Here is a 60,948-nt window from a genome sequence, read left to right as displayed (position 1 = left end):
AAAAGGAATATACTCCTTCATTCAAGACTTTTTCAAACATAAGACCGATATACATTCCATAAAGACCATTTATCCAACATTACATCATCTTACAATCTTGTATGACATTGTACTCAAAACACATTTACTGCAATTTGATGTCAATAAGTAACTGTCCCTTTCCTGATGTCTTAACAGTACTGAATGGAGCTAAAGATCTAAAATTTAAGCAACCTTACTTCTTTTATGGATTCAGCTGAACAGCTCCTCAGCGCTCAAGGTCTATCATCTGAAATAATTTTTACATTTGTAAAACAGACAAGGAAATCTCATGTTGTTTTATTTTCCTGTGACTAAGACTATCCTGATAAACCAGAAGAATCACAATGTATACAAATGTGGAATTTATGCCTCCTCCTCAGAGCAATTTAGCCAACCTCTCAGTGAAGACTGATTTTTGGAAGACAGTATCCTCTCTTATTCAGGAATGTTTGTGAAACAGAGCTACTTCTCCATCAAGATTTAAACTGCTCCCATTCCAGAAGCTCAAAGTGTTCTTCTCATCATTCAAAAGAAATTCTGTTTCTGTTACAAGACTAAGAACTTGAAAATGGAGCATTTGTTTCGGTTAACATTTACTTAACGTCTTCTTTAACCACCAATTTTCTTACAAGTTTCACTGCCAAATGATGCCCTATTCATGCATTACTCATGTGCAGGGCGAATGTGTGGAGCATTGCCACACTTCTAGCCCCTTCACCCATCACCATATTTTTCTTTCAAAAACCATTGTGTGAAAAAGAGCCCAATGTGAGCTCCAGCTCATGAGTAGGAACAACCGCACTTGAGCAGGAGAGCTCACGCACTGGGTTCTCTTTTCACACAACCATACACATGGGGTCTCTGAGAAAAAATATGAAGGGGCTAGAATTGTGGCCCTGCTCCTCTGCATACTTAGGCACTACACATAACATTTGAACAGCACTAATGAGTAGACAAGAATTAGCACCCAAGAATTGAATATGTGAAAGAATGACTAGAGTAAGAAAATCAGACACATGCACACAGCGTTAGACACGTCTGTATTTCAAACAGGGTATCAATTTGAGTTAACATAGGGTCAACAGACCAGTTAACCCGTCCTCAGTTTGAACTGGACACTGCCCAGTTCATTTTCTCTTGGCACCAATTCTTCAGCATCTGGCTGCAGAAGCCACCAAATGAACTGACAAGTCACCCAAGCACAGATGAGGTACCTCAAGGAAAACAGTCCAAATCCCCCACTTAAAGGCATTATGCAGACGGATCATCATGAGGTGAAGCATTTTGGGGTATTTTATTTTAAGAACTTCCGTTGTATTTATGTGCTTAGGTAACAATCAACTGTTGCTTGATATAAAGTAGCTAATAATGCATATAAATGCAGCATCTTTCTTTAGGCATGAAGCAGATTAGACACTGTTTAACTTCCAATAGTCAAGCACAGCTCATATATTCACTTTTTGGGTTTAAAATGGTGCTGAAATGAACCTGGCAAGTGCTGGACTCAATTTTATCAATGAAATGCCTGTTCATATCCTCAACAAACATTCTAATAGCAAGACTCCCATCTTGTGGCAGAATGGATCACTGTAGAATGTGGATCACTACAGAAAGCTTTTAACCTTCATAACATGTGCTTTCTTAAAAAAATTAGATTAGGTCTCATCTTTTCCTGATTCCAGTATCCTTTTAGAATAAAAGGATATAGCTGGACATTTCTCTTTAGAACTGGAAGGCAACTAACCTTGATTCTGTGATCCTGACAGAGGAACATCACTCTCCTGGCAGAAGGTATAAAAATTGTACCTACAAACTAGACTTAGCTTTGACTTTCATTAACTCATAGATTAACAAACAAGGCACATTGCAATTTCCCAATTTTAACCAAGCATCAAAAGATATAAAGCTTTCTCCCTAGCCAAACCTCTAGTCAATCCAGCAAATAATTGAGGGTTGACATCTACTTAAGAGGGAAAAGGCAATCAATACAGGTCCTTATTGCTTTACACTTTGATATCAACCAACCAGGTTCTTGATGAGGCTGACAACAAAGGAAAAATATTTGGATGAAAATAAAGAGATGCTGCTGACCCAGCTATAAGCATCTTTAATTCCTACTTTGGTTGACGACTTGGTGAATAGTGACAGTGTACAGGTGGAGTAAAGGACTAGAACTCAACCTATCTCCTTCACCCATCAAATATTCATATTAGCCTTTTGTTAGCATAAAAGGATTTCTTCTAATAGCAAATTTGTATGGGCCTCTGTATGCACACTGCCCTCATGGTGTTAGGAACCCTGGAAAAATGAAGACAAACCAGAGGCACAACTTGTCCAGGAACGATTTAAATTAAGGGGAAGTATATGAATTGCTCTTGCTTCCCTTCAGAAAACAGCCTAAGGGGAGAAAGAACTTGAGGTTCTCTTGTGTTGGAAGAGGAGAAAGGGATCTCTGATACCTTGTATTAAACCAGACATGGGTTTGCAAAACTGAGGGACAGACCCCTAAGCCTGCCCTAGGCTAGGTGCAAGGTCTAATAATCTCCCCAGGCTCCTTCTGCCTTGGAGGAAGTGCAGGGAAATGCCCTCAATGGCATCCAGCCTATACAAGCATTGATAAGCAGGGAGACTACTCCCTATCTTGCAAGCCAGTCTTAAGCTGGATACAAGTTCTGGAGATGCACCTCCCAGTTAATATAGACCCCAAGAAAAATCTAAGCAATATTTTGTTGTGGGTCACTGAAAGCTGATTGATCCTTTAAATGTGTAAGTGACAAGCATATTATAAAATAGGCAAGTACATATCTAAACAGAATTAGTCTAAGCAGAAAAAGTAGCCTAGCTGTTGAAAAGACAGTTCCTTCACCAACAGTCTGATGATTCCAAATGGAAAGTTTTTAAAAAAATAATAATATGCCAGTCGTCATCTTAAGGTAATTTTTATTTGTTAATTTGACATGAAAAAGTATGCAAGTTACGCTAGAATTTAAAAACACACATAACACATTATCATAAGCCTGTTTCCTGATTAAGTATCTAAGTAAAACTAGCAAAAGAATTTCATTTAATTCTTCATCCTTCTATTTATGATGCAATTGTTAGACAATTTTTTTTTACAAATGTTCCAAGTAAAATTTGTGTAACTTGATTGCTAAAATACAAAAGTTTTCAGTACAAAAGTTTTTCTGAGTGCATCTTTCCTTCCCCTTCCAAAAAGCATTTAAGAATGTAAAAGGACAAATAGTAGATGTCTAGTCTAACAAGCAAATCCCACACACAGTAGTTTATATTTCTTAAATGAGGATATTAAAAAAGGACCAGCATAAAAATGAGGGCTCTTTTTGAAAAAAAGTACATTATTCAGTGTCAATATTTCACATTTCAAAAAGCTATATATATATGGTTTCACTTACAAAAATCTCCATCTCTGTGACAAAGGAAATTAAGGCCAGACATAGCTTTAAAATTCACAAAAGGAAATACAAAAATATTGTGCTTCCAAGGAGGTTCTCCTCTGCTGGAAGGGATTAACATAACTGAGGAATACAGATGACTGGAGTTTACATGATTGCACAGCTTTTGGCTGTTCGTGGGTCTCCCTGTTTTAAAGAGAGGAAAGATAGCTTAAGGTTAGAGACACTTTAAGAATCTTCATAAATTATAAAGTTTGATATACAGTTAACAGTCTGCCTTCTTCACCCAATTGTAATGGGGAGACTGAGGTAGACTTTCCCATTAACTGTGGGTTTTTTGTGATGGAAACAGGATGTGGACAAATTCATGGGCATTTAAGATTTTATCAAGCAGGATATGTTCTAACCTCCAGACATTGTTCAGTTCCCATCAGTCCCAGCCACAATGGGTAATGTTTAGGGATGATGGGAGTTGTTATCCAGCAACATTTGAAGGGCCACGAGTCCCCCAGTCTGTTTTAAGCCACAGTCCAATACAAAACTTGTGCAATAACTGTAGTACAATGGGTTCATCTCCTCCCAACTGTGACATCAGGGGTGGGGAACCTGTTTAGCGTTACAGGCCACATGCTCATTAGGATCAGCCTCAGAGGCCAATTTGACAGCGGGGGTAGTCAGCTGTCAAAATCCCTTGCGTTGGTTTCCAAGAACCCAGCTGCCAACAGGCTCACAAGGAGTTGGGAACCGCAGCACAAGGGGCGCTGGTAGCCCCAGTGTTTTGGGAAGTGCCAATTAGGGCTGGCAAAGGGGAGGCAGAGGAGGGAAGAAAGAAGATTGCATTTTACAGACCCTTTGGGCTGCACACACCTGCTTCCCATTGGGAACATGCATGTGCAGTCACACAGAGCAGAACTGAACCCCTCACTCATCAGCTGTTGAATGGATCTTATATCCTGCTACATTGTCTGTGTGCACCTGTTCCCTGCTGGCCGATGCAGAATTGAACCCTACCCTCCTGCCCATCAGCTGATGTCACAAGTGATGTCCTGCTTATTTCCCACGAGTAGCTTCTGCAACTTCAGGAATGGTGCAGAGACAAAAGAAATTTAATCTTACAATGACTGAAGTATTCCTAAGTATCAGTTGTAACTAGATGGGAAGTTTCAGCAAGAGCACCATTAAATGCTTTCACTCTTGCCACTTCTTGTGCAAAAACAAGTTTATTGTATGAATTTACTGAAAGTAAAACACAAGCCAGAATTTACACATAAGAAGTCACTAATAAGTAAAAAATTTAACTGCTTTGCCTCAGCCTTTTAACTCTTCCCATGAGTATGTGGTTTCAGTCCCAAAGGAAAACATCTGCAGTCATCAGTACCAGGGGATGCGGGTCTTTTCCCTGACCTCATGTTTTGTAACTGAAACAGTGCAAATTCAGGGAAGAAAACTGTGGTCCCTTCCTCAGCTCCAAGTGGGGAGGGAGGGAATTGTATGGAGCAATCAGTTAAGTGCGTAAGATGCATATTTGTTTTGATCCCAAAACCAAATTTTGGTCATTTAAACTATTTCCTGACTTGTTCTCCTGCTAAAGTCAATTATGTGGAAGAGGTATATTTTCCATATCATTACTTAAGTTTTAAGATACTCAACTGGGGTGGAGGAGAGGGGGTGTTAATAAAAAGAAAAAAGATACCTGTTGGTGGAATAGATCCTCTTCTTCTACAGCTTCAATTGGTTCTTCATCTGCTTCTTCCGCCTCTTCAGCTTCAAGTAAAGTTGTCTTGAAGACTGTGCTTCTCTGAGCAACTTCCTATGAGAGACATGGCTGTTCTATCATCTAAAAGCTTGCAACATTACCTTAATTTAAGCTATCTGGAATAGTTTAGGAGTAATCTGAGACCATTTGCTGGAAGCCAGTACAACTGCTATCAATTTATAATCTGAATAGACCGTGCTAGTGGCAAGTACTAGCCACTATATATCCAAGCAAAAAGTACAGTTCTGCTCCACTTTTGAGAGTCAGACCATTATCATTAGACAAATTTGTGATGAATGTAGGTGAGCCAGGTTTTCCAATATTACCTCTCCCTGAGAGTTTTTCAGCACAACTTTCACATCTTTGCCAGTGCCCCAAGAGTTCTGGTTCTTCCAGATGAGGTCAGAAGGAGGACTGGCCGTTACTCCAGCATTAGCAGCCCATATCTGGGAAGGGCAAAGATACATCAAACAGAATTAAAATAGATATTCCAGAAAAGAATTATGCAAGCTCTATTTAATTGGATTTAAAAGGGCAAACTAAAGTACAAATACATGCTTTAGAAGCAAAATAAGTGGCTAGACAACATATTCAATTTAAAGGATCCTTAATCACCTACATTTCTAATGAGCAAAGACAAAGTGATTTATAGAATACCTTGGTTCACCATGGAGTTCCACCCCATTTGAAACATCTGGTTCTGGATAGAGTGAAAGCCAAAACAGAAATAGATCCCACTTCTTTCCAGAGAGTGCTAGTACTACAGAAGTGGCTTGGGATGGCCTACACTGTGTTCAAGCCATGCTCTATTCCACCTCGTGTGCAGCATAGTGATGCCACTCACTAAATGGGAGCCAGCATTTTCTCCTGACACTTGTCCAAGAAAACTTGTGGGTGGGAGGAGACTGAACCCACCCACCTCCAACTTTTACATTTTGCTTCCATTCAGATGCAGACGTCAGAAAGGCTGGCAAAATGAGAACAGCCCAAATGGGGTATGTACTTTTTATATCTGAGAGAGAAAGATTGAGATTGGCAGGCACAGGAGAGGTTAAAAGCTCTTCATCGCCAGTCTCTCTGTTCCTACCACGTAAATTATCTTTGCCACCATTTTCCTTATTATGCCAACCCAACAGTCTTGGAGAGATGCATTTACCAGGATTACTGTGTGTGGAACTGGAAGTTTGGAACTCTTCAGCTAACCACTACAAGTCCTTAAAAGACAATGACTGGGCACTGGAAGCAAGTATCAAAGAATCCACTGTAGACTCCATATATGTGTCTAGCACACTTATCTAGGTTACATCTGGTTAATTCACAAAGGTTTCACTTACTGTAACTGTCTGGCCTGCCTTCAGCACATATCTTGAGGTATATTTATAAGTGACAGAAGAGTCTCCTATTTTTCTGATCATCTCCCAACCTCCCATTGGTTGGTCCTAAGAAGAAACAGAGGAAGATTTCTTGTTAAGGCATTATGTACTTCTGTTCATTAACACTGCAATCTTATACATCACTAGGAATGGAGAATCTGTTCAGCCCAGACTCGTATCTCCCCCTACTCCTCAGGGGCCATGTTTGACACATGGGTAAAGCCTCCCACCTACCAATCACCTGATGTCACAACAGGGGTCTTCAGAAGCCCCTTTGAAAGCACTATCCTGCACAGCACTTTAAAATGGGCTTTGCAGGCACTGCCTAGAGATACCCTTTCAGCTGAGCCACATTTTTACCTACCCCAACCTGACATCAAATATGATGCCAGGTGTAGGACAAGTGGCCTTGGCTTGGCTGAAATGGCCTGGCAGGCCTAATTAGGCCTATAATTCAAGTTTTCCCACCGCGGCATACACATTTACCTGGGAGCAAGTCCTGCTGCATTAAATGGGGCTTACTTCTGCATATACATGTATACTAGGGGTGGGGAGCCTTTTGCCCTTCAGATGCTGCTGAACTTTAACTCCTATCAGCCCCAGTAAACATGGCCAATGGCTAGGATTGATGGGAGTTGTATTTCAGCAACATATGGAAGGCAAAAAGTTCCCCACGCCTGATGCATAAGATTGTGCTATAAGCAATTATATACTTTTGAGCATTAGGCCATTCAAAACACAGGGAGATTGTGCCTAGAGTGGATTATAGAGTGGATATGCCTTCCAACCCTTTCTATCAACATATCACTGTGCACTCCTTACTGCTTCACCTATGCACATCTTGTTTTAAAATTATTTACGTGATTTACAACCTTGAACTACTTCAAATTCCTCTCTACTTTTGTTGGACAAGTCACCAGTTATAGGGGAACCTTTTACTGTGTTGATCTTCTGCTTCTTTCTTCAATCACCCAGAGGAACACAATCTACATCTTCATCACCTGATCCCATTACTGGAGATTCCATACCTGATCAGAAGTGTTTTTCAAGCGGATAAACTTCCCGTCTACATCTATTTCCTCAATGCAGACATTTCCAGTAGCAGAAGCTGAATGAGAGATGCTAACACTACTACTGGCCTCAGATTCCTCAACATCAACCCGCTTCCTCTTTCCTCTGGTTGTGCGCATACTACGGCTTGATGATGCCCGAGAGACTGTCACACGAGAAGATGGGCTGGGAGTAAGTTTCAATCTGGGACAAAAAGAGAGGAAATCCACAAACACATACTAACTTTTCAAGTGTCCTTCCATCTCTCTCCCTTCTCAGGCAGCAAGGATTAGTAGCATGTTTTGTGAATACTGGTAATTACTCTGTGTATGTTAATTATCTGCAAGGTTGGATTTCACGTATGTGCATTTTGGATGCTTTTCCCACCATTTAGACAAGGTGGGTAAACCAATGGCTGGGAAGAAATGTTTTTAATAGGGTTGGCCCTGGAAATGAGAGATTAAGTTGTCACTGATTATACTAGTTTGGGGGGAGGTAAGAGGGTGTGGGTTCTCTGCCCAGTGTGAAAAATATTTAAATAAACCATTACAACTTCAAGATAAAAAGTTTGTCCTGTAAAATTCCCAAGCGTTATAGGAGCCTATTGGCTAGATTTACCTATAGCCCTAACACAACTGCCTTCCATGTCCTACAATGTCATACCAGAAGTGAGAGGGATAAGAGTGTTTCTGAGACAAAAGTTTTCAACTCTGTTGAAAGGCTTCTTTCCATCTTTCATCTCCAGTTGTCAAAACATTTTGCTCTTCACATGCAATCAAGATCCTTCCTCCTCCTCTTTAACACGTGTATTGTGCCTGTCTGAAGTAATTGGGCAGATAACTTCTAGCCTCTCTCAAATGGCAACTAATTCTTACCTTTCTTCTTCACCTTCCAAGAGCTTCCTGTATGCACTGATCTCCATGTCAAGAGCCAATTTTACATCTAGCAGTTGTTCATAATCACTCAACTGCTGCTGCATCTGGTCTCTTATCTCAGCCATCTCTCTCTCTTTATCAGACAATGTTCTGCGAAAGGTATCCCTTTCTTTAGCCAGCATATCCTCCAGGTCTTGCATCCTTTCTAGCCATCCTCTAGACTGAAATGAGGGGGGGAAATACACACACATCAATCTCAGGAACTTGATTTCTGAAAACCAATATTCAAAGATGGTAGAATGAATATGAAGAGCCATGCAAGTGATTTACAGCAGGCAGTTTGTATTAAAAACAGGAATGTAAGATATGTGACTATTGCTTCATATTTTAAAGTGGCAATGCGGCTGTCTATTGTTGTGAATCTGTTTTGACACACACAAGCAGAACACACACACTTCCTATCTTGGGCAAGAATAAATCAAGCAAGTCACTGAACAATTGCAGAACTGGCTCATTCCTGGAACAGAGACAAGCTTTAGAACTTTATGTATTTTCTCTTTCACTAATGTATTGAGCAGAGGCAAGGGCCTGCCTGATCATAATCAGTGCTGTTGTGCACACTGTACAAAAAATGGAAATTGAACGGAGAAAACCTATATAGTTGTGCAAATTAGGCGAGCTTAAAACTTATGAGTTTATTGGTTATACAAAGGGCTTATGAACAGTGCTGAAGCCCTATTCCAGATACTAAAAATCAGCTTCAATTATCCCTCTGGGTTCTGAAATATCTGTACATATTGCTAAGGTTAAACAATTTCACTCTCCCATCCTGCCATGGTGAGAGAGGTCAACTAGGTTCTGCTAAGAGAGCCCACGGCTTCTTCCAGACAATGGAGCTACCGGGGGGGGGCATAAAAGTCCGCTATTTGTTTTAGTTCTGTGTTTACTGGGTGCAAGAAGAGACCAAAACAATATTTGACCTCTCTTTTCTGGCTCCAAACTGGAAGAAGCTATTAGATTCATTGGTTTGTCTCTGCACCTTGAGGGCAGGGAGAGGGGCTGGAGCTCTAACTGTTAAGCAGAACCAAAGAAATAAACCACTCACCAGTTCCAAGCTGGAGAGCAGTTTCTGTTTGTCCCTAAAGTGCTGTGCTTCTAATAAGCAGCATAAAGTCAGGGAGAATACCCCACTCCCTTGGGCATGTTTTGGCAACAAGTTTTTGACTATACACCAAAGAAACCCAAACTTTATCAATCCCTGGGTATTTCCCCACTCTTCCAAGCATAGTCTTCATAATAATAAAGGTTAAACACATTGTTCATTATTTAAAAACTAGAAATGAAAACTGAGAATCTCAGGAAATTTAATTCTGTGCTCATGCAGAATCACAGCAGAAATACACCCCTAAAGTGTTATGGCTTTGTGACCACTGAATTCCGATTGTCTAAAAAGGACCACTTATTCATCATTAGTAATCAATATCATGGAGCCAGAATTAACAAAAATAATACAACTGTATAAATCAAGAAAGAAAACTGAAGTTGGAATTGACTCAAGGAGGATATACAGATAGTAAATTGGCCCAGGCTATTCCAAACATAGGAATAACAAAAAAAAAAAAACCTACACGACACACAAGAGCTTGGAAAAATCACTGAACTACTTTCATGACAATGTCATGATATAAAGTATAAAGTATCTGAAAAGTACTTACCTATTGGTGGGGTGACAAATTCCTTACCTCTTTCTGCAAATTAGCCAGTTGAGAAGAAAGACTGTCAACCCGCATGTGACTTTCCATGAGTTCTTCTCTTATTGTGTTGGCTGCAGAACTAGACATTTCAGAAGAGAGTCTTGCGTTCTCAAGCTGCAGGAAAACAAGCAGAACACACTGCACATTTGGGCTGCCAACAAATACAGAAGCACTTGTACTTTAAAAGATCGGCAACAATGTTAAGTAAAGCACACATTTTTATGTAATACAGGAAACCTGTCATGCAGGCTAAGGACACACGTAATATTTCTTTGGGAGACAACTCTCCAACTACAAAAATATGCAAATTCTTTCATTCCAATTATCCCCTTAGGCCAAGTGCAAATTTCTTCACCGCTTTTATCAACTCAATATGAGAACATTTAATAAGCAAGGAGTAAGACAGCAAATGATATTCAAGGAGTACAAGGTTCACTAGAAATGCCACCAAAATGACCAACTGAAGAGTGACTTTTCAGTAACAGCCATCCAAGATTGTTCAGAGCTATATACAGTAGGGCCCCGCTTATACGGTGGGTTAGGGACCAGGCCCCCGTCGTAAAGCGGAACCCATTGACTATTATGGGTCGTGCCGTGCGAATGATGCGAAAATGCAAAAAAACCCACACAAAATTGGCTTTAAAATGGGGGATTTCCCCTAATTGAAAGCCGCCGCATCAGTGGGGCCCTACTGTAGTTACCACTGAACTCAATTGAGTAGAAGGCATTGGCAGTGGTGCTTAATGCTTTAAAAAAAATCTTCAACTGCAGTTCTACTATACTACAACTTCAAGTAGTTTTAAAAAAGTTTTTCAATGCAGTAAAGTACAGATTCACATGACAGCACGGAGACTAAACAGTTACTGCTTTAAGAATACCTTCTGGGGCTAGCTAAGTTTTAACGCTAGACGTGCACAGCAAGGAACACAGTAAGCAAGAAATTCCTTCGACTGAATGACTCAGCCTTTTCATCATGTTAAGACTTTCAGGATCTCCACAGAAGTAACATTATATATTCAAATGTGAAAAGGAGCCTTTAGGAGCATGGCAAGAGCCATTTTAGTTCGGCTACAACAAAGTAGGATCCAAAGACAAGGAAATGGATGGACTAGGATTGTTGGCCAAACATGGAAACCTAGCTAACTTTGACTGCACTGATAATATTTAAATGGTGACTGCCTCCAGAAATCATTTGTCTTACAAAATGTAGCGAACAGCTCATTTTGTACATGATCAGTTAAGAATGACACAGGGAAGCCTGCAGGCCCAAGCTGACTATAAGAAAATGCCATGCCCTTCAAACCTTCCATCTGTCCGTAGAAACTCAATTTTAACATTGCCCAAGGTTTTCTAAAATGTACCATGTACTCTTCTTTTACTAGTATATATATTCCATTTTGCTTCTTTGTCCAAATAAAAAAGAATGTGTGCTGCAATTTATTAGCTACTGGTATACGTTAGAGTTTTTAAAAAGAAATGTTCATATTAAAGAGAGGTTATTTTGAATGTTGGATTTTAACCCACATAAATCTAAGTAATTGAAGAAATTTAAGCTCACACCTAGACTTCTATTTCAATTACACCACACTTATTTTCAACACAAATAAGATTTTATGATATTCAAGAGCAAGCATTAATACTTTGGCATGGTATGTCTCTTCAAGCTCCTCTTTATACAGTTTCACTTGTACATCATGTTGCTCTCTCATTTCTTGAAGCGCTTGAGCAAGTTTGTGTTCATAATCAATTTGACGCCCAGAGTCCACCTCAACGAGACGGATCTCATGCTTTCTTCTTGTCTCATTGATTTCCTAAGACAGAATAAAGTTACTTTTCAGTCAAACAATTGCACTAAGCAAAGCATTTTTAAGATAACCTGTCAGTATGCCATATTAAATAAAGAATGACGCCACTGACATTCCAGCTAGACCATCATTGTACCGAGCAGAAGGAAATCCTCACTTACATATGTTTATTAGTGCTCAATTGTTAAGGGATACACTCTGAACACCGTTTCTGGATATACCACTTTAAGAGGATGCTCTCCAAAACTTCCTACTAAATGTGCTCCAAATTTGGAATTAGGCTGGATGTCATCTTGGGATCCCCTTCCGCTCTTTGATTCTGTATTTGTAAGATTGGACCCGAGAAGACTGCTAAAAAGCTTGAACCAATTCTTCTGTTATGTAAACAATCCTGGCCAGGTCTCTTGTATTCCCTTTTGTAATGTAACCTAGGTCAATATGTTGACATGGGAAGGAAATGCTTCAAGTATAGCAAAAGAGAGGGTATGTCCACCCCCTCCCTCCAGGCTGGGGGCAATACTAAAACGAGCACAATAGACCAGCAATTCCGGAGAGTGAACTACAGATTGGAGAAATTTCATCTGGTTCACACTTTTAAGCAACTGACTGAATTCACACTTCCCATACTAATACACAGGTCAGAATACAATTGACTCTGGATATCACACTTCTCCAAATTTTGCAGTGCAGTTCTATTTTTAAAAAATGTACTAAAATTAATAAAATATGTATTTTAGGGTAAGTCAACTTTAGAAATACATACATTAAAATAAAATACACATACATATTTAAGTTCAAATGTAAGTACAAATTTCTGTATATTTTTTAATAAAAATATCACAGCTTAGTGCAGAAACAGGACTGAATAGACTTATCAATAAACACATGCAAAATTGACCGAGACCAGAAACAGAGTGATCTATTCATCACTGATCAGAGGGCAATCACAGATACATAACTTGATCTGAGAGAATCCAATACTACAGCATTGGGAATTCCCCTAAAATTCTGATAGTGAGCAATATCATATATAGAGCACAGGCTGATATATACATGCATGTGTCAATAAACTTTGTATTGTAGAAGCACTGTTGAAAAACGAAATGGACTACCTTCAAGCCGATTCTGACTTATGGCGACCCTAGGAATAGGGTTTTCATTGTAAGCAGTATTCAGAGGTGGTTTACCATTGCCTTCATCTGAGGCTGAGAGGCAGTGACTGGCCCAAGGTCACCCAGTGCGCTTCATGGCTGTGTGGGGATTCGAACCCTGGTCTCCCAGGTCGTAGTCCAACACTTTAACCACAAGTACTGTTAGTCTCTAGTAATCTTCATTCCAAGGAAACCATCCCAGAGTACATACTAGAACCTCTGAAATTTCTCACTGCATAACTTTGCTTTAGAACCTTAAGCAGATTACCTCTTCATATATATTTTTCCGGAACTCCAAGTCTTCAATCAAACTTTGACAGCGATTTTCAAGATCCACCTTCAGTAATGTTTCATCTACCAGCTGCTTCTTAGCAGCTGATAAAGCAGCTTCAAGCTTAAAATAAATAATGGCAAATTAATAAAAACAAAATTTTAGCATAAAACAATCATAAGAAAAAGCTAAGTGCCATCTGACAAAGCATTCATAAAGCTGACAGATTTGGGAATAAAGCACATTTGATGCTCTGTAGTAGGTTCACTCTTCCTTAAGTGGGCCTCATTTGGAAGCAACGGTAAGTCATGGTTTATTGTTACAGGAACAAGCAGCAGCAAGCCTTGGGCTCACATGCTGCCTCCTCACCTGACAGAGTTGGGAAGCTTTTGTTTCCATTTGAAACTACTCATATTTAATTAACAAGCTGCAGTTAATCCTAACAATGGTTAGCCAAAACAAGTGAACTTCAAACCATAGTATACAAAACTAGTTTGTTCCAACCCACCACAGTTAACCAAACAAATCTGGAAACAAAAGCTACACTGTGGTTGATTTAAATCTGTGGTTGATTTAAAAGCTTTTGCCTGCCTCATGGCTGTTCCAAAACACATGAGGGGAGAACACATGGGCTTAAGGCTTCTGCTCATTAAAGTAAACCTTTATCTTTATATCCAAACTTAGCTGTTACAAAGGACTATGGGTTGCATCCAACGGTATCCGTGTATCAGTGGAAATGATTCGTACTTGCACGACAGGATTTTACCTTCCTCTTCTCCCCAATGCAGCCTCCTGCTCACCTCCAAAATCTGCTTTGGAGGGTTGTGGATTCCACTCTAATTTCTTGATATACTCTCCAGTTTTGTTTTAATTTTAAAAAGGTCCAGTCATACTCTAGTTAGAACATTATTTACTATCTGACAATCCATAGACAAATTTACTAGTAGCTGCTGTTCCTGCTCAGTTCAAGTTTACCTAGAGAATTCTGTGTGAGTAATAACTGCTATGTTTTTACCTGAGCAATCTGATCTTTCAAATCCTCAAGATCCCCCTCGAGACTTTTCTTATCACCAAGTGCTGTGGCAAGGGCTGCTTCTTTAGCATTTAGAGCAGCTTCAAACTCTCGAAGCTTAATCAGGGCTCCATTCAGATCAGATTCTTTTTTTGCATAGCTAAAAATACAGAAAGTGGAAGTTCAATAAAATGCTTCAGATATTTTTCTCAGTTTAAGGTGACACCCAACAAGAATAGTATGGATGTAGATAGATTCCACTGGTTTGGGGAACTTGGAAAATTTGCTTAAGAGACCACAACTCGTGTTTTGAAGAATTTACTGCATCCTTCAGGGCTGTGGAGCCGGTACGTCAAACCTTCGACTCCGACTCCTCTATTTTTCTAATCTCCGACTCTAACTCCACCCAAAATTGCTTCCAATTCTGACTCCACGACTCCAACTCCACAGCCCTGGAAAGTGCTGTAAATGTCTTTTTAAATTGGAAGCTCTCGTAGGAGCATTTTTTATCCTGCCTGAATATGCGCTGATCTTGGCATCACAGCATTTGTCTTCATCTGGGTCCTGGGTCATACACTGACACACAAAATGTTTTCCATCTTGAGTTATGGTGAAATGCTCAAATACAGCTGACTTCATGGGAAGCTTCTTTGACATTGTGAATTTATATTTTTTAAAAACTGTCAATCAAAATTTATTTTGAAGCTGGAGTCAGAACATTTCTACCGACTCCGACTCCACCCAAAATTGCTTCCGACTCTACAACTCCGACTCCACAGCCCTGGCATTCTTACAGCCCTTGATATTTTAACCAAGCAAAGAGAAAAGCCTTATTTGTGTACAACAATTTATATACAATAACACAAAACTCATATTTTATCACAATACTGTCACAGCTACTTTTTTATAAGTAATTAAATTATACTGCTTGTACATAAACTGTTCTATAGTACGTAACTATTTTTGCAGCACAAGCACTTTCTACCCAAACAATGATAAATAAGGGTGCAAAGATGCTAAAATTAAGAATAGCCTCCATTTTACAGAGAAAAACCATACTGCAACATTAACTCACAGAAGGGTTTTTAGTGCGTGCAGAACTTCAAGGGCAAGATATTCAACAACTCAACTGCTTTTACCACCATCATAAAATAGTTACTGTACAACTAGTTACTAAAGAGTAAAAGCACAAGTCATATCACAAATAAGTTTTGAATTTGGTAGAATCCAAGTTACATATCAAGAAAAAGTTCTGTGACCTGCATAAATTATGCAAATAAAACAAGTGTGTACCATGTACTCCGATTTTCCTAGTCATGGAGAAAGTGCAAAGAACTACTCAAGCCACCGAAATCCAAACCTCAACCAGTGTATATCATTGCTTCTACAATTTCCTATGCACTTCCATTTCCAATGTACTGTTAAGCATATTTTGCAACTTTCTGATATTTTTTCTGTCCCTACTGCCCCTTTTAATGAAAACTAATTTCTGTATCTAGTGCCATGTTTTTGGGTCCTACACAATCACAACATCTACAGAGCTCTTATTGTGAACAATTCAACTCATGTATTCACAAAGAAAAAGGCAAAGTAAGGCTATGATGAGTTCCACCCTTCTTCCTGAAGGAACTAGGGCAGCAACTTCATACTTAAACTGGCACAGAAGTTACCCCAACAGATGTGGTACTGATGTTGCTGGCCAGCCCATCTGAGATAGAAAAAACATAGTAGAGAGTTTCTATCCAATAACTCCTTTGCCAAGCGTTTATTTGCTTGATTGGTGGACATCTGTGGCTTATACTGTGGTTTTGCTTTTTTACTTAATTCAGTAAGTTGCAATTAAGTGTCAACTTGGAACTGTTGAGAAAGACGCTTTACTGAGAATGAATAAATTCTGTGGATTTTTAAAAGCCTATTATACAATGTTACTTTTCACAAAATGAGCTATTATATTTATTCGTTGACATACTGGATGAGGAAAGAGTCTTAAACTGAATCACACTGGAGCGTATGTGTCTGGAGGATAGTAATGCTTATTGCCTAGGTATAACAGCCACCTTACATTTTTGAAATGTAAAGATGAAAGAACCAAAAGATTTAGACTGCAATGATACTTCTAGTCCATTCCAATTTGGCATTTTTAAATTACAAATTGTAAGAAGGATGATCTTGCTTACATCAACAGAAGTGAGGAGCTAGATAAGAAAGTGAAAAATATTAAAGGCTGCCCCTGAAGAACAGAAAGTTTGTTAACAGACTTTGAAAATAATGGATTAATTCCTTATTAGATACTCAGGAGCACACAAGAATGGACATTGCCATTAGATTACACTCAAGACACATAGGTTAGAAGCAGTGTTGAAAGTTATGACAATGGGATTAAAGGATTTATTCAGCAGACGGCATACTAAAAGCCTTTTTATTAATAAGGGCAGGATGCTTCAACCTTGGGCCCCCAGATGTAGTTAGACTGCAACTCCCATTATCTCCGACCATTGGCTAAGCTAGCTGGGCATTATGGGAATTGTGGTCCAGCATCTGGGAGCCCCCAAGATTGAAGAACACTGAATTGAGGGGCAGGTAATAGCTGCATGGTGAACTACTTCCTTTGCTTGCTTAAAGTCCAGACTTAAAATTAGGTACCTCTAGGTAGAACTAGAACACACTCCTGTTTGAAACCCTGATGAGTTGCTACATATTAATGTAGAAGAAAAGATACTGAACTAAATGGTCTGACTAGTATAAGGTAGCTTCCGATGCTCATAGGTAAAGATTCAAGCAGTCTCAAACCTCTGACCAGAAACACTATAGCAATAAAAGAGTTTTAGACTCGCTACAATTTATCACCAAAGCTAGGATTTGCAATTCAGTGGGTTAGATCCAACACCGAGTGAGTGGGCAGCTGCTTTTGTCTCATGCCTTTGTAGCTTTGCAAGTATCTGTGGTGGGGTGGCCAAACAAACCATGGATAGGTTAAAGGTGGCACGTTCAAAAACAAACCATAGCTCAGCAGCAGTAAACCTTTAGCCTGCAGGCCTTAGGACTACTAGATCTCCCTACTGGGCCCATGGTTTGGGTTTGGCTCAAACTTTGCACACCTGCCTATCACCTGACACACTATGATGTCAGACAAGGAATAGGTAAAACTTCTGTGGAACCAAACAAAAGGGCAAGAATCGGGAGATGATCCAGCTTCCCGAGAGTTTGCCATAACCATATAACACATTGGGCACATCACTGAAAAATCTTATGAGTAAACAATAGTTCTTAAATGATGAATTAAAGCAAATGAAACAAAAGGACTACATTATCTATATATACACTAATAGGCAAAAAAACCTTGCAGTTTACGCAGGGCTGTGGAGTTGGGAGTCGTGGAGTCAGGAGCAATTTTGGGTGCAGTCGGAGTCGGTAGAAATGTACTGACTCCGACTTCAAAATAATTTTTGATTGACAAATTTTTTAAAATATAAATTCAAAATGTCAAAGCTTCCCATGAAGTCAGCTGTATTTGAGCATTTCACCATAACTCAAGATGGAAAACATTTTGTGTGTCAGTGTATGACCCAGGACCCAGATGAAGACAAATGCTGTGATGCCAAGATCAGTGCATATTCAGGAAGTGAAAAAATATTTGTAACGCTGTAGGGATCCTCAGCAGAAGGGTAGAAAGCCCCTCTGAGCGAGATTGGCAAGGGCTAAAAAGAGTAATAAGATATCTGAAAGGCACCAGTAACATGGGCATAAGGCTTACCACACAGGAACCAGATGGAATTGAATGTTACGTGGATGCAGACCATGCAGGAGACCCGGCTAGCCGAAAATCCACGTCTGGCATGGTCGTGCTCCTGCATGGGTCTGTTATTGACTGGCATAGTAGAAGACAAGCAGTGGTGGCCATTTCAAGTTCTGAAGCTGAATATGTGAGCTTATCCACAGCATGTAACGAACTCACATGGTTTGCACATCTGTTAAAGGAAATCCACGTGGCTGTAAATACACCAGTTAGGGTTTATGAGGATAATCAGACGTGCATCAGAATGGCTATGTCTGAATCTCACACAAAGAGGACCAAACACATAAGTGTACGGTACCATCATGTTTGTGAATGCGTACAGCAAGGATTTATCGAATTGAAATACTGTAATACAGACCATATGCTAGCGGATATCATGACAAAGCCTGTGAGTGAAGAAAAATATACCAAACTGGTTGGGATACTTGGAATGTATGAGGAATGTAACAAAATGTATAAGTCATGTAACTGAACTGAACAAACTGTATAAGAAAAACTGTGAACGTGAAAGCAAAAATGTAAAAGCATGTGAATTGCATGTCTGTCTGGAAGGTGGGGACTGTCAGGCTGAGAGGCAGTGACTGGCCCAAGGTCACCCAGTGAGCTTCATGGCTGTGTGGGGATTTGAACCCTGGTCTCTCAGTTCATAGTCCACAACACTGACTACGGGAGAGGGGCAGGGAGGGGAGGAGATTGGATGGGTGGGCACTGGGCAGAAGGGAAGCCCCTTTCCTTTCCAAAAGGAAAACATTGTGAACAGTATCATTGCTTTTCAGGGTTTCCCCCACCTTTTTATTCTACAGCAGGCACATGTAGCCTCCCACCCAAATTTAAACCAAAGCTGTTCATGGCCACGTCCACACCAGGCCTTTATTTCACTTTGGACAGTCATGGCTTCTCTCAAAGAATCCTGGGAAGTGTAGTTAGTGAAGGGTGCTGAGAGTTGCTAGGAGACGCCCTGTTCCCCTCACAGTCCTTCAATCAGTTAAACCAGTCTGGCTGCTGGAGCTCTCTCTCAGTGGAACAGGAGTCTCCTCTCAGCACCCTTCACAAACCACACTTCCCAGGATTCTCTGAGGGAAGCTATGACTGTCTCAAGCAGTGCTGTGGAGTTGGTACGCCAGACCTTCGACTCCAACTCCACTATTTTTCTACTGTCCGACTCCGACTCCTTCATAAATGGCAAATGTATATTAACTAGTAATAATAAATTTACTGTAGTAAAACGGTAGCACAAGGCATTTCATCACCACGTGAATCCAGAGCTTGGAAAGGTTACTTTTTTGAACTACAACTCCCACGAGCCCAATTCCTGGGGCTGATGGGAGTTGTAGTTCAAAAAAGTAACTTTTCCAAGCTCTGAATTCATGTGGTGATGAAATGCCTTGTGCTACCATTTTACTACAGTAAATTTGTTATTACTAGTTAATATACATTTGCCATTTATGAAGGAGTTGGAGTTGGTACATTTCTATCGACTCCGACTCCACGCAAAACTGCTCCCGACTCTGACTCCACAGCCCTGGTCTCAAGTGAAATCAAAGTCTGGTGTGGTTGTGGCCCCTTGATTAGGCAAGCCCAGCAGCTGTGAGTCTGGCTTTTAAAACTCTGACAGTTGGTTACTGAGCATGCCCCGCATTATCATAGGGTGCCAGCCAAAATTTCTTAAATTAATTAAAAATCAGCCAGGCATTTTTAAAACTTTTAAACTGCAGAAAATGAAGGTCAGAGTATGGGGCAAGGTCAGTATTAGGATTACAGGTACTCTGTGAACATGGCTGATTTTTAATGCATTTCAACAGATTATGAGAACTCTGAGAGAGAAAAGTCCAAAAGGGCCCTGGGGTTTTTTCCTCTCTTTTTAGACTTTGAACTGTCTATTCTCTGACTGTTTTGTGTATCGCCATGAAAATTGAGAGTGTTGTTAAGCAAGCGTTTCTGAGTTCCGGACTATAAGTTTTGTAAGGTTTTGTTTTGAAATGAGCTTATGGGAAGCATCAGAATGGCATGGGGGTATTTTCAATTTAACATTGCGGAATGTGAAAAATCCACGCTGGCTATAGCATACAGCCACTCTCGAGGGTGCATACTAAGTATGATTTCACAGGCACAAAGGTCCAAATGCTGAAAACAAGCATTTTGCCAAATGTACAACAGGCTATACACAAAAGGGATGTATGATTTGGCTGACAAGACTGTATTGAAACTGAAGGAGAAATTATACAGCCACAAGAGTGGCTGTATACTATAGCCACCATGGATTTTTCGCATTCCACATTAAATTGAAAATACCCTACATGCCATCCTGCTGCTTCCCATAAGCTCATTTCAAAACAAAACCTTACAAAACTTGTAGTCCTGAACTCAGAAATGCTTGCTTAACAACGCTCTAAGTTTTTGTGGCGATATATAAAACTCTCAGAGAGAATCCAGAGTTTGAAGTCAGTGAAAAAAATCGAGACCCCTGTTGGACTTTTCTGTTGAATGTCTCATAATTTGTTGAAATTAATTAAAAATCAGCCATCTTCACAGAGTACCTGTAATCCTATTACTAACCTTGCTCCATACTCTGACCTTCATCCTCTGCAGTTTAAAGGTTTAAAAATGCCTGGCTGATTTTTAATTAATTTAACAAAATTACCATTGGAGTGTATGATAGCACAGGCATGCTCAGAAAGGACAACAGTCACTGTTCTAAAAACCAGACTAACAAATGTTTGGCTTGCCTAATCAGGGTCAGCTTTGGTTTAAATTTGGGTGGGAGATTACAAGTGTCTGCTGTAGAATAAACCCTGAAAGGTAACGATACTGTTAACAATGTTTTCCTTTTGGAAAGGAAAGCGGCTTTCCCTCTGCTCAGTGCCCACCCACGCAATCTCCTGCTCCCCCAGGTCAGTTTCACTTATCCTAAGCATACTTGCACAGGACTAAATCCCACAGAATGCAAAAAACATGCAAATGATCAAACCTGACTTCCTCTTCTCGTCCTCCCTATCCTCTCCCTCATTCCCCTTCCCCTTCCCTCTCCTATGTCAATTTAACCTCACCATGATTGCACAGATGTAAATTCCATTATCTCAATAAGCATGCAAATGATCAAACCTGACCTTCCCCTTGCCCTCCCCCACTGCCCTCCTCACTCCAGCTCTCACTCACTCCCCCTTCTCCTCCCTTCCATTGTCAGTTTCACCTATCCTAGTCATGTTTGCAGGGGAGTAAATCTCACTGAACTCAATAAGCCTGCAAATGATCAGCCCATTCTAAGCAAACTTGCATAGGATCCCATTTCTTACCTCCTGGATTAAAAAGCAGAGTAATTCACTAATAGGCAAAAAACCTTGCAGTGTAAGAATGTACCTACAGCCAACAGATATTTCTATCAAATTTTAAAAAGCAGGGAAATTGGGCAGCTATAGTGAATGCACCAGGGGAGAAGAACACCTGACCTCCTCTCTGAGATATTGGACTGCCCTATACATTTGTCAAAATGCAAATACAATTTGGGTTGGTCTTTCACAGTCCATAAGCTCCAGTTTGAAACTCAAAAGGCTGTCTTCACCATCATATGACACTGACCAATCAAAGGCTTTGAAATTAATAAAGATAAATTTGACACAGGTTTCTAGGATGAATAATGAAAATACAATTTTCTAGGTTAGATTCTCTGTAGAAACCGTAGCAACACAGCAAAAAAAACAAAGTGAGAAGAACACCAATAAACATACAGAATGTAATTCTCCATCTTTGGAGATGGCAGTTGCTGCCACCACTCACCATATGCTCAGAGGCACATGTTACCAAATTCATCCAAGCTACATAGCAAGTGGATTGGACTGTGAAAGACCAATTGTGTTTGCGTTTTTACAAATGTGTAGCTCAGTACAGTATCTCAGAGGAGGTGGTCAGGTTTCCTGCTTCCCTGGTGCATTCACTATAGCTGCCCAATTTCCTTGCTTTTTAAAGTTTGATATAGGTACGTTCCTAAACCACAAGGGCTTTTTGCCTGTTAAATTCCTTTAAATCATATTAAGCTAACTCTCCTACTGAGGTCCTCCACCACACTTTAACACACCCATATGGACTTGAAACAGCTGTTTCAACTTTGTTTACTCTCTGAACAGCTGCACTGAACACCAGCTGAACCATAGTTAACACTTGTTGAATCAAACAAGTCATTGTCTTGATAACAGCCCCATAATGAACATGCATTTTCAATTTAATGTCACAAATACACTTTTTTTTAAAAAATGGGAAGTACCTAATAAAAAAAAATCCTTTAGAGAAATCTTGATGTTCCTGTAACTGGATGGCAGTGACAATAAAATACACGTTTTTCTTCCTCTTAGCAAGTGGTGATCTTACTATGTAGGTTAAATGATTTCTGGAAGTTGAATGACTGACTACTAATAGATGCAACCATTCATATCTGCATCTGTGTGCTTTGTGTCAACGAGTTTCTCTTGCTGCATGCTCAACCTAGTAATTCCACACAATAGTCTAGATAATTGCCACAGCAGAACCTTCATATACCATCGATTATGTGAAACTGCCACTACATGAAGTTTTTCCTTTTTAAATTGTTATAATTCATTTTACTATTTTAAAACTTTTCAGAACGTTTAAATAATATGGAGAAAATTAAGACAATGCCTGAAGATTGCAGAAGCCTCTGCTATTGATATCTGGCCTAGTTTACATGCTAATGCTTAAAGGACAAAACTACCATGCTTACAAATTACTGTATAATCTTAGGCAAGCATTCATACTTTTGCAAGCAACTTGCAACTGGTTTCAAGCAATAGCAGCAAATACAGAATTTACAAGTATCTGACTTGAGGATTTACTAGCAAGACGTTACGTGTTACTTACTATGGAAATTCACATATCCATTTCTCCTCCAACCTTGTCTAACTTATTTTGGCCATATTCACAATCATGCAGTAGTACAAGGCATGAAACGAAGGCTGGGAAGTAATGAGGTAGGTTTGTCTCTGAGAGTATAACGCACAAGGATCATAAATAATATATTCACCAATGAGAGAAATCCATCCTACTTACTGTTACACATATGTTGGTTCTCTTCCAAAGGCCTTTCTGATTGAGTTTTTACTCACTGTTATCGCAGCAAAGAACTTTACCCAGAATTATGGGCTTATACAAGATTATTCTTAACATTAACTGAGAAGTTAAAATTATTTTAAAGTAGCTAGGTCCTGCTACAATATTGGTATTTCCCTTCTTGGTTTCCAGACAACCACCCTACTACTTAATGTTGAATAAATCCTTAACGGATGTGTCAAAATACACTACCCAAGATGGAGAACCATAGATTTGTGCATTTAACTGGCTATCAATACAACCTAATATAAGAATTAGTAATGGAACCAGTTCATAATTATACAAGTGACCAAATGCATTTCACCACCCCAAAACGGCGTTCACCCAGATGCACTTTAATCCAAGCACTACTTCTAAGTCATCTCACAAAACTTGTTCCTAACTCAGAACAGTTGTAAAAAGGTTTCAACTCTTGGGGTGGGGGAATCACTCAACCACCATCCTATTAATTGGAAGAACATAACTCAATACCCCGACTTGGAACCAAGTAGAGTGTTCTGCTTTTTGCAAATTGCATGCAAAGAAAAAAGAGACCCTAGAATGAAGAGCTGAGCACCAGGACAGAAGATTTAAACAAAGTAGATGAGACTATTATTACTGGCACTTTTAGACATGCCACCTGGCTTACCACCTTGTTTTCAATAACTGGAAGCTACCTGTTTATTAAAGGTTTAAGAGGGTGGTCTGCCAGAAATTCCCATCCCTTCAAGAGTACCCCATTCATCAGAATTCTTCTAACAAATTGCAAGTCTAGCTTTTGAAATAGAAAGCAGGAGCTGGAGTTCCCATGGAAGAAATGGGATCTGTATCAAACGTTTTGCTATTAAGTCATTAGGCAGAGAACCACACCACATTGCCACTATAAGATACTCAGGAGCTAATGATGGCACGCAAACAGTTGTACAACCACCAATGTATTTCCCCCTGCTTTCTTAATTAAAAAAAAAGTTAGAGACTGGAAAAGGGTTAAGCACAACATTTCTCACCTACATTCTGCTACAGCAGGTATGGAGAACCTTTGGCCTTCCAGATGTTGCTGAACTACAATAGCCTCAGCAAGCATGGCCAATGGCCAGGAAAGATGGGAGTTGTCACTCAGCAACATCTGGAGGGCCAAAGGTTCCCCACCCCTGTGTTACAGACTTAACATAGTCACTCTTCTGGAATTAGCGTGCTGATAAATCAGTTCATCTTCCACCAATCATGTTTTGATCCAAATGCTGCTTTCTCAAGCAACAGTTTTAGGGGGAAATCCCTTAGGGGAGGCATCTGCTAACCAAGAGAAGTGTAAGGAATTTTTGCAGATTCCATCTTCAGACCCACCCCCCATGCTATCTAAAACACTATTCTGGAGGGTCCCCTACAACCTTCTGTAACACATTTTGGGAGGCCCAGGAGATTGGAAAGGAAAGGGGGAAATCATCCAAAACAAAAAACACCCATCTCTTACATTAGTGAACACATCAGCTGGATCAAAGGCCTTTTCACACATAGAATCTGATTTCACCCTTACAATCTAGCCCAATTATGTAAAGCTCTGCAAGTTACTGATACAGAAAAAAATAAATATGAAACAAGCAAAGCAGCAAGAGCTCAATAAGGATGGCCTCAAAGTTTAAGAACCAAGCCACAAGACAGATTCTTCACAAAAGCAGAACACCATAACTCCAACCAGTTGTTCCTGCATCTCCCATCCTTCTACCAACACACAAAAATATGGATTTTTACCTCAATCACTCCTGTTACTTTGTAAATTGCCCTACTGAAAAATCAAGTGTGCATGTATACATCTATGTTATTCATACAGTGCCTTGCAAAAGTAATTAGACCCCTGACAAATGCTCTCATATTATTGAATTACAAATGGTACATTCTAATTTCGTTCTGGATGATATTTTATTTTGAAACACTGAAACTCAGACTCAATTATTGTAAGGTGACATAGGTTTTATGTTGGGAAATGTTTGTAAAAAAACATTAAAAAAGAAACATGTTGCTCGCATAAGTATTCACACACACACACACACACACACACACACAAATATTTGGTAGAGCCACCTTTCACTGCAATAACAGCTTTAAGTCTTTTGGGGTAGGTATGTACCAGCTTTGTACACAATGTCAGAGGGAATTTGGCCCATTCGCTCCTGGTTGGTTGCACGTCACTTGTGGACCACAATTTCCAAAGAGCGCCACAGATTCTCAATGGGATTGAGATCAGGACTTTGACTGGGCCACTGTAGGACATTCACCTTTTTGTTCTTGAGCCATTCCAATCTTGCTTTGGCCTTGTGCTTGGGATCACTGTCCTGCTGAAAAGGGAATTTCCTCCCAAGCTTCTGTTTTTTAGTAGACTGAAGCAGGTTCTCTTGCAGTATTTCCCTGTCTTTTGCTCCATCCATTCTTCCTTCAATTTTAACAAGATGCCCAGTCCCTGCTGATGAGAAGCATCCCCACAGCATGATGCTGCCACCACTAAACTTCACTGTAGGGATGGTGAGTCTTGAGGCATAGGCAGTGTTAGGTTTGCGCCACACATAGCACTTTGAATTTTGGCCTAAAAGCTCTATCTTGGTCTCATCTGACCACAAAACCTTTTCCCACATCACAGCTCCGGCACTTTCATGCTTTCTGGCAAACTACAGACATGCTTTCAGATGGTACTTTTTGAGTAACAGCTTCTTTCTTGCCACCCTCCCGTACAGGCCAGTGTTATGCAGAGCTCTTGATATGGTTGACTGGTGCATCATTACTCCACTCCCAGCTACTGAACTCTGTAACTCCTTCAAAGTGATTATTGGTCTCTCTGTCACTTCTCTCACAAGTTTCCTTCTTGTTTGAGCGCTGAGTTTGGAGGGACAGCCTTTTCTGGGCAGTGCCTGGGTGGTGTGATGCAGCTTCCACTTCCTGATTATTGATCCAACTGTGCTCACTGGGATATCCAAACATTTGGATATTATTTTGTACCCTTTTCCTAATCTATGCACTTGTATTACATTATATCTCACTTCTGTAGAATGCTCTTGAGGGTCTTCATTTTCCTTCAGATCCACAGCCTGACCAATGATCCTTCAACAGCGGTCTCGGGCTATGGTCTGAAGGCACCTAAGGCCAGCATCCTGCTGAAGCTAAGCAGGGTCAGTTGTGGTCAGTGCCTGGATGGGAGTCCGCCTGGGAACCATATGTAAGCCACCTTGGGTTTCAATCATGAAAAGAAAGGAGGGGTAGAAATGTAATAAATAAACAAACAGTGGGGTTTTTATCCTGACAATGTGACAGCAACTTTAATGGTTCACAGGTGGAGGCCAATGGTAAGGTAACTGTATCCTCAATAGGGCAATTTCTTTCATCTGTGTAAACTGGGAGTATCCACAATACTTATGCAAGCAACATGTGTCAGTTTTTTTATGTTTCTTACAAACATTTCGTAACATAAAACCAATGTCACCTTACAATAATTGATTTTGAGTTTCAGTGTTTCAAATTAAAATTATCATACAGAACGAAATTACAATGTACTATTTGTAATTCAGTAATATGAAAGCATTGGTCAGGGGTCTGATTACTTTTGCAAGGCACTGTACAGGCATACCCCGCTTAACGTTGCTTCACTTAACACTGCCTTGCTATAACGTACATGCGCCATATGTCCCCATACCCCACTTAACATTTGCGTGCTTCGCAATAACGTACATTTTATTGGCATGACGCCGCTGCCATCTAGTGGTGATTGCGTGCAGTACAAGTGAAGACAATTGCTTCACTTAAAGAAGATTTTCACTTAAAAGTATACTCTCCGGTCCCATTGCGAACGTTAAAGCGGGGTATGCCTGTATATCTGTCCTTCATAATTGCACTATCACCAGATATAGTTAGGGCATATGTTCTACATCCATCAAACCCCAAAAAACACATACCTGCCTCTACAAGAGTGATTATATCCACTTCCTTTCCTCTCTGCAGAACAAATCCACTAAGCAGGAGCAGCCAGACAAGTTATTATTCCTCCAAAAGATTTTTATATTCTCACAAAACCCAAAGGTTGCTATTTGAGATTATTGCTAATATTTAGAAGCAGCTTTTTCCCAAGGTTTAGAGCCTATCCACCAGAAATTATATCATTACAAACGTTGCTGAGAAGGTACAATTAGCAAAACAGACCTTTGAATATGGTGGCAACGAACATTTTAACTCTGATTTATAGCACACAAAAACATGTTAGTGGTGTAAAGGTTCAAGATGAATCAAGAAAAATATGCATGTAGTCACAAAGAGGAACACCATAACAGCAAAAGCTTTTACATCAGGGTTCAAAGGCAGCCAGCAGGCCAGATACAACCAATGGAGCCATTTTATTTGGCCCTTAGCAGTCCTAACAAGAATCAATAACCATGTGGATAGGAGTGATCCAATAGCCATTGTGTATCTGGACTTTCAAAATCCTTTTGATAAAATTCTTCACCAAAGACTCTGAAGGAAGCTTAAAAGTCATTGGATAAGAGGACTTCTTATGCAACAGTAACTAGTTAAAGAACTGGAAACAGGGAGTGGAAATAAGTGGACAGTTTTTACAATGGAAAGACCCTAGCAGCGAGCCCTCTTCCTCAAGCATCTGTAATGGGACTTGTGCTTTTCAGCTTGTTCATAAATTATAAAGTCGTGGTAAGCAGCAAATTGCCAAGTTTGCTGATGACACCAAAATATTCAGGGCAGTAAAAGCAAAAAGATTGTGAAGACTTCCAAAAGCAAACCGGCATTAAAATGGCAAATGTGGTTTAATATTAACAAATGGAAAGTGATGTGCATTGGTGCAAAAAAAAAAAATCCTGACTTTACATATATGATAGTGGGGTCTAAGTCATTGGTGATTGACCAAGAAAAGGTGGTGGTTAGCTTTATGAAATAACCCAATATATGGCATTTGTGAAAAAGGTGAATTCTATGTCAGGTATTATTAGGAAATGGATTGAAAGTCAGTGTCATAATGGCATTATACATATCTATGGTACGGCCGCACTTGGAACACAGTGTACAGTTGGGTTTGCTATACCTCGAAATGTATATTGTCAAGGTGGAAAGGTTTCAGGAAATGGCAACCAAGATGATCAAAGGACTAGAATAACTTTCCTATGAGAAAATGCTGGTATTTGGCATGTTTCAGTTTTAAAAAAGAAACGTTAAGGGGGAACATGATAGAGGCCAATAAAGTTATGTGTGGTGGGGAGAAAGTGGATAGAGAGACATTTTTCCCCTCTCACATATTAGAACCCTGGAATAAAGAGGAAAATTGGAAGATTCAGGACAAAAGGAAGAACTTCACACAGAACAGAGTTAAATTAGGGAAATAACTACAAGATAAATGCAAGTTTATTTAGTGCATCCACAACAGTGTGCATGTCCAATTGCCTTAGATGAAGATGATATAGTACAGAGAGAAATGGTATAAGGAAAGAACTAAAAAGGTGGGGAATAGCTTTTAAAAAATTGGGCGATAAAGCAGGTATCTCAAGAATATTTGGTCGCAACAGAAATTTATAGTAGATTTGACACAAACGTAAGACATTATTTCACAAAGATTAGTCTACAGGACCAACTGCCATAATATCTTGCAGTAACAAGACACTATGTTATCTTCTTTGAAAAGCATTAAATAGTAGTATTTAGACAATATGATTGAAGGATTCAAGAACTCTGTTGATAGCTACTTAATCAGTGCTATGGGTGACAGCCAATGATGTCCACCTGCTTGTGCGATGAAAATCCACATGCACACCGAAACTTATGGTTCTTCTTCTCTCCCCTCCAGCCCTCCCATCCACAAACTATTCTTAGAAGGATCCCCCAGCCCTCTGGAGAAGAGGTGTGCTCAGTGAACTGTAAGGAGGGAAAAAAGTCTTATTATGCAAGCGGATGCCTGCTTGCACTGCATTGGTTCTCACCCTGTGTATAACTGCATACCTGCCTATAAAAGAGTTGAAAAATGAGGAATTAACTGCACAATTATAAGTTTCCTAACAAACAAATTTGGATGCCATAACAAAAAAAGCCAAAAGTGCAAAAAATTGACAGTACACAACTGTGAAAGAGAAGGTTTGACTGCACCCCTCAAAGCATTCATTTTTATACCTCTAGAGGTGCAAGAATCCAATACTACTAGCGCAAGGAGAGAAATGAGGCCAGCCAGCAAAATCAACATAACTAATACCTGAAAGTAGATAAAATGCAAAGGTATCCAGGGGATATTAATTGATTTACTGACATAAGCATTGGAGGAAGGAGCCTATTTGCCTTCCCCTAATATAGTCTCAGCTAATCTTATTAGAAAAACAGCACATGAGCCTGACAGGTACACACATTTCTTCAAGCAGATAGCTCTGAATGCTCCACAACAAAAATGAACATAAATTGAAGTGATTTTAATTCTCACACATACTGGGGGCCAACATGTTAATGCTTCATCCAGAACAGGAAGAACAACTCTTAAGCTCTTCTCTTTCAAGAACTGCACTTAAATTAGTTAGCAGCATATACCATATATTATTGTAATAAACTTCAATTTTCTCTCCTAAAATTAATGAAAGCAAACAGAGAAAACTGCTCCTTCTATTTTAGTTCTAAAAGCGACTACCACTTTAGATCAACTATTTTAAAAAATAGGCACAGCTGTTTAAGAGTCAGTGTGGTATAACAGTTAGGGAGCTGGCCTATGACCTGGGAGACCAGGGTTTGAATCCCCACTCAGCCATGAATCTGCCAGCCTCTCAGCCTACCGTACCTCACAGGGAGAGGGAGAACTATGTATGCCACCTTGAGCTCCTTCGAGGAGAGGTGGGATATAATCATAATAATAAATAAATAATTCCACAACTCTGTAGATACTGATATATCACAGGTTATCAACTATTACTGATAGCCCATTATATTTAGATTGTAGGTTAATGCAGAATATGATTATTTACAAGAACTAGTCCAGTGTCATACATCCACATTGTAAGTTATTTTTTCTTCTCCAAAGGCCAAACACTCCTCATGAGAAGAAAACATAAGGCTTCCAGAAGAAAGAGTGGCCCTCTTTTTTCATTCATCCAAATAATAATATACTCGCTATAGCACATGGCAGCAGCTGGAGGAGTCAGACTAACATGCTCACTACTAGAGAAATGAATGGGAGGAAAGGGGAGGAGACAACAACATGCTCTCAAAGCATGCCTCATTCTCATCTCTTAATACAGAAAAAGTGGGTTATATCAAGTTTTTCTATTGTTTAACAGTGAAAATTAGGAGAATTTGCCATATTTTTATCAATCTTTACAAATAAGCACATAAAAAAAGCATTCAAGGACAAAAATAATAAACTGGGAAAGACTATCCTGTACTCCCCTATAAAATAAGACAAGTGTTACTGAGGGCATGGAAAATGCATACATAACGAACTCCCTCTCCCCTCCATTCTTCTGAGAAGCCAACAGAGAGATATCAAAGGTTAGAATGTATCTTCCCAAATTTACTGAGTAAACTTCATGCAGATTAGTTGCCCACTGACCCATATTAACTGATTTTTGCATACAGACTTTAAGGTCACCACCATAATCAATGACAAAGGATGCATTTGGGGGAGTGGGGTGTTCCGATTTTAAGTCTGAGGAGGGGGTGGGCGGAGGTCCTTATTCTGGAATGAAACAAGAGATATTGTGGGTGAGTCCTATGCCGATGACATTCAAGCAGCATATTAAGAGCCAGACTTCACCCCAGCCATCCTGCAGGGATATTCACCTTCAAGAACAACCAGTCACGTGCTCAAAATAAGGAGCAACACAGGAGAAGGGAGCCTTTCAGGGATTACTGGAATCCATATGCCCCATGCCTGATGACCCCCTAAGCTACCAACAGACCCTGACCCTATCCCTCCCCTCCACCTTTACGACAGGGAGATGGCGGGTGGCTGTGGTTCTGGGGCGGCCACTTACTTCCCAAGGAGCTGGTCATGCTCAGCGCGGATCTTGCCTAACTCGATCTGTAGCTTGGCCCTTTCGCGGGCCGTGTCGTCCAAGGCACGACGGGCATCGGCCAGTTCGGCCTCATAGAGCGCCTTCAGCCCGGTGAGCTCCCGACCGCGCACCTCCTCTCGCTCGGTGACCTGGAGATGGAGCGCGCTGTTCTCGATCTCCAGGCTCCGCACCTTGTCGATGTAGACGGCCAGGCGGTCATTGAGCTCCCGCAGTTCTTCCTTCTCTTGCAGGCGGGTGATACGCGTCGGGCTTAGGGGAGTGCTAGCCGCGCTGCTCCGGGTGCGTTGCCCTACCGGCGTGGAGGCCGCCACAGCAGCCGCCATGGCGCAAACAATGCGCGGGGAAACGAGGATGAGGGGAACAGAGAAGCCTGTACAATGCAGAGAAAGGGGGGGCTGCTTAGTTCGGGCAGCGGGGAAAAAAAGGTGGGCAACAGAAAGAAAGGGTTAAAGGCTGCAGCAGTAATGGACGATGTAAGTGCAAAAAAAACCCCAAAACCAAATCCCAAAATAAAAACAAATATACGCTCCTCTCTTGTTTCAGCCGTAGAAGCCTAATACCAGGGAAGAGGGGAAAAAGAGGAAAAATTAAATACTAAATGAGGCGAGCCGGGGTTGCCAATGAATGAACTCCAAAGTCCACAGAAAGCGAGAAAGCAAGCAGGCGGGAAAAAGGAAAAGCAAAAGAGGAGGAGCGAAGAACAAATGAAGGAGATTCTGCAGGTGCTCAATAGAACCAGAGAGGAAAACGATAATATATGTTGCTTTTAAAAAAAGCAAGTAGGAAAAATGAAACGAATAAAACCCGCAGAAAAAGCTCCCACTGGTACTTGCCGGTGGAAGGAGGGAACCCGCCCAGCCGCGCGCGTATTCCGCCTCCAGCCGCTCCTCCCTGGACTAAGCGAAACACAAAACAGGCGGGCTCGGCTCAGAACCAATATGGCCGTCGCGCGCTCAGCGCCAGCCATCCCTCGCCACCCTCCTCTCCTCGCAGATGCCCATCCCACGTGATCCGAGTTTAACCAATTGGACAGCGAAGCGTGCCGAGCGTCGCTCTTTGTGGAGGTCTAGATGCTAAATTCAAAACCCGCCGCCTGTAACTGTGAGCGAGGTAGCGGCGCTCGCGCGCCCTCTGTCTACCCACCCCCTTCGCCCGCGTGCGCGGTCATGGCTGAACTGTCGCTCCCCCCTCCCCCCTTTCACGTTATGGGAGGAGGAAAGGGCCGCTTCCTTCTTCACCCCACCCGCCAACCCTGCTGCACTTTGAACGAGTTGCTGGTTTCGCCCGTCTTCCCCTTTTTCCTTTCTCGCCTATCCGGGGTGGGGTGGCTGTATTGCAGCCGCTCCCTTCTGTGTAGCTCAGTTTGAACACCGACCGTTGGGTTAGACTAGGCGGGAGAACCATACAAATATTGGAGAAAGATTATTGGCTACCCAGCCTGTGAAAAAATCAAATAGTATTGAGGATGTGCAGCTTTGGGTTAGAAGTCAAAGGTTCCTTGCTGGTGTTCTAACAAATCGGTGGGCGGCTCCATCCTGAAAGAGCAGCAAATTGTTGAAACATCATTTTCTGTTGGGGAGAAGAAGAGGTGTTTGTGGGATTTTCTGCCTCAGGTACCCAAAATACCTCGGTCACGAATCTTGACCACGGGGGTGCCTTTTGTTGCTGTGTCTTGTTTGATGATCTAATCTGGATTCGAATTTGCGCTTTAGCAAGCCAGTGGGCTGGATAAAGCACGAATCTAGGGCTGTTTGAGTGTTGCTGGGACTCCAATTCCCAGTGGCCCCAGCCAGCATGGCCAATGGTTAGGGATAATGGGACTTGTAGTCTAACAACAACTGGAGAGTCAGAGGCTCCCATCTATTTGGAGTAGAGGATAACGTCCTCATTATGTATAAAAGACTACGTACATAATAGGGTAACTGACATGAATCGCGTATAAGAACATAAGAACATAAGAAGAGCCTGCTGGATCAGGCCAGTGGCCCATCTAGTCCAGCATCCTGTTCTCACAGTGGCCAACCAGGTGCCTGGGGGAAGCCCGCAAGCAGGACCCGAGTGCAAGAACACTCTCCCCTCCTGAGGCTTCCGGCAACTGGTTTTCAGAAGCATGCTGCCTCTGACTAGGGTGGCACAGCACAGCCATCATGGCTAGTAGCCATTGATAGCCCTGTCCTCCATGAATTTGTCTAATCTTCTTTTAAAGCCATCCAAGCTGGTGGCCATTACTGCATCTTGTGGGAGCAAATTCCATAGTTTAACTATGCGCTGAGTAAAGAAGTACTTCCTTTTGTCTGTCCTGAATCTTCCAACATTCAGCTTCTTTGAATGTCCACGAGTTCTAGTATTATGAGAGAGGGAGAAGAACTTTTCTCTATCCCCTTTCTCAATGCCATGCATAATTTTATACACTTCTGTCATGTCTCCTCCGACCCGCCTTTTCTCTAAACTAAAAAGCCCCAAATGCTGCAACCTTTCCTCATAAGGGAGTCGCTCCATCCCCTTGATCATTCTGGTTGCCCTCTTCTGAACCTTTTCCACCTCTATAATATCCTTTTTGAGATGAGGCGACCAGAACTGTACACAGTATTCCAAATGCGGCCGCACCATAGATTTATACAACGGCATTATGATATCGGCTGTTTTATTTTCAATACCTTTCCTAATTATCGCTAGCATGGAATTTGCCTTTTTCACAGCTGCCGCACACTGGGTCGACATTTTCATCGTGCTGTCCACTACAACCCCGAGGTCTCTCTCCTGGTCGGTCACCGCCAGTTCAGACCCCATGAGCGTATATGTGAAATTAAGATTTTTTGCTCCAATATGCATAATTTTACACTTGTTTATATTGAATTGCATGTGCCATTTTTCCGCCCATTCACTCAGTTTGGAGATGTCTTTTTGGAGCTCTTCGGAATCCCTTTTTGTTTTAACAACCCTGAACAATTTAGTGTCGTCAGCAAACTTGGCCACTTCACTGCTCACTCCTAATTCTAGGTCATTAATGAACAAGTTGAAAAGTACAGGTCCCAATACCGATCCTTGAGGGACTCCACTTTCTACAGCCCTCCATTGGGAGAACTGTCCGTTTATTCCTACTCTCTGCTTTCTGCTTCTTAACCAATTCCTTATCCACAAGAGGACCTCTCCTCTTATTCCATGACTGCTAAGCTTCCTCAGAAGCCTTTGGTGAGGTACCTTGTCAAACGCTTTTTGAAAGTCTAAGTACACTATGTCCACTGGATCACCTCTATCTATATGCTTGTTGACACTCTCAAAGAATTCTAATAGGTTACTGAGACAGGACTTTCCCTTGCAGAAGCCATGCTGGCTCTGCTTCAGCAAGGCTTGTTCTTCTATGTGCTTAGTTAATCTAGCTTTAATAATACTTTCTACCAGTTTTCCAGGGACAGAAGTTAAGCTAACTGGCCTGTAATTTCCGGGATCCCCTCTGGATCCCTTTTTGAAGATCGGCGTTACATTTGCCACTTTCCAGTCCTCAGGCACGGAGGAGGACCCAAGGGACAAGTTACATATTTTAGTTAGCAGATCAGCAATTTCACCTTTGAGTTCTTTGAGAACTCTCGGGTGGATGCCATCCGGGCCCGGTGATTTGTCAGTTTTTATATTGTCCATTAAGCTTAGAACTTCCTCTCTCGTTACCACTATTTGTCTCAGTTCCTCAGAATCCCTTCCTGCAAATGTTAGTTCAGGTTCAGGGATCTGCCCTATATCTTCCACTGTGAAGACAGATGCAAAGAATTCATTTAGTTTCTCTGCAATCTCCTTATCGTTCTTTAGTACACCTTTGACTCCCTTATCATCCAAGGGTCCAATTGTCTCCCTAGATGGTCTCCTGCTTTGAATGTATTTATAGAATTTTTTGTTGTTGGTTTTTATGTTCTTAGCAATGTGCTCCTCAAATTCTTTCTTAGCATCCCTTATTGTCTTCTTGCATTTCTTTTGCCAGAGTTTGTGTTCTTTTTTATTTTCTTCATTCGGACAAGACTTCCATTTTTTGAAGGAAGACTTTTTGCCTCTAAGAGCTTCCTTGACTTTGCTCGTTAACCATGCTGGCATCTTCTTGGCCCTGGCGGTACCTTTTCTGATCTGCGGTATGCACTCCAGTTGAGCTTCTAATATAGTGTTTTTAAACAACTTCCAAGCATTTTTGAGTGATGTGACCCTCTGGACTTTGTTTTTCAGCTTTCTTTTTACCAATCCCCTCATTTTTGTGAAGTTTCCTCTTTTGAAGTCAAATGTGACCGTGTTGGATTTTCTTGGCAATTGGCCAGTTACATGTATGTTTAATTTAATAGCACTGTGGTCACTGCTCCCAATCGGTTCAACAACACTTACATCTCGCACCAGGTCCCGGTCCCCACTGAGGATTAAGTCCAGGGTTGCCGTCCCTCTGGTCGGTTCCATGACCAACTGATCTAGGGAATAGTCATTTAGAATATCTAGAAACTTTGCTTCTTTGTCATGACTGGAACACATATGCAGCCAGTCTATGTCCGGGTAGTTGAAGTCACCCATTACTACCACATTTCCTAGTTTGGATGCTTCCTCAATTTCATATCTCATCTCAAGGTCTCCCTGAGCATTTTGATCAGGGGGACGATAGATCGTTCCCAGTATCAAGTCCCTCCTGAGGCACGGTATCACCACCCACAACGATTCTGTGGAGGAGTCTGCCTCTTTTGGGGTTTCGAGCTTGCTGGATTCAATGCCTTCTTTCACGTATAGAGCGACTCCGCCACCAATACGTCCTTCCCTGTCCTTCCGATATAGTTTATATCCAGGGATAACCGTATCCCACTGGTTTTCTCCATTCCACCAGGTCTCGGTTATGCTCACTATATCAATGCTCTTCTCTAAGACCAAGCACTCCAGTTCTCCCATCTTGGTTCGGAGGCTCCTAGCATTAGCGTACAGGCACTTGTAAGCAGTGTCTCTCTTCAAGTGTCTTTGGCACTTGTGGTTAGGCCTGTGGTAATTTTGCTCTTCTGAATTTATATCCTGTGCCCCTGCTCTCACAATGCCTACTTCTAGGCCTACCCCTTTTAAAATTTCATCATTTCTTTGGTTTTTATCCCAGGGGGGAGGTTTATTCCGAACCGGACCTTTCTCAGCTCCTGTCGGGTTTCCCCCCTCAGTCAGTTTAAAAGCTGCTCTGCTACCTTTTTAATTTTAAGTGCCAGCAGTCTGGTTCCATTCTGGTTCAAGTGGAGCCCGTCCCTTTTGTACAGGCCCGGCTTGTCCCAAAATGTTCCCCAGTGCCTAACAAATCCAAACCCTTCCACCCGACACCATCGTCTCATCCACGCATTGAGACTGCGAAGCTGGGCCTGTCTGGCTGGTCCTGCGCGTGGAACTGGTAGCATTTCAGAGAAAGCCACCTTGGAGGTCCTGGCTTTCAGCATCCCACCTAGCAACCTAAATTTTGCTTCCAGGACCTCACGGCTGCATTTCCCCATGTCGTTGGTGCCAACGTGCACCACGACCACTGACTCCTTCCCAGCACTGTCTACCAAAGTATCTAAACGACGGGCGATATCCGCAACCTTCGCACCAGGCAGGCAAAACACCTTGCGGTCTACACGCCCATCACACACCCCACTGTCTATGTTCCTAATGATCGAATCACCCACTACAAGGATCCCTCCATCCCCTGGAGATATATCCTCGGCACGAGAGGATAGCTGCTCATCCCCCAAGGAATGGGTCCCTTCTAAGGGATCGTTTCCCTCTTCCTCAGCTGGATGCTCTCCTTCCCCGAGACCATCGTTCTCCATGATAGCAGAAGAGCTATCATCGTTGGAGTGGGACACAGCTATAACGTCCTTGAAGGCCTCCTCCACACACCTCTCTGCCTCTCTCAGCTTTTCCAGGTCTGCCACCTTGGCCTCAAGGAAATGAAGTCGTTCCCGGAGAACCAGGAGCTCATTGCACCGAGAGCACACCCACGACTTCTGCCCAACAGGCAGATAGTCGTACATGCTGCAGGCGGTGCAAAACACTGGAAAGCCCCCAAACCCCTGCTGGCTTCTTATCTGCATAGTTTTGTTTAAGGTTTATTACGTCAATGGGTTGGAGACTGCGGTTTAGTTGAGCTCAGGGAACAGACGGGCAGAGTGGGGGGCCCTGGCCTCCTCGCCCTGCTGCCGAACTCGCTCTGCTGCTTAACTCGCCTTGACGCTTCGTCAGCTGGGGCTCCCTCTAGCTCGTGGAGCAGGCTCCCTCGCTAGGGTGCTCTGACTTTATATGTGTGGCTGGTTCCTCCCAGCTACTGCTGCCAGCCAGTGATGTGTTACTTGAGGCTGATGGCTATCAGCTGGGGCTTAACTCTTTAGTATTCTCTCAGGCTTCCTTCCTTCCTGAGCGAGGGGCGGGGCTGTTTAAGCTTTTGGCTGCTTTTAATCTAATCCAGGGGCTGCGCCTTCCAGGCAAGTCTTTTGTGTTTGTTGTTTTCCCACCTAGAACAGCCTGACCTTTCTTTAACCTAGGGAAACAGAGCTTGTGGTTGTGTTTCAGGAAGGCTGAAGCTGCCCTTTTTAGCAAGGACTGCGCTGACTCTCTCCCTGTATGTGTCGGTGGAGTTTCCTTTTCCCCCTTCTCTCCGACTGGAATTTAGCCTTGTTTACAGTGTCCCCTGAAGCTTTCCTGCTAGGGTGGTGTTGAAAACTAGCTTTCTATGGGCTTCCTTCTCCTAGGATCTGTCTCCTAAGATATACGTTCTTTCAGGATTTGGCTCCTAGCTCAGGGTGACCTTGGGCTGCCCTTATTACTTATTGCTCTGAGCTGTTTTACTTCAATTAAATAATGGAATAAATGGGAGCTACTTACCCTCTTTTCGCTCTGCTGCTTAACTCGCCTTGACGCTTTGTCAGCTGGGGCCTTGACGCTTTGTCAGCTGGGGCCTTGACGCTTTGTCAGCTGGGGCCTTGACGCTTCGTCAGCTGGGGCCTTGACGCTTCGTCAGCTGGGGCCTTGACGCTTCGTCAGCTGGGGCTCCCTCTAGCTCATGGAGCTAGCTAGTGCTTCATTCACAAACTTACACAAAATAATTTTCAGTTAGGTTTAGAAAACAACAGGCCTATAATTCTTACTGAAATTACTCTGGATTTCTTTGTCAATGCAGTTATAGTTCTTAAGCCAGTCACATATTGCTCTATTGCGTTTTCCTCTATGGTCCCAGGGAATGGTCTGAAGGTATGGGAGGCCACCACTTTGCTAAAGCCAAGCAGGACTGGATTTAGTCAATGCCTGGATTCAGGAACTGACCGCCTGAGAACCACATGAATGCTGCTTTGGGTTCCATGATTGAAGAAGGGTGGGGTATAAATTGTAAGAAAAAATGTTGCTTAAAACTTATGTTCAAAACTTATAATATTTTCTATATTAAATACTGTTTTCTGAATGAAACACTGTATCAATAAACCAAGAAATGAATTGATCTGTTTTAGTTACTCCCTTGCATCAGTAATTTTATCACTGGTAATGTTCTTTCCCTTGGCCCATTGGATTGCTAAATTGGAAATCTGAACCCAAATTAACATGTCTTGGGCTAGCCCTAATATTTCTCATGTACTTTAGCAGGTTAAATGTTTTATCTTGAACACCTGCAGTGCTAACACACAGACTGTGCATAGCTCACACAGTTGGCTAGTGTACACATATAACACAAAAAATCAAGCAGCTACAGAAGGTCACACTCCTTTACTCTGGATTTTTTAGAGAAGTAAACAAACACCTCAAATCAAGTTAGCAAGTCTGATCCTGTGCTTGTTTGCCCACAACACAATGAAAGCCCCCGTCCTAGATCAAATACTAATTTCACTGGTGGTGCAGGGGAATGACTTTCTGTGGGACGCCAGCATGGGTAAAATATCAACCCCCCTTGCTCATGGAATATATGCACATTCTTACTCTTAGAGACACACACTATTTTAAAGGAAAAATGGAAAAATAAATGAATACATTGAATATAATGTCTGTTTTAGTTTTTTCTCTTGCTGCTCTTTTATTTCTGATGAAATAGTGATTTTTTATAAGAGCTAGTTGTGATATTTACTCCATGCTGGAGTCCTCCAGCTGGCTGGGTCTTCCCCTTCAGCAAACTTTCTTTTTGGTTCTGCTTTCTAGTGGGAGACGAGCTATTGTCCACACTGCTGACGAAACCTCACAATAAATCTAGTTTTCCATTTTGACTTGCCACACACTGCTAGATTCTGCCTCCTAATTTGATAGAGACTTCCTCTTTCATCTGATAGGCACCAGTAAATACTATCCCTTTCCTAGTAATCCCCACTGCCTAATCTCCCAGGCTCTATTCTTGATCTCACAGGCTCTGCCCACATCTCAGTGTTTGAACCTCAGGAGAACTGGCAACCAGAGTTCAGCAACATAATCCTATGAATGTTTACTTGGAAGTAATCCCACTGAGTTCAAAAGAGCTCTCTCAAGGAAGCATGCATAGAACTGCAGTCTTCTTTAATATTTGTTAGAAATCTAAAGTACATGTGGATTGATGTTTTTTTAACTTGCACATTTTTTTTAGTTTTTTGTTTTTAACAACACAATCAATGAATAAAAACAAAAGGAAAAAGAAATACTGGCAATGGACTATAGTGCTAGGGTGATTAAGTTTGAAGATAAACTCAGGAAACATTGATTATAGAGAAAAGTTTTAGGAAATTGTATGAGATTAATGGGATAATCTCATTCTGGAGTAATAGAAATGGAATACAATTCATAAGTACATGAATCTGGAGACAAATGGGTGTTATTTATCTACAACTAGAAACTACTGAGCAGGAGGTATTGCTGGATCACAAGGTGGCCATGATACAATTGATAATTTGTTTGATTTATATCCCGCCCTTCCTCCCAGGAGGAGCCCAGGGCGGCAAAGCTTTACAAGGGCAAGTGAAGTTGAAGCAAGAGATTTCTGGTAAGGATATAGAAGCAATGTAACTATTGTACAAGGCACAAAAGAGGCCCCCACAGAGGGATACCATGTTCAGTTTTAGACATTCATAGTGTAGAAGGATGAATTCAAGCTACAGAAGGAGCAAAGAGCTACAGTTATCACAGGCATCAAAAATAAATGAGCAAATGTAACAGTGGACTGGAGACGGGCAATCACTAAGCTTTTTTCAAACCTGACTGCAGACAGGGCACACATATTTGGCAGGAGAATCAAAGTGCATGGGCAGGGAAGAGTTAACCCATCCGTCTCCAGCTGTAATTCCTCCATCCTAAACACTGCAAATCCAGCAGTTAGGCTTGAAAAAACCTATTGACTCATAGGAGCTTTTCTCAAGCCAAATTGCTAAGGTTGGGGCAGGAGGAAAGGCTGATGACTTGATAGGAAAGCCTCTTGAGCTGGAGGTTCACCACCCTTGGCTAGGGCAACCTAATACATTCTTGACAAAGGAGAATTTGAGCCACGAAACTCTGGTTCACAATGGAGTCTTGTAGCCACTATACTACACAAGCTCAGACAGGTTCTTTTATATTTTGTACAACATAGTATGTTGTGGACGTATACAAACTTACATTAGAACCATAGTTGGTACATGATGAAAGCATGCTCACCATGTTCTGGCTAGATGTACCTATTTCTTTCCAGGGTTGAACTTAGGGAAACTAATTCTACTGGTTTTCAGCAGAAGCAAGCTGTGCACATGATGCTGATTGGCTGGTGGTGTGACATCACAATAACACATCCCTTTCTTCCCCATCCACCAATCCAGGAGAGGTTTTAAATGTAAAATGTACTGCCTTCAAGTTGATTCCGACTTATGGCGACCCTATGAGTAGGGTTTTCATGAGGCTGAGAGGCAATGACTAACTTAAAAAGTACTGTACTTTTTAAAAAGTGAAAAAGAAAGAAAAGGCACCAAATGAATGTTAAATTAAATAAAGGGGCATGCAGTCCTTTGAAAAAGTAAAAAAGAAAGCCTGCCTGAACCATGTGTGCAAGACGTTAGAGTAATGGTTACACTGACCACTGAATCAGCATTGGAGTCACTGGAGAGTATGCCTGCCTTTTACAAATCAAAGGCAGGGGGAATCCAGGCACACCTCATGGGTGAATAAAACCATAGCAACTGTGTTATATATGCATTTGTATGCACCCTATTAGTACTTTAAAATGTTAAAGAACAATGTCCTGCCCTTTTTACATAGCTAAGGGGCCTTTAGAAATGTATGGACTGTACATACATTTTCCTCTCTGTTTTTCCCAGCCTGTCGTAACTAGAAGGGATAGTTTAAGGAGGAGATCTACAGAACAAACTGATTGCATGTTTGCAACCCCTACCACAACATAACAGCGTCACAGAATTAGGATTACACCATTAAATTGCTTTCTGTAGCAGCTGGCCAACTTCCCTGCTTTTTAATGTTTGATAGACATATCTGTTGGCTACAGGCACATTCTTAAACTGCAAGGGTTGGGGTTTTTTTTGCCTATTAGTGAATTTCTCTGCTTTTTAATCCGGGAGGTAAGAAATGGGATCCTATGCAAATTTGCTGAGAATGGACTGATTATTTGCATGCTTATTGAGTTCAGTTGGATTTACTCCTGTGCAATCATGGTTAGGTTAAACTGATCTGAGAGAGGGAAGGGGAGGGAGAGGATAGGGGGAAGGAGGGGAAGACAGGTTTGATCATTTGCATGCTTTTTGCATTCTTTGGGATTTACTCCTGTGCAATCAGGCTTAGGATAAGTGAAACTCACCTGGGGGAGTGGGGGATTGCGTGGGTGGGTGGGGCACTGGGCAGAAGGAAAGCTCCTTTCCTTTCCAAAAAGAAAACATTGTTAACAGTATCATTATCTTTCAGGGTTTATTCCTCAGCAGACACATGTAGTCTTCCACTCAAATTTAAACCAAAGCTGATCCTGATTAGCCAAGACAAACAGCTGTTAGTCTGGTTTTTAGAACACCGACAGTTGGTCCTTACTGAGCATGCCTGTGCTATCATAAACTCCAGTGTTAATTTTCTTAAATTAATTAAAAATCAGCCAGGCATTTTTTAAACTTTTAAACTGCAGAAGAGGAAGGTCAGAGTACAGGGCAAGGTTAATAATAGGATTACAGGTACTCTGTGAACATGGCTGATTTTTAATTAATTTCAACGAATTATGAGACCTTTGACAGAAAGACATCCAACAGGGGTCTGGATTTTTTTACTCTTGTTTTCCAACTTTAAACTCTGGATTCTCTCTGAGTATTTTGTATATCACCATGAAAATTTAGAGGGTTGTTGAGCAAGCGTTTCTGAGTTCAGGACTATAAGTTTTGTTAGATTTTGTTTTGAAGTGAGTTTATGGGAAGCAGCAGAATGGCATGGATGATATTTTCAATTTAACATGGTGGAATGCGAAAAATTCATGCTGGCTATAGTATATAGGCACTCTTGTGGCTGCATAATTACATAGTTACTAGAAGAATTGTACTTCTCTTCTTCAAAATACAGGACTCAAAGTGTTCCCAAAATTAAAGTATTTCCAAGACACCCAAAGCTGGAACCTGGCATACATGGAACCTGAGACATCCTGCAGCTAGAAAACTGGGATGTTTGTAAATCAGTCTCAAACCCTGGGACTCAACATAACTCCCTGAAATGATTCTCTCATTAGTGATGAAACTTAAATTTGATATACATATAGTCCAAGAGACTCTGATTACTAGAAAAGTCAGAAAGGCAGACATCTCTCCGTCCCAATGGGAGGATTAAAAGTGTACCCCAAAATGGTTTGGGTACTTTGAAAATTAAATTTGGCACATACATAGTCCAAGATACTTTTTTTGCTGGGCAAGTCTGAAAGGATTCCTTTATACGTCTCCCTCTAGAGATGGGGAGCAAGAACTGGTCAAGGTACTTCCAGGCTAACAAAAAAACTGAAATTTGGGACGTACATAGTCCAAGACACTGTTGTCAGGCTGGCTATTAGCCTATAAAACTGGGAGACACTCCGGGCTTATCCAAACAGAGTGGGATAATCCACGGTTTCCATATTCAGTTTGTCATCTGATAGTCCTCATTTTGCATTTTAGTTCACTCTTTCCCAATTAAAAAAAATGCTTTTTTGCACCCGCACATGCAGCGGTAAGACCCCTACATTCTTTTTGCTTTTTCCAAGCTCCGCCTCTAAAACCTCCCCCTATCAACCAACTGGTCAGCAAAAAAATGACATATGCTCCTCTTCCCCTTTGCAACGAAGCACAATATGGCTGTAAAGGAGTTCTTGCTGCGGAAGGAAAGGGAGAAGGAGGGGGGTTCGGTTTCAGCCTGCCTCCGGAAAGCTTTGTCAATTTCATTCTATGGCTGGGGTTTTTGTTTCAAATCATTTTGCGAGGGAAGGAAAGGGAGAAGGAGGGGGGGTGACACGTGTCTTGCTTTTTTGGAGAATTAAGTGCAATTGCCAGCGTGTGTATCTCCTTAAATATCCATAAAGGCAGAAAAGCATACATTCGTTTAAGCATAATATTGCAAATACAAACAAGAAAGGGTCTGCTGGTTGGTTTCACACCTGCCGGAAAGCTTTGTCAATTTCATTCTCTATGGTTCTCCAGTCTCTAAGGAGATACACACGCTGGCAATTGCAATTTCTCCAAGGTGTCTCAAGGTGCCTATATGCAAATAATTACTGCATTTTGGTTGGCTTGTTTTGCGATATTTTGCAAAAGCGACTGTATGCTTTTCTACCCTTACGCAAAAGCAACCGCTCCTCTCCCTTTTCCTTAAACACACACTGGAGTTTATTGTTTTTAAACACACACACACACAGAGCAAACAGGTCTTTGCAGGAGTGGCGGGGCAGGGGGAGGGGAGGCGGGGAGGCTAAAGCCACTGAAGCAGGTTAAGCCATGGCACCAAACGAATGAAGTATATCACGCCGAGGTAAAATGAATTCCCTCCACTGTTTGCAGCTTGAGACCAGCTGTGCCTGCCAGCTTTCCCCCAGTGAAGGCAAGCCCGCCTAGGAGTGTGCGTGAGGGGTGGGCTGCCCACCGCTACCTTCGGGGGACAATTGATAAGATTTGGGGAGGGGAGGCGAGCTGAGGCGGCACGGTGGCTGTGCGATAGGCTTTTGCCAGCAATGTGATTTGAAACTAAAACCCCAGCAGGTAGAATGAAATTGACAAAGCTTTCTGGAGGCAGGCGTGAAACCGACAGCAGCCCCTTTCTTGCTTGCTGTACATTGCAGATCTCACCCAGAACAGCCGCCCAGTTTGCAGGCTGGCAAAAAATAAAATGCATCTGCACAGTAGTTGCAGAACCCCCCCCCCAACACCCCACCATTGCGAGGATTGGTTCAATTTTCCCGGGCTTATTCTCGCACTTGCGCAAAAGTGCAGATACGTGATTGGCTGGAATGAGGAGAAGGGGCAAGGGGAAACGCCCAAGAACCGCCCATCAGCTGTAAAGTCCGCGGTATTGCATCCTATCTCCTGAAGGCACAGCGGATGATTCCCGATTTTAAACAGCAAATCGCATTTTTGCCGGTATTGCAAGGAGCGGATTTAACACGCGAAAATGTGTAATGGCGTGAGACGTCATTTGGACGACCGAAAAATAATGAACACACATAGCGGGCGTGTCACACATTTTGCAGTCGTCTGGATGAGCCCTATATCTCAATATTGCCTATATTATTTTTTAAACGGCTTCAGTTTGGTTCACTTTGCAAAGAGGCTGCTTGAGACCTGATAGAAAAAGTAGATGAAAGAGTTAAGGTTGTCATCTCCACTAAGAGAATGTCACCAGTCATATGCACAGGACATAGCCTTTTGCAATCCAATCAATGCAATCCTCAGTAATTGCAATACAGTAACACCTCAGTTAAGGAAGTATATGCATTCCTGGACATTACTTCTTTAACAGAAACTTTGGTACCAGAGGTATGAATAACATGGAAATACTGTAATAGGGATAGGCTCCTACACCACAAAAAAGAAGAGCAGTTCAACATATTTCAGCAAACTTTTTATACAAAGCTAACAATATGCATGTCTGAAATGAAACAACCAGGTCAGTTAAGCCTTGCATAGACCACTTGAAGGCTTTTTCCAAAATGCATCTAGGGATGCCTGCCTTGCCTTTTTTCTTTCTTTTATCATGTAGCATCTTGCTGTAGCAATCTAAAGCTCTGAGTGCAGTTCTCCTCTCTAAACACTCAAGCAGGCAGGCAAGGGGGCAGCCACCACCACCACCCTGTGCTTGTTTGCTCTCGCGCGCTCGCTCTCTCGCTCTCTCGCTCGCTCTCTCGCTCTCTCTCTCTCGCTCTCTCTCTCTCGCTCTCTCTCTCTCGCTCTCTCTCTCTCGCTCTCTCTCTCCCTTCCTCCCCTACACTTGAGCAGACGTGTCTGCAGTAAACAGTGCTTCCAGGGCACACGAAGCACTGTATACTGTGGATGTACCTGTGCCACCTGGCAAGGAGTGCCATTCCAGCCTCACATGAGAGTGCTGCCTACAGCAGTTGCAATCCAGTAGACAAGGAGCCACATTCTGACTTTGTTAGAGTGAGTGCCCCTCCTACTTCCCCTGCACCCAAGTTTTATCAAGTGGAATAACCAGTTCTCCATTCCTGTTATTTAACTAGCTTTCAGCTGGAATGAGGAAAAGAAAGCAATAGTAGAGATATTTTGTTGTTGAATTTGAAAGAGATACTTTACGTTAGTATCTTTTAGATCACTGCAATGTAGGTATTTTAATCATTTTAAAAATATTCTTACACTTATACCCCACCTTTCATATGTCAAGGTATCCTACATGACAGCCTACATGAGGATTGGTCACTCATCCATGCACTGAAGTGACTCAAACCTCCTTAGAGTATGATTGTGCGTTCTGCTTTACACAGAACAGTCCTCTGTTTGAAGCAGGGTTGTCAGGCTCAGGGCCTGAGAATGATTCTGTATCTTTAAGAGAAGAGAAGATTCAGCCAAGTGCAGGTTTTCTTGCAACACTGTAATGGGAAAAACCAAAAGGTGGAATTCTCTCTTTTCCCTGCACAACTTTTAAAGATACAGAAGACCTCTTGGTTGTCAGGCCCGGCCTGGCAACCCTAATGGGTTCATAATTGGGTGGAACGTGAAAAGGGTGCTTAGTAGTTGCAATGCGTGGGAGGAGGAAGATGCAGGAGGTTACCATGGGGGCAGTCTGTGTGCAAGGAGAAGTTGTACAAAAGGAAGGGGGAGGCATGGATGTGCAGGGAGATGGAACAGGGGTGCCAAGCTGGGGTGAAGTACAGAAGCAGCTTCAGCAAAGGTGTTGGGAAGGTAAAAAGGGAACTCAGTAATTGCATGATGTGGGAAAGAGAAAAGTGGGAAAGTCTTAAGTCACATGTCCTATCTCTCAGCTAGTTGTTGTATAGGAAGCTGCTTTATTTCAAATCAGATCAGTGGTCCATCTATCTCAGTACTGTCTCTACTGACTCCATTGGCAGCGGCTCTCTGGGATTTCAGACAAAGGTCTTCCCCAGCTCTACCTGGAGATCCCAGGGACTGAACCTGGAACCTTTTGCATGCAAAGCGGATACTCTGCCACTGAGCGACACCCCTGCCCCTTGTTGCACCTAAGAGTATGTAACTTCACACCAAGCTGCTAGTCACATCTAACTTCATTCCCCTTTTGTCCCTTATCACATCCTGGAATGAAACTTGCACATTTCCTGTACATATCACTCCCTTCTCCCTCAGGTTCAGGCTTTTATTTTTAAATAAATGATCAGACCCTTACTAGATAGTGTTGGATGGAAGGGCACATTCAAGGGTCATGTTTTTCTTTGCCTTTCCACGCTTCTTACAGAGAGAACCGGGCCTGGCAACCAAGAGATCTTCTGTAACTTTAAAAGTTGTGCAGGGGAAAGGGAGAATTTCACCTTGTGGTTTTTCCCATTACAATGTCTCAAGAAAACCTGCACTTGGCTGAATCTTCTCTTCTCTTAAAGATACAGAATCATTCTCAGGCCCTGAGCCTGGCAAACCTAGTCTAGACTGCTTCAGGAACAGCCCCATTTGGTAGCCTATATCAGAATCATACTTACGTTCTGAGCATACTCAGAGCTGTGAGAGTAAAACATTGGACATAGTGTGGCTCTCAGGCTTGTCTTTCTATAATAAATCTGAGACTATTTTTATTTATTTTATTTGTATTTATTTTGGGGAATGGATGGGGAAACAAATGAGATGAGAAATGTCAGCATGTCTCTTTGTGTGTGCTTTGCCGCAACAGCTTGTTTTGCTTGCAGGACTGGGGTGGGGAGTGAGTGAAAGTTTTTTAATTAATATTTGTTAACAGAAAGAGAGAGCAATAGTGGATAGTGTGAGTCTCTTTCTCTACTAAAGGTATGTCTATTTTTGTTTCTTCTTAAGCTATTTGCATTTACTGTTGTGAATGGGGATAGTGTAGGATTGGGAGAAATAGTGGACTGTGGGGAGAGAGGTAGCTGGTGAAGGTGAGTTACTTTCCAAATTCTCTGCATGCTCATCTTCCATGTGCTTGGCAGCTGTCCTCTTCTGCAAATGTATTTACTCCCAAAAGCTTTTGGAAAGTTGGGAGCAAAAAATAACATTCAATCAAAAACTGGAAGGGAAGATTTCAAATAGAGAAGTGGACCATGTGGAAGATGGGTTTGAAGGATTGAAACTGTTCTAGCAATTAGTTTGTTCTTCGTTATATAGCAGTTTGCTGTTAGACATTGGCCCAGTTGGCACATAACACTAAATCATGGTTTAGTGCAGGGGTGGCTAACTGTTGCCCTACAGGTGTTGTTCGACTCCAGATCCCATCATGGCCTATAGTCAGGGACAATGGGATCTACAGTCAATTTCTTGGAAGGCTACAGGTTAATAGCCACCCTTTGGCTTTGCACTACATGCATAAGCTGGAATGAACCCATGGAAAGCCTTGGGGTCACATGCTTCTTCCTCCTTCTCCTCCTCCTCCAGGAGAAGAGTTTTGTCCACTTTAGTTTCACTTTCTCAGAATTTGGTTCATAAGATTGCCCTTGCTTGTGAACCAAAAATAGTGATTATCACAAACTCTGGTTAGTTGAATAAGCCAGCTTCAAATTAAGTTGGCTTGATTTGAAACAGACTTGACTTTGTGATAAACCAAGATATCTGCTTATACGTGTAGAAGGATGTGAGGTTCCATGTTATTTTCATATCCTAATTGCTCTTGTGGTTAACTGTTTAAAAACCTGATTTTTTCCCTAGAAAATATTATTACAGCTTTTCAAAACCTTTGATTAAAAATGAAAATTCTTGTTGGTTTAACCTTAGCTCGATGCCTTGATTTTCAACCCACACTTTGTTGCCTTTCCTCTTTATCTAGTATAGTGAATTGGCTAGGTCTATAAGGAAGTCCATAGGAAACAACAATGTTACAGAGGATTAAGGGCTGTTTTAGTGGAGGCAGCCAGGAAAAATTCAGACATTCACTTGGTGGCAGCAGGGAGAAGCACAGGAAGTGATGAACAAATAGGGGATTAAGTTAACTGATTTGCTCCCCTCTCTCTCATGGTGGCTGCTGCGACAATGGGCTATGTTGTTTGACCATAAGATGGACTCCCAGCTATGATGCAAACTTCTCAAGAAAAGCTGAGCAAACTTGTCACTTGTTCTCATGTTGATACACTTCCCAGTTCAAACTAGCCCAGGGACTACAAATCACCAATATATTGTTGTATGGAAAGTGATGACTTCTTCTTCCAGTGTTGAAGCACTATGTATTTGGTTGACTCTAGTGCATGCATTACCCATAATTCATGGTCCGGAGATAAATTCCAAATAGTTAATTAAAGCATGACCAACAAATAATGGTACAAATCTCTTACGTTCAATAGATGGTACCAAACTTCTAAAGGACAAGGAGTCTATTGCACTGCGTTGGAAAGAGCATTACCACGACCTCCTTAATTGTAACTCTATTGTGGCTGATGAGGTCTTCTCGCAAATCCCACAACAACAAATTAGAGATGAGCTTGCAGTATCCCCTAATTTGGATGAAGTCAGTAAAGCCATTAATCAAATGAAGAATAACAAAGCTAGTGGACCTGATGGGATTCCTGCTGAGACTTTAAAGAAGGTGGGCCTGAATTTACACAACAACTTCATAAGCTCATCAAAAAAAATCTGGATGAGGGAGGAGATCCCGGAAGACTTTAGGGATGCCATAATTATCACTCTTTTCAAGAAGGGTGATAGAACAGATTGTGGGAACTACCGAGGCATGTCCTTGCTACCGCAGGTATAATCCTTGCAAGGATCCTCACAAATCGCCTCCTACCTATCTCAGAAGACATCCTCCCTGAATCCCAAAATGGTTTCCGCCCTTCCAGGGGGACAGTGGACATGATCTTCACTGCACGACAGCTTCAAGAAGAATGCAGGGAGCAAAACTGACCTCTGTATATGGCGTTTATTGATCTGACTAAGGCCTTTGATACTGTAAATTGAACTGCTTTCTGGACCATCCTTCTGAAAATTGGATGCCTTGATAAATTTGTGAATGTTTTGCGACTCCTCTATGACAACATGATGGCAACAATTTTGGATAGCAATGGCTCTCAAACTGATCCATTCAAAATGGGATCAGGCATCAAACAGGGATGTGTCATTGCTCCGACCTTATTTGCTATTTCCATCGCCATGATTCTACACCTTGTTGAGGGGAAACTTCCCATGGGCGTGGAAATCACATATTGAAGAGATGGAAAGCTTTTTAATCTCAGTAGGCTAAGAGCAAAAACTAAGTAATTACAACCTCTGTCATAGAACGTCAATATGCCAATGATAATGTAGTCTCCGCACATTCAGAGGAAGATCTTCAAACTATCCTAAATCTCTTTCCAGAAGCATATGGAACACTTGGCCTCTTGCTTAACATAAAAAAAACCAAAGTGCTTCATCAGCAAGTGCGAACCAATCCCTCTGTAGTACCATCAATCCAGCTTAATGGTGCAACACTGGAGAATGTCGACCACTTTTCTTATCTTGGGAGCCATCTCTCTGTAAAAGCTGACATCGACACTGAAATTCAGCATCGTCTGAGCTCTGCGAGTGCCACATTCTCCCAAATGAAGCGTAGAGTGTTCGAGGATCAGGATATTCACAGGGAAACCAAAATGCTTATTTACAAAGCCATTGTACTACCGACCTTACTGTATGCCTGTGAAACATGGACCATCTATAAACGCCACTCCCAACTTCTTGAAAGATTCCACCAACACTGCCTCTGGAAAATTCTGCAAATTATTGGGAAGACAGATGGACTAATGTTAGCGTATTGGAAGAAGCAAAGACCACCAGTGTTGAAACAATGATCCTCCAACATCAACTTCACTGGACCAGCCATGTTGTTCGAATGCCTGATCACCGTCTTCCAAAGCAGCTACTTTACTCCCAATTTAAGGATGGAAAACGGAATATCAGTGGACAGCAAAAGAGGTTTAAAGATGTTCTCAAAGCTAATCTAAAAAAATGTAACATAAGCATCGAGAACTGGGAAGCCTTGGCCCATGAGCATCCCAATTGGAGGTCAGCCATTATCAGAGGTGCTATAGACTTTGAAGAAGCATGAGTACAGGGCGAAAGGGACAAATGAGCTAAGCGGAAGGCACATCAAGCAAATCCTCATCGTGAGCATCTTCCATCTGGACACCTATGTCCTCACTGTGGAAGGCTGTGTGGATCCAGAATTGGCCTCCACAGTCACTTATGGACCCACCGTTAAAGACCTTATCTTGGAAGACAATCTTACTCGGCCACAAGTGATCGCCAATGAATGAATGAATGCATATCTTTTAAGTATAGTGAGATTTCCGGGATTAAATTAATAACCAAACTCAGTGGGACTTACTTGTGAGTAAAATCTATTAATTTTATTGTGATCTTATGCACATTTTCTTTGGGGTTAATTCCTACTGAACTCGGACTGCAGTCTTAAACACTCTTACTAAAGAGATTAAGTCCCACTGAATCCAGTGGGAGTTACTTCTTAATAAATATGTTTAGGATTGCATTGCACATGCTGTTTACTTGCAAGTAGTAGGAAAAAATTGTTGCATCAACTTATGTGACTAGGATTAAGCTGGAAGAAAATAATTGTGCCATAAACCTGTGTGGATTAGAACCTACTTTGTTGGACAGATTAAATAATCTAGAAAGTAATCTAGAAATCTAGATAAATTGCAGCCCTGGGCTCCTGCTGGGAGGAAGGGCGGGATATAAATCAAATAATAAATAAATAAATAAATAAATAATGAGATTTAAGTAAATTGGTAAAATTTACAAATGATTTATGCAATGGGACTAAAAGGTAAAGGAAATGCAAGAGATGATAACCGATGACAAAGAAAAGGCAGAAGTGCTCAATTCCTACTTTGACTTAGTCTTCTCCCAAAAGAGGGTCTATGACTGTCCTGGGAAATGTGAAGTTGAAGGGGCAGGATTGCAGCTTGAGATTGATAAACAAATGGTCAAGGAATACCTAATCACTTTGCACGAGTTCAGATCTCCAGGCCCCGATGAACTACATCCTAGAGTATTGAAGGAACTGACTGAAGAACTCTCGGAACTGCTGTGAAATAGTGGATGGGCGATGTGCCAGATGACTGGAGGAGGGCTAATGTTGACCCTACCTTCAAAAATGGCAAAAAGAAGGAACCTGGGAACTACAGACCAGTCAGCCTGAAATCAATCCCTGGGAAAATTCTGGAGCAGATTATAAAGCATTCAGTCTGTAAGCACCTTGAAAACAATAAACTAAGAGAGGGAAAACCCTGAAAGTGCCTTGCCAGTAAACAGCCAAAAATGGAAACTGAAGTTGTTTTATTGCTATCTGTGATGCCCATGTAAATGTTGTACAGTAATTATGGTAAGTGTTGGTTTTGTAGGGTAATTGTGGTAACTAGAGAGAGTGAGAGGAGGGAGTACATGTGTTGGAATGTTGAGGAATGCTGAGTTGTGATTGGCTGAGCATCTGGATGATTGAAGGTATAAATGAGAGAATGACAGTTGTTGGTTAGTTGGTTTTGGAGGGGTGGATTTGTGTTTAGGTGGATAGCGAGGCAGGTTTTAGGATTAAAATATATAAAGAGAAAACTATTATGTAACCACACACATGTTGACTGAACTTAAAGTAATCTTGTTTATTCCTTGTGTTAATAAATATAGTTTTGGTTTAACAACACACCTGATCCTTGGCTGGGATATTACAGACTGGAAGGGTGGGCAGAGCAAATACCAAAGCTGGAAATAGTATCAATGGTGGCAGCGGTGAAGGGATAGTGTAACAGCAGCAGGTATCCAAAGCAACCCAGGGCTGTAATCTTTAAAGGCAGAAAGATATGGGGGGGTTGTGGCCTGTAAATGCACCCAGACACTACATAGCAATCTGTGGAGGAGACTAAGGCACAGTCTCAGGGCAGTATTGCATTACAGAGTGTCAGGTAAGTAAGTAAGTAAGTAAAATTTAATTTTTGTGTCGCCTATCTGGCCGAAGCCACTCTAGGCGACGTACACATTGAAATTGATAAAATACAATATAAATACAGAATAAAATACAATGCAGTCAACCATAACCATTTTAAATAGCAGCAGTATAGAACAATGTAGGGCAATCAATAAACAATTCAAAACAATCATAGAAAAATTAGCCCACCCCGGGGATCCCGAAGGCCTGTCCAAAGAGCCAGGTTTTTAAGGCTCGGCGAAATGTATCTAGGGAAGGGGCATGGCGGAGATCAAACGGGAGGGAGTTCCAGAGAGTGGGGGCCACCACTGAGAATGCCCTCTCTCTAGTCCCCACCAACCTAGCTGTTTTCGTTGGTGGGACTGAGAGAAGGCCCTGTGTGGCTGATCTAGTCGGGCAGCTTAATTGGTGGTACTGGAGGTGCTCCTTCAGGTAAACAGGTGGTGGCGCCTAGTAGCAGAATCATAAGAGACCTGTGCTGGGGCCAGTGTGAGAGATCCATTACAAGACCAGACCCAGAGTAGGGGTCTGACACTGCATGATGTGTTTCAGGTGACAAAGACCCTTTATCAAAGGCAATCTAGTGGAAATCTCATGCTGCTGTCTCATCAGTGTAGCAAACAAATGGTTTTGATTGGGTAATCTCCCTGATAGACTGTGGGAATGCTGTGAACATAATATATCTCAACTTCAGCAAAGCTTTTGACAAACTGCCCCATGATATTTTGATTAGCAAATTAGCTGAATGTAGGCTAGATGGAACAACTATCAGATGGATCCACAGTTGGCTAAAGAATCATGCTCAGAGTGCTTATCAATGTTTCCTTCTGAAACTGGGGGGAGGTAATGAGTGAGGTACCTCAGGGCTTGATCCTGGGTCCAATGCTCTTCAACATTTTTATTAATGACTTGGATGAGGAGGTGCAGGAAATGCTTATCAGATCTAGAGATGATAAAAAATTGGGAGGGATAGCTAATACCTTGGAAGACAGAAATAAAATTCAATGAGATCTTGATAGGCTTGAGCATTGGGCTGAAGACAACAGAATGAAATTTAACAGGGATAAGTGCAATGTTCTACACCTAGGGAAAACAAGCCAAAATGCATAGTTATACAATGGGGGATACTTGGCTCAGTAATACTACATTCAAGAAGGATCTTGGGATTGTTGTTGATCACAACCTGAATATGAGCCAACAGTGTGGTGTGGCTGCAAAAAAGACAAATGCTATTTTAGACTGCATTTACAGAATCAGTTCCCTTCTATTTGGCACTGGTTAGGCCTCATCTTGAGTACTGCATCCAGTTCTGGACACCACACTTTAAGAAGAATGCAGGTTCAGAGGAGGGCAACAAAGATGATCAGGGCACTGGAAACAAAGCCCTATGAGGAGACACTGAAAGAACTAGGCATGTTTAGCCTTGAGAAGAGAAGACTGAGGGGAGATATGATAGCACTGTTCAAGTACTTGAAAGGTCGCCATGCAGAGGAGGGCCAGGATCTTTTCTTGATTGTCCCAGGGTACAGAACACAGAATAATGGGCTCAAGATACAAGAAGCCAGATTTCAACTGAACATTAGGAAAAACTTCCTAACTGTTAAAGAGGCACGACAATGGAACCAATTACCTATGGAGGTGCTGGGCTCTCCATCAGTGGAGGCATTCAAGAGGCAGCTGTACAGCCACCTGTTGGGTATGCTTTAATTTGGATTCCTACATTGAGCAGGGGGTTGGACTCGATGGCCTTATAGGCCCCTTTCAACTCTATGGTTCTATGATTCTATGAGATAATAGGCGTGTCCTGTTTTTTCCAATGCACAGATGAATTTAAAATCCATCAGAAAGTATCGTGGAAATTGTGGTTCGGTACTGTAGATAAAATATTCACTAATGGATATCAAGATAGAATTATGGGTTGCAACAGTACATTCGGAATTTGATTGCTAAATGAATCAACTGATAGAGTTTCTAGTAATGTTATTTACTGTATCCATGGAACGGTCAACACTGTTTAACAGTGTATTTGCAGATGGTGGTTTTCTTCACAGAATGTAATTCACATGCATTTATTGGCAGTATGTTGGAGTCTCGTAAGACCATAATCCTTTAATTAAAAATGGATATGTTAATCCCTAGTATATTCTTAATTTAATAATATAGGCTATTACTTCCCTGCTTCACATTAGTGCTAGGTTTCTGAGTCTAGTGAAACAGTTTTTGTAAAACCTATTTGCTTTTTAATTAAGAAGTACATAAAGTTAATGCAGCCTTTTAATAGCTAGTGCAGAAGCAACCAACCACTTCTAACAAAGCAGGAACACCTGCTATTAACAGCCTTCTGCATGTTTGGTTTCACTGCAGCTGGTAATATTCATAGTTAAGGGCATTTTCCAGCTGGATAGCTTCCTGGAGCAATATACTGCCTTGAGCAGAAGTACAGTAAGGATTGCTGTTCCTTTTCCTGTGGTGCTAAAAAGATAGACAAATAGGTTGACACAAAGATTAGACCCAGCTAGTTTTAGTTGTTTGCTCAAACCATCAGTGAGCCATCAGTGATTTATATCTGTCTTTCAGACTTTTGGAGAAAGATGGAACAAAAGGATTATTGTTATCATTTATTATTATTATTCACTAATAGTCAAAAAACTTTGCGGTTTAAGAATGTACCTGTAGCCCACAGATATTTCTATCAAACTTTAAAAAGTAGGGAAATTGGGCAGCTATAGTGAATGCACCAGGGGAGCAGGAGACCTGACCTCCTCTCTGAGATATTGGACTGCCCTACAAATTGGTCAAAATGCAAACACCATTTGGGTTGCTCTTTCACAGTCCAATCCACTTCCTGTGTAGCTTGGAAGAATTTGGTAACATGTGCCTCTGAGCATATGGTGAGTGGTGGTAACACCTGCCATATCCAAAGATGGAGAATTACATTTTTGTATGTTTGTTGGTGTTCTTATTTTGTTTATTTCCGTGTTACTATTGTTTCTACAGAGAATCCAATCTAGAAAATTTTATGTCCCTCATTATTCATCCCAGAAATCTGTGTCAAATTTATTTTTATTAATTTCAAAGCCTTTTTATTGGTCAATGTCATATGATGGTGAAGACAGCCTTTTGTGTTTCAAATTGGAGATTATGTGCTATTTCTATTTTGGGTGCATTAACAGTTGAATCTGAAACTGCCGTTTGATGTAAAATCAGACTGATTACAATATGTTGCTACTTAAGCAATGACTCTAGCCATTGGAAAAAAACAAACTTGGCCTGCCCAAGATGCATGTTTTCAGCCTGCAATGCCTAAACCACTTCATTTACGGCAAGGTGGGCACAATCAATGAAAAACATAGAGCACACATAGAATTTTGCTACAATATATTTCACCTCCCACTGTTTTATCTTGTGCAAACTGAGACACTCCTGAGGTCTACTGGAGACTATTCTGCAGAATAGTCAGTACCATTATTCCACAATTATTTTTGGCGTCTTTTTAGTGTAAAGTTTGCAGAATGTTGCTGTACTTCACATATTCACAGAAATAAAAACAAAAGAAAATGATTTCCTATAGGAAACTTCGCTAAAATTGCAAAGTAGATCAAATCTATTTAAAGTGACTATCTGAACGATATCAACTGTCTTATGTTGCTTCCTCCCTGCTAAAACAAGATCAGCACAGCACATGTCTTGTTGTTATTATTTGGGCTGATTGCAGGTGTTGCCACCACTCCCCATATGCTCAGAGGCACATGTTACCAAATTCTTCCAAGCTACACAGGAAGTGGATTGGACTGTGAAAGACCAACCCAAATTGTGTTTGAATTTTAAATGTGTAGGGCAGTCCAATATCTCAGAGAGGAGGTCAGGTCTCCTGGTCCCCTGGTCCCCTGGTGCATTTACTATAGCTGTCCAATTTCCCTGCTTTTTACATAGAAATATCTGTGGGCAATAGGTACGCTCTTAAACCGCAAGGGTTTTATTTTTGCCTATTAGTGAATTTCTCTGCTTTTTAATCTGGGGGGATCCTGTGCAAGTTTGCTGAGAATGGACTGATCATTTGTATGCTTATTGAGTTCAGTGGGATTTACTCCCTTGCAATCATGCTTAGGATAGGTCAAACTGACCACAGGGGATGGGGAGGGAAGGAGGCGGAGGAGGGAGGGGAGGGGGGAAGAGAGTAAGAGAGGGATGGGAGCAGGCAGAAGGGGGAGGGGTGGAGGACAGGTTTGATCATTTGCATGTTTATTGAGTTCAGTGCGATTTACTCCCATGAAATCATGCTTAGGATAGGTCAAACTGACGAGGGGGAAGGAGGGCTGGAGTGGGCAGAGGAGGAGGAAAAAGGAAGACAGGATGGGAGGAGAAAGGGAGAGGAAAGGAAAACAAGGGAAAAGGCAGTTCTGATGATTTGCATGGTTATTGAGTTCAATGGGATTTACTCCTATGCAATCATAGTTACGGTAGGTAAAACTGACCATGGGGTGGAGGAGAGGGAGGGGAGAGGAGAAGGAAGGAGAAAGGAAGTGGAGAGGGGAGCAGAAGGAGGGGGAGGGGTTGAAGAGTATTGGAGGGAGAGGGGCCAAGGGAGGGATAGGGGAGGACAGGTTTGATCATATGCATGCTTTTTGAGTTCAGTGGTATTTACTCCAGTGCAATCATGCTTAAGATAGGTAAAACTGACCATGGGGAGGAGATTGGATGGGTGGGGACTGGGCAGAGGGGAAGTCCCTTCCTTTCCAAAAGGAAAACATTGTGAACAGTATCATTGCTTTTCAGCGTTTCCCCCAGGCACATGTAGCCTCCCACCCAAATTTAAACCAAAGCTGTCCCTGGCCACATCCACACCAGACTGCTATTTCACTTTAGACAGGCATGGCTTCTCCCAAAGAATCCTGGGAAGTGTAGTTAGTGAAGGGTGCTGAGAGTAGCTAGGAGACACCGTGTTCCCCTCACAGACCTTCAGTCAGAATGGCTGACTGTTAAACCAGTCTGGCCACTGGAGCTCTCTCAGAGGAATAGGAATCTCCTCTTAGCACCCTTCCAAATGACACTTCCCAGGATTGTCTAAAGTGAAATCAAAGTCTGGTGCCGGTGTGGGCCCCTGATTAGGCAAGCCCAGCAGTTGTGAGTCTGGCTTTTAGAACACTGACAGTTGGTTCTTACTGAGCATGCCCAACATTATGATTGAGCTCAATCCAAAATTTCTGAAATTAATTAAAATCAGCCAGGAATTTTTTAAACGTTTAAACTGCAGAAGATGAAGGCCAGAGCGTGGGGGGGAAGGTCAGTAACAGGATTACAGGTACTCTGTGAACATGGCTGATTTTTAATGAATTTCAACAGATTATGAGAACTCTGACAAAAAAGTCTAAAAGGTGTCTGAGGTTTTCTCTCTCTCTTTTTAGACTTTGAACTCTTGATTCTCCTGACTGTTTCATGTATCACCATGAAAATTTAGAGGGTTGTTAAGCAAGCGTTTCTGAGTTCAGGACTATAATTTTTGTAAGGTTTTGTTTTGAAATGAGCTTATGGGAAGCATCAGAATGGCATGGGGGGTATTTTCCATTTAACATTGCGGAATGCGAAAAATCCAAGCTAGCTATAGTCACACTTGTGACTGTATCAGCTCCATTACTGATATGGAAAAGGTTATATTTTCTGGTCTGTTGAGGGAGGTGATCATCACCAGTTATATCAACATTTTGGGAATGATATAAGGACAAATGAAAGCTGCAAAAAAGTTGTTGTTAAATTTGCATATCGCTTAATGGTTTACATTTTTAAAAAAATACTCAGATACTCAGGTGGGCTCTGCAGCTGAGAAACCTGCTCCACTGGTCAGTTGATATTCAGAATTTTCCATGTTTAGTTCTTGCTTCATAAAAGACTGATAATTAACAATTTCCTTTTTGTGGCATATCTTTTATGAACCAATTTGAAACGGTTTAGTTATGCTTTTAGAATCATATTTAAAAGATTAACTCCTGTGCATTTGATTAGGTGACCATAGAGAATTAATTCTATCTCTTTTAAGCATTTTTGTAAAATGTAATATAACATCCTTCCTCCATTCTCATAAAGAAGGCAAACTGTGTAAAACAAAATGGAAGTTGTACCTCTCCTCTCCAGCTGTAAAACAGGAGGAAATTTGTGCCAATCTTTTACTATTAAGCTGCACGGCTATAAATTCCACAAGTAAAATCTGTAACAAAATATGAACCAGGAAGTGACCTATCCAGACAATTAGATGGTTCATTCTAATTTTTTGAATATCTCTCTTGTGCGTGGGTGGTGTGATTTTGGTTACATGTACATGAGCAAAGGCAGATTTGAACTGGTACTGGAAGGAAATTGAATGATGATGGTTGAACTCAGTGAAGTTTATTATTAAGTAGAGTCCTACTTAGTAGACACATTGGATTGCACTGCCGTCATTATTAATAGATCTGTTCTTTACCTTTGGTTAAATGGTTGCTTTTCCTGAAATCATAAGAATGGATAAAGGTGCCACAATGAAATAATTATGTGTCACATTCTTTGTACAGTATTAGCACATATCCAAGACTAGGGGTGAGTCTGTACAATAAACTAGATTGTTCTTGGAAGTCTCTCCAAACTTGTCTGGCATCAGTGGTTGAAGTCCTTTAATACGGATGCTCTTAGTTCTACTTTCTTTGCACAGGTTTTCTGAAAACGAGTATTTCAGCACAGCATAAAGGAAGCATATCCATAGCAACAAGAGCAACACAATATGGATCTCTCTCTCTCTCTGTGCATGCTTATCCAAATTTCTCCTGAAGTGTCTACATGCAGAGTTTCAGTCTTGCTCATATGCAATTTTGCAGATGTTTTTGCTAGGCTTTACTAGATCAACTAACAAATTACAACTTTAATGTCCTCTATCTCCCTTGCCACAGTTTTATTTCTGTTTTCACCAAATTATTAAAGGATTATACTCAGCCTGTACTGGTGCCAAAAGAATGTTGGGAATCCTAAAAATTAGCTCCTCATGGCCAAACAGATAAGAATATAATTTAATGTGGCATCTCATCAAGGGTTAGATTCCTTTGTGGTATGTGTGGCAGCTGTATTTTCTGGAAGCTTGACTTGCATGCAACCAGTGAAAGACTTTCGTCTTTCTATGTTTATTAATCCAAAGGTCTTTGCTATGTTACAGTGCACACTGTGAGTGCTGTGCATGACTTGAACAAGTAGGTACAAATGTTGACAGCTACCCTGATGTTGAATTGACTTTCTGTTGAGTTTGTTTTGCAAGTATTTAATCTGCTTAGATATGGAATGACAGTTTTAGATATGGAATGACATTGTTTTATCATATTCTCTGCCAAAAGAAGATATTTATGAGCTTGAATAAGATAAGAGAATGCTTTCTTAAGTAGGCAAAGTATTCCCCAATAAATGCAGTTAATAGAATGTTTGCTGACACCCCACTCCCAATGTTTATAGCAATGTGGCCAACTCCTTGAAGATTCTTCCTTAAACTTCAGAGCTTTCGGCTGCATTTGATGAAATTCTATCCACTTTTTTATGAGTACACCTACACATTTTCAAGTATGCTGCTAAGCATGTATAATTCTGGGGGGAGTTATTTTATTGGTCCAGTAACATTGCAATTGTATTACTTTAGAATGTTTCCATGCAATGGCAATGTTTCATATGTCCCAGGATGGCTGTTTTGTCCATAGCTTATTGATTTATAAGATCCTTACCTGCCCTTCACCATAAGGTCTCAGGGCAGGTTACAACAATATAAGATACAGTTATAAAAATAGATAAAACTGTTACAGTTATGAAAACAAGTAAAACCACTTTATACAGCACAGAAGAGTATATATTCAGCAAAAGAGCTGAGTCCAACAAACAAATATCTTAAGAGTCAGTGGCCAGGGGCATCTGCAGCATATGGTGAAAGCTGTGCACTGATGATGTTAGACACACCTCGGGGATGAAGTTCCACAATATATCACTTTATTATACCCAATGTTGGAGTAAGGAGATGAGTGCCACCGAAATTTAAATTAG

At 41.5% G+C, this 60,948-nt stretch overlaps 1 protein-coding gene across 1 annotated transcript; it reads right to left on the bottom strand.

The window, feature by feature from the left end:
* Nucleotides 1–2,944: 2,944 nt before the first annotated feature.
* Nucleotides 2,945–32,554, bottom strand: LMNB1 (lamin B1). The gene is made up of 12 exons (XM_061625210.1): nucleotides 32,238–32,554; nucleotides 31,363–31,774; nucleotides 14,485–14,641; nucleotides 13,467–13,592; nucleotides 11,883–12,053; nucleotides 10,231–10,356; nucleotides 8,489–8,709; nucleotides 7,592–7,817; nucleotides 6,525–6,629; nucleotides 5,517–5,636; nucleotides 5,128–5,244; nucleotides 2,945–3,620 (listed from the first exon to the last, which is right to left on the bottom strand). The coding sequence occupies exons 2-12, from the start codon at nucleotides 31,725–31,727 to the stop codon at nucleotides 3,582–3,584; spliced, it is 1,773 nt and encodes a 590-aa protein (XP_061481194.1). The 5' UTR covers nucleotides 31,728–31,774; nucleotides 32,238–32,554; the 3' UTR covers nucleotides 2,945–3,581.
* Nucleotides 32,555–60,948: the final 28,394 nt, after the last annotated feature.

The sequence above is a fragment of the Rhineura floridana genome, chromosome 1 (genome assembly GCF_030035675.1).
Source record: "Rhineura floridana isolate rRhiFlo1 chromosome 1, rRhiFlo1.hap2, whole genome shotgun sequence".
Classification (NCBI taxonomy): Eukaryota; Metazoa; Chordata; class Lepidosauria; order Squamata; family Rhineuridae; genus Rhineura; species Rhineura floridana.
Note: the sequence above shows the minus strand (reverse complement) of the source record. Positions and strands in the feature narration are given on the sequence as shown.

What these genes read in the sequence shown, in the direction of transcription:
- LMNB1 (XM_061625210.1), bottom strand. Translation starts at nt 31,727, where the DNA reads ATGGCGGCTGCTGTGGCGGCCTCCACGCCGGTAGGGCAACGCACCCGG. An exon ending in AAGAGACATACCATGCCAAA is followed by an intron (nt 10,357 to 11,882) that starts GTATTAATGCTT and finishes GTTTTCCTGCAG; the next exon opens with CTTGAGAACGCAAGACTCTC. An exon ending in TGAAAAACTCTCAGGGAGAG is followed by an intron (nt 5,245 to 5,516) that starts GTAATATTGGAA and finishes TGTCTCTCATAG; the next exon opens with GAAGTTGCTCAGAGAAGCAC.